Raw genomic sequence first — 72089 nt, forward strand, 5'->3', positions numbered from 1 at the left:
AACTGAGTGGTATTTCTTAAGGTATTTGAACTCTCCAAGCTTGAGTTTTTTCATTATTTTACCTCAAAATGCTTTTGGGAGAACTAATTACTTTGGTGCTTTTTAAATGTCAGCTTCATATTTAATAAAAATTAATATTATTATGTTATATAATAATGAACTATTATATAATATGATTAACCTTACATAATATTATAATATAAAATAAATTTTATACTGCATAATTGATAGTATATAATAATTATAAGCATATGTGTGATTATATACATATATATATGCAGTCAGCCCTCCGTATCCATGGGTTCTCCACTCGTGGATTCAACTAACCATGGATCAAAAATATTTGAAAAAAAATTTCAGAAAGTTCCAAAAAGCAAAACTTGATTTTGTTATGTATCTGCCACTATTTACATAGCATTTACATTATATTTACAACTATTTATATGGCATTTACATTGTTTGAGGTATTATAAGTAATTGAGATGATTTAAAATATACAGGAGGATGTGCGTAAGTTATATTCAAATACTATGCCAACTTATGTAAGGGACTTGATCATCTGTGGATTTTGGTGTTGGGAGGAATCCTGGAAACAATCCCCCATGGATACAAAGGGACAAATTGGTGTGATATAATATATTATATATACAATATATACATAATATATATATAATAGAATTAAATCATATAGTATAATAATATTACTTATATTGTATTTATTTATATAAATATTATTTACACACACACACACATACTCAGATCAGACACTCCAGGAGCAAAAAAACGATATGTCACTGGAAATGCTCAGAGACTGGATTCACATTTGTCAACTATTCTGTTAGGAACTAAGGTCAATTTATTATGCTGCCACTGCCCATGATAATTCAATAGTTGTAGGAAATTGAGTGCAGAGGTAAAAAATGAGATGTATGTGTAATGGAGAGGTTTAATCTAAGCTTTTAGGTCAGGAGACTCATGATAATATACACGTTCTGCATGTCATGATTGTGGACCTTGGACATAATACTTCACATCTCTAATCCTCAATTGCCTCATCTGTAAAATGGGGACCCAGTAAAATCCATTTAACGTGATGTGTAATGATTAAAGCTAAAATTAACTTTGATCAGTCAGGATTCTCAATTGCTCACAATTGTTAGATAACTCATGAAATTTGCAGGAATGTTACGGGACCAATTTTGAATGCTATATAACCAGTAACAGTGAAGCCAGGAGCAGTGTAGCCAGGGGAAAAGCAAGACACCACACTTTTGTTGTCATGTGACAATAATTTCTATCTATGATGCCATGGACTGGGTACTAAAAACTCCACTCTAGAGAAATCCTATTTTGTTTAAATCCATAGTAGTTGTCAAATACTTTCAACCTCTGATACTTTTTAATTCCCAAAATAGTTTCTTCAGGATAGATATTATTATTCCTATTTGAACAATAAGGAAACAGAGGCTCAGATTGGAAGAGCATTTCAGGTGAGCTTCCACATATACCAATGAAAAGATACTAAGTGGAAATATAAGTCATCATAGCTTTCACAATTAAGTGTGGATACATCATTAATTTCATTACTCAATGTTTATCTAGGTCATGGTATATATTAAGCACTTTAAAAAGTGGTAGAAATAGAACCATATATAAGTATCTCCCCATTTTCTAAAACTAGTATGAAAATTAAATATATATTCTGAATTACTGTCACCTCTTCAGAGAAACCCTCCCTTTCAAAAGAAGATTCTCTGCCCACTTATCTTGCCCCTTTTTTGGTATCATATCATTCACTAACTTTGTATTATTTTATATATATATTTTTAACTTTCTTGTTTAAAGTGCATCAAGCTGCACAAGGGTAAGAGCTCTATGTTCTTTTCATCTATATTCCCAGTAACCTTCACATTCAATAATATTTGCCAGATAAATGGCAATACAAGATCATGACTGTTATAAAAGCTTGAGCGGCAAGGATAAGATAGTGTCTGTCTTGTTGTTTCTAAGAGATTTTCCCCAGAAGAGGTGATATTTAAGCTGGATTTTGTACGATAATAATAAATAGGAATTGCCCAAGTGAAAATGGCTGAGCAAGAAGAGTTTACTAGGTTTCTTCCTGATATTAGGGATTACAGAAGATCCTTGATACAAGATGAAGAAGTTAATGAGAAGGAGGAGGGTGTAAAAAACAACCCACAAGTCAGAGCATTATTTTTCCTACCATCAGAATTTAGCCAACTGCTGATCCTTTAGAAAGCAGTCTTGGAAATGGAGGGCATGAAGTTGATAGGGTTAGTTGTTTCTGCTTGCCCAGACTGCCGACTGCCAAATGTAAGGTCCTGCATGAAAGAGTAATACATAGGCAGAGGACAGAGCTTGATCCTGCTATCTTACTGCCAGGGGCATTGATTTTACTCATCCTGAAGAAAAAGTTACACTTTGCTTGGAGCAAAGTGCTTAATACATAGTAATTTCTATTAGCCTTCTGTTATTCAGTTTGGTTACCCCTCTACAAAACAACATTAGATAAACTTCTTTAAGTATGAAAATATAGTCATTCTTTTTTTAAAAAAAAAAACTTTTATAAATGGAACATGCAAAAAATGAATTTGCTATATCCAACTGCAACATGCTAGAGAAAGAAACTGTAGTGGGATCTGGATAAAAGTGAAGATAAATCAGTATACTGTTACTTATTTTGCTTTTCAGAAATCATTACATTCAAGAAGGCAAAAAGGAATCTTCCTTTTTTAAAGCCTTGGTTTTCCTTTTTATCCTTTTCTTTTCTAGAATTGAACTTTAAATTTGCATTACAAAGTCTGTAATTGGAAGTCTAACTTGCAAATACGAGCTGCTTTCCATTTTAATTTCCATGAAAACGAAGAATCAATCTGTGGAAATACAGTCTGTGGAGATTTCTGAAAATGTATATATGATAATTTAGGCTTATAAAACTTTTGTGCATAGTTTGTAAGATACTCATAAAAAGAAAATCAAACATTTTAAACAGATTTTTCAAAAAGTTATAGGCACATTCCCCATTGATTAATGGACTGTTCTAACGGGAAGGAACATGAAATATCATGAAACTCCATTTCTTCAGATAACAGGAAAGGACTTGGGGACCAGCAAGGCCAAGTAAGCTTGAGTAGGTAGGGTTGAAGTGAGGGGGTTTCAGGTAAAACTCATGGTTCCAGTGCATGTTGACCTTATATGTTATATCCACTAGTATAGTTTGAAGAAGGTGCCAATGCAAATTGCTTTGCTAAGTGACACTTAAGAGTCCAGACTTTTTACCCACTGATCTTCTACTTATAATCATTTTACCTCATTTCTGCATAAAATAATAAGGATACCTATTTCTCATAGGTCTGTTTTGAGAATTTAGTGATATAATAATGTAGGTAAAGTGTTCATCCCAGGGCATGGCAGATGGTAAGAGATCAGTACGTGCATCTGTTATTTAAAAAATAATACAATTTCTGTGTTGACCTTCAACATCAAAATATCAAATTAACTTATATGTTATTTCATAGTTAACAAAGCTACTATATGTGTGTATTATATATGCTTATGCTTCCTAGTCCAAAAGAATATTCAAGTGAAGTACCAACCACAAAATTAATCCCTAACCAAGGGAGGGAATTACAGAACAAGAATATGAAGGAGAACAATACCTTAGAGGTTGTGATCAAGTTTCTCAGTGATTGTGAAGAATATGAAGTAGATGATTAGACAGGCAAAATGGTAAGGCTCAGGAGATTTTTTCTTATACTGTCAGAATAAATGACTGAATGGCTTTGTTGAGGATTTTTAAGAATACCCAACACATTGATGTTCAAGTGGAATTTCACAAGCATTTTCCTTTTTACTATTCTCAATAAATTGCTGTGATGATTTTATTCATTTTTGTTTATTGTCTGTTCTCCTCCAAAGCCTTAAAAAAATCCTCAAAGTAAACATAATCCTCTAAATCACTATGCAAAGTATGTTAAGTTGCAATTATTTCATTAAAATTCTAATTAAATTAAAAAGAAAATCAACAAGAAACTTAAACATTCTGTGACTACTGATGGGAAAAGTGACTGTACTTGTTAAGCCCTTAATGCTGTATTGAGAGAAGGGAAGGAGGAGATGATGCGAAGCAGACAAAAAAAGACTAGAATCAAAAAGTATGCCATAAAGAACAAAACAAAACAACGAAATCTCTTTTGCCTAGCAGTCATGCTTTGCATTTGGATAATGTTTGCAACATTTTCAAAGCATTTTTTCATGTCATGTCATTTAATCTATACTGCTGTGGACCTCTGGCTTTAGTATCATCATATTTTGTAGCTAAAGGAGTTTAAAAGTCAAGTATAAAGTTGTTTGGGACATTGTGGGAAAAATCAGCTTGATGACTCAGGTTTCTGAACTCATTACTATTTTTTTTCTTTTAAATTTGCAGTGTATATTCATTCCATAGCATAAATTCACAGTATAAAGTTGAGTCTAGAGATACTAGGCTTCTCATGTTGTTATTAAGAAAATTAGAGAGAGAGACAGAGATTTCTCTAGAAAAAGAACAAATTAGAAAAAGTCTCCTCTTCTAGACAATTGTGGTCCTAGGGAGCAAGGTTAGGAGAATGAAGCATGCCTTTGTGTGAGGAGGAAAAAGCCATCTTTTCCTCCAGGTAGACATGACCCAGATTCGGGAATCAAGGCTTGGATAGTGGCTTTCAGCTGCTCCTCAACTCTTGGCTGACTTTTTGTGCATTGCACAATACATTTAATGGGTTCATTCCTTCTACTTTACCTTTCCTGTCCTTTCGATCCCCCCACCTTTTAAAACAATATCCAGTTAGACTTCAGGGAAAATAAAACAAATGAAAAACTCCAAGGCTGGCACAAGAATAAGACGATCGCAGAAAAGTAAGTGTTGTCTAATTGTCTTGAAACTAAAGCGTTTCAGTAAATCAAAGATTTAGAGCTCCATTATCCTAGATTGGGATCATGCTTTTGTGATCTTTGGCTAACAGGGCCCACCAGTAGACTATAGCTTGCTGCTGGCTCTTTTTTAAGGGTTAGACCTCCAGTCAACATTATCAGGGAAGATGTCTTGAAGTGCTGAAAAAAGGAAAGCCTGATCATCCTTAAATATTTCACCAGAGTTTCCTAGGGTGTCACATTTAAAGTCACCCTTCTAAGAAATGAAGATGCCTTATCTGGGAAGCAGGTGACCCATATGATTTTCTGCCCATGAATAGTGATTCAGAAAATGTAACTTTTGTGGTATAAAGGTTAGAGGTAACTCAAGAGCATAGGTAGGTTTCAATCAAACCTATTTTGCTTTGTTTGATCTCCCTCTTAATACCCTAGTTTCATGAAAAAATCAAGCATAAAGAGAACCACATTGTAAAAATAATTACATTAATTTTGAATCACAATTACTAATCGATCCAAGCCTGGTAGTTTGAAACCTAGTAGCCATTGATATTCTGGAATATAAAGTAAAAGAAAAAATTGCACTGGGTACCTGTTAAAGATGTGAAGGAAAACTTTATTCAAGACTATTGCCATAGGGAAAAAAGGTTGAACTCAACTCCATGGAACAAAAGGCTGGAGACTTTTGGAGCTCTCGGTGAGCTAATGGGAAAGAACTAGGTGACCTTAGGGAGTAAGTTGGTCAATGTGATTAGGCCTTCAGGGTTTGCTAATTTGAGTTTATCAAAGTTAGGTTCCTACTCTCCCACAGAGACTGGGAGATAGAGGCACTGTCTTTTTTGATTATTACATTTCAAAGAGATTAGCTGGCTCCCAGGTCCTTGAGAAAGACATTCCTGAATGGTAGAAGATTTACATCTCAAAGGCTCAGAGAAAGAAATTACAGTTGCAAGTTTTCTAATATAACTGTTCTAAGAAAAAGGAGGTCAATGGCCTATAGTGAGTAAGAAACTTGTCTAAAGTTCTGCCAGTCTGGGGGGAATATGGAGGCCTTTGGTGTTGGTCAGAATTAGATGCTCTTAATCTTCTCAGGTATAAGTGATTAATAATAAGTAAGTGAAATTCTTGGAAGCAGCCATTCCTTCAAGCTATGTGGTGGGCACGCAGAGTATTATGAAATTTAAAGAGAGGATGAGCAAACTATGGCCCAGGACAAACGTGGCCTACCACTTTTCCCTCCCTCCCCCCCTCCCTCCCTCCTCCCTTCCTCCTTCCCTCCCTTCCTCCCTTCCTTCCTTCCTTCCTTCCTTCCTTTCTTTTTCTCTTTCCTTCTCTCTTTCTTCCCTTCTCTTTCTTTTCCATTTCTTTTCTCCCCCACCCCTCAATACTCTAGTCTGTATCTCCAAGGAAAAATAACATTTTTCTACAGAGTTATAACACCATTCTACCCAAGAACTTTAACACCAGTATAGTACTATTATATCTTATACAGTCCATATTCAGATATCTTCCAATAGTCCATAAATTGTACTTTATAAGTAATTTTAAAAATTCATTCATCAAGAATTCAATCAAGGATTACACATTGCTTTCAGTTATCATGTTTGTTTAGTTTCCTTTAATTTGGAATATTCTTTGTGCCCAATACACCTTTTCTTGGAAGAGTTCAAGTCAATTATTCTGTAGAATATTTTGTAACCTGAATTTGTCTTCTTGTTTCCTCATAAATAGGTCAGGTAAAACCTCACATCATTTTTTTTTGTAAATAAAGTTTTATTGGACACAACTATACTCATTAGATTATGTATTGTATATTGTTGTTTTCATGCTATGATACAGAACTGAATGGTTTCAACAGAGACTGTGTGGCCCACGAAATTTAATTATCACTTTTCAGATAAATTTGCTGGCCCCTGATTTAGGATTTTATCTTTGACAGGGCAGAGTTTAAATTTTTGAGTTATCCATATTTAGCTGTGTGACCTTGGGAAAGACACTTAGCCCCTCTGAGCTTCACTTCAGTTTTACCTACCTTACCTCATAGAGTTTTTATGAGAGTTAAATGTAAATTTGCTCCTAGCACCTGCTAATTTTAAATGTCTAGTTGAATTTATTAGCAAGGATTAATCCCTAGCAGAGAGATGAAATTCCCAAGGAAGAAATATGTTTTACTAAAAAGGGAAACAAATTTATACAAAGCATAAGATGGTGGCCCAAAAGGCCCAAGCCCTGTTAGTAGGGGAGTTTTACAGGATATTCAAGTGTGGTGTATGTACCAATATTTTCATTGCAAGCATTCCCCTTGTTAAAAGAAGATCTTGTACATTCCCTTCCTAAGAGACATGACCCTCAAAGACACTAGATGTGTCTGTAGCACCACAGTGTGAATCTTATCTTCAGTTCTTCTGGTTTCATTCTTCTAGCCATAAACCAACATGAAGATGTGGAAAAAATGAAATAAAACCGAGTTATTGATTATGTTATTCAACTAATAAATTAACATTGGGAAATCTCTATCTCAAGTTTTCTTGGTATCTGAGATGATAAAAATTTCTCCTTATTGCTCATGTAAGTAATTTATATTCTAGATTTAGTCTCTAGAAGAAGGAAATAACCATTGCAGTTTCTATTTCGAAGCATAGAACACTAAAACACTATAAACTGTCTCAAATGATCACTTTGCATTCACTCTTGCATCATTAATTTTCCAGATGGAAGATATCAATCTTCTTATATACTTTTTCTTAACTTTTTATTCAGATTTTTCCATGATAGTCATCCTATAATCTAGCTGCAATTTCTTAACTTCTTTTTTTTTTCTATTTAACTGGCAATTTCATGTTTAAATACAACATAAATAAAGTGCTCAAATCTTGTGTATACTTCATTGAAATTTGATGAAGCAGACACACCCATTTAAGCAGCTCCGATCAAACCAGAGAAATTAACAGCATCCCCTCAACCTATCCCTCAGTCACTGCTTCAAGCTTACACTCCAGAAATAAGCAATATTCTGACTTCTGTTATTATAGATGAGTTATTCCTCTCCTTGACTTGATACATGTGAAATTAAATAGTAAGTACTGACTCTTTTGTGTCTCGCTTTTGTGAAATATTCATGCTGTTGTATTTATCAGTAGTACATTATCTTATTTTGCTTTATGGTATTTGATTGCATGGATATACCACCAATTTGTTTATCTGTTTTAATGTTTATAGGCATCTGAGTTATTTTCAGTTGAAGGCTATTATGACTAATGTTGCCAAAGGCACCTATAGATGCATTTTCGGGATATTTGTGCACATTTCTGTTAGCAACTACTTATGAGTAGAATTGCAGGATTGTAGGGTACTTTTATGTTCAACTTTAGTAAATACTGACAGTTTTCCAAAATAGTTGTCCCAATTTGCACCCTCATCAGAAGCATCTGGAAAAAGTACATAAAAGCAGTAGACAAGAATTCTAGTTACTCCGCATCCTGACCTACTTGCTATTGCCAATCTTTTAATTTTTATTCTGGTTGTTATGTAATAGTATTTCATTGTGGTTTTAAATGTACATTTCCCTAATAACGAATCATGTTGAGTGCCTTTTCACAAGCTTATTGGAGATCAGAAAACCTTCTTTGGGAAATATTTAAGTCTTTTGCCCATTTTAAAAAAATTAAGATTTCTGTCTTTTATTATTGATTTATAGGAACCCTTTACATATTTTGGTAATAGTTCTTTATGTTTTATATGCATTTCCTAAAACTTCTCAAATCTGTGTCTTATCTTTTCACTTTCTTATGTTTACTTTGTTTTTGAACAGAGGTTTTCAATTTTGATGAAATCCAAATATTAATTATTTCCTTTATGTTGGATAATTATGTCTTATTAAAAAATCTTTGACTACCGTATACCAGGAAGATGTCTTGTTATGTTATTTTATAGAAGCTTTATCATTTTACCTTTAACATTTAGATCTTTAGTCCTATTAGAATTCATTTTTACTTATAGTGTGATGTAGGAGTCGCCATTCACTTTTTATATCCAGACTGTCCCAGGTAGTAAACTTTATAGTGGTAAACTTTGCTTCTATTTTACACCTTGATATTTTCAAACAAACATATAATTTTCCATTGTGGTGTTGATCCTGTTCAATTAAGTAATTATTTTTCTATGATATGATGTCTCTATGTCTATGATCATGTTTACTTGATACATAGTTTTCTTGGTCATGTCTTGAATACTCCAGAAAACTTTAAATATGTTTTAGATATGTTCCTATCTAAATTCTTCTTTCAAAACTCTTTCTGACCCATTGATCCATCTTTGTCTTTGCTTTACAGAGGTTTCTACTTTAGCAAAAGAGAGTTTTTTCACTGTATAGATAATACAGATTTTGAGAATAATTATCTTTTCAGAGCTTTCTAATGAGGAACAGAAATGGCCACATCCAAAACCTCCTTCTCAGCTGCTGTTAAGATTAATATACTGATTAACACCTTTTCCAAGTTGGATTGAAGGTGAAAGTAATTCCATTTGGCAAAGCCTCATCCCATTTGCTGACATCTTCATTAACCTCACTGATAAGGAAACCATTTCGCAATACAAATTTCTCAAGGCTGGAGATTTTATCTTCACAGAGTCACCTAACAATACTAATTTGAAGTATGAAACATGCATGTTCAATTGCCTCAATAATTTCACTGTGCCCTCTCCTTTTATTTTTCCTATTTAAAAGGTTGACAAAACGAAACCAATTATTTCACAGTCACTAGTAAAGGTTGATACTCAAAAGGACATTTTATATCTTCAGAAAAGATGGTGCAGAAGTAAAGCTTAAAGTGAATGAAAGTGTCATAATAATAGGGAAAAACAAATGGCTGAAAATATGTGAAGAGAATGATATAGTTCTATTTGGCGTTCTATTAAACACAAGAAGAAAAATACTAGAGTTTTAAAAAAGAATGCATATTAGCCATTCACCCTTTCCTTTGCACACTAAATTTTGGTTAAATTTTTTAAATGCCAATTTTTAAATTTCATAATCAGTTAAATAACTTTAATTGAGTAACTTTGGCTTTTATGAACTAGATGACATTTTTCTCAACTTTATAGTAATTTTCCACAGTGTCTACTGTCTATTCTTCAAAAGCAATTTTTAATAGGACTTCTAGAAATCTTCAGTTATAGCCAGTGGTATGCAGGTAGGTATTTAACAACTGACTCTCCAGAGAGAGGAAAAAGCACAATGACTTGTTGTGTTTGTCAATTTTCATGGTATTAATACTCCTCCACGACTGAGGTGAACTTGAACATGATGTCACTGAATGGGAATTGGGAGGAAATGTGCAGTAACACACCATTACATAGTGTTATCATACATGGATACAATTGATGTAGATGACCTTATATTACAGATAGCAGTAAAACTGAGTAAAGTAATTGTGAAGTAATAATCTTTCAGTATATATTACTTTTGTTTTTAATACTGCATTTAATATAATTTTTAATAAATAGCTGTGTTTTAACAACTGACTGAGATTACTTAAAATTTAACCATCAGTTCTAAGGAAAAAGTGTGATTCAGATCTAGCATAATACTGGTTCATAGCTGTGGTCAAAAGGAACATCAGCAATAATTTTTCTGTAATAGCTTAAAAGTTTCTGGTAAATCTCGTGTTGGGAAACTCAGGTTGACAGTCATCTAGGTTTTCAGCTGCCTAGCAGTCCTGAGATAAAAGGGCTTGATTTTGTCAAGGGCTTGATTCTGTCCTGTATCCTAGGGGGATTATAGTCCTGAATCCTCAGAGTATGAACCATATGGAAATTCAGAGATAAGATCTCAAGATGCTTCCCTACTAGAACTCCAGTCCCCAGAAGGTTCAGCCTTAGGGGCCCTGACCCTAGGACCTTGATAGAATTTAGGAGGTTGGGCAGAGAAGAATTAGAAAATACAGCAGCAAATGAGTTCATGCAAGGGGAAAAATGCAAGGGGAAAAGAAGAATATGTCTACAGCTTCAGGTTTTTAATCTTAGAATTGTTGCTTCATTAGCATTCATTTAAAATGATATCAGTTGATTTGTATACTGTGCCGTCTCAGGAAACATGATCATGCTATCGTCTGAACAAAGCATGCAGAGTGCTCTGCCTGAAAAGGTGTGGTTTAAATCAGAGGTTTCTAAACATTAGCATGTATCTGAATCACATAGAGGTCTTGGTAAAATGTGGATTCCTGGACCCAGCTCCCACAGTTTTTGATTCAGTTGTTGTCCTGTGGGACCTAAGAATTTGTTTTTCTAACAAGTTCCCTGGTGATGCTGTTGCAGATCCTGAGGACCACATTTTGAAAATCATTGGTTTTAATATTCTTCGGTTTCATTCTGTTACCATGAAAGGTCAATTCCATGTTGCATAGAGAATCTGATATTTATTTATTGTGTAGCTTCAACTATGAACTGCAGTTACCTTGTCTTCTAGTGTCTGTCTCAAGTAATACATAATGGAGATCCTAACTGACTAATCTTGAGTATGATAGCTCCTTTTTCTATCTGCCTCTTTTTTTTTTAATAGAGACAAATATTTACTATTTGAGTGGTTATACTACTTTCTTCCTTCTCTTTAATTCTCTTTTTTTCCCTTTTCCTCCTACCTTCTTTTCTTTACCCTTCTCTCCCTTTCCTTATACTGTTCTCACTTCCCCTTTTCTTTTTTTTTTAAGATTTTTTTTTCCTGTAGACCATTTTTAAAGTCTTTATTGAATTTGTTACAATATTGCTTCTGTTTTTTATGTTTTGGTTTTTTGGCCCTGAGGCATGTGGGATATTAACTCCCTGACCAGGAATCGAACCCGCACCCCCTGCTTTGGAAGGTGAAGTCTTAATCACTGGACTGCCAGGGAAGTCCCACCCATTTTCTTTTCTTCAGTCTCTTTCATTTCTTCCTACTTTCCCCCCTTCCCCAAGCATCCTTTCACTTACTCTCCACAATTATTTTCATATGTGACAGTGCCTTTTCCCACCCCAGTAGCTATTAAGCTATAACACATACTTATCACAGTTGACGTCTGCATTGAAGAACTGTTTGTTATAGTATTCTGTAAGTCCTTTTATTTTTAAAAATATGGAGGTACAACTTTGCATAAGCAAAATAATAAATGTCTCCTTAGTAAAGCATACTATAGTATCTAGTTTTATAACAGTCTAGGGAGAGGTGAGGATAGGGAAGGGTCAGGTGGTTTTCAAGTTACTTTAAATTCCTCCAGATATTGTTCATTTTTGTTTTGTTTTATATTTAAAATATTTTAGTATTATCTGGCTTAAAAACATTATCTACATATAATATTTTATATATACACACACACACACACACACACAGATATACATACATACACCTACTGACGTACCGTAGGCATTTAGTATAGAAATATACTATAATGAAAATCTCTGAGTATAACAGTACCTGAGAGGCAGGGCTCAAGTGTTATTGAAGTGCTATGAAAAAGACATAAGGAAAGTAGAAATTAGACATTTGAACTTTTTTTGTGTGTGTGGAAGGAGTTTGTGATCACAAAGAAAAAAAAAAAGTTAACTGTCTTTTTCATTGAAGAATTGTCCAGATCTTGAGATTAGGAACCATGGGGGCTCTGGCGGGGGAACCAGATAGGAAATCAACATAGACCAAATTGCCATTTGTTTTCCAGACAGTGCAAAAAGATAGAAAATAAGCTACTGATTTTATCTCCCAGGTTTCAGTAGTTGACTTAAGAATCATATAAGGGATTGGCCCCGGGGGAGGACTGAGCCGCTAACTCCAGCAAAGATGCATCCATCTTGGGCAGTGAGGTGATGGAGGTCAGCACATATATTTTAGGCCTGGGGAAGCTGAATACTAAAGAAGAAACATGTGGGTGCTGAAGTCTTTATTTACTGGTTCCCAAAGGGATTCACATATTTGGTCTACTCAAATAGTTTCTGAATTGTCAGATGCAGAGTACTTTCTGTGTATTAAAAATTCATATTGATAATTTTCTATTATTTTAGCTATCTCTAGGAGTGCTGGGAATTATAAGTCCTGCAATATGCAGTATTAGTGATTACCTGGGAAAATTCATATGACAAAAGATGGAGAGATTGTGATATATACTCATCTGGGCTTAGAAAACTATGTCAAAAATTTCTTATGCAACCATTAGACATCATCATTCCGAAAATATTACTTATATTTTAACACATGCATTTTGTTAGATTGCTATAGTACAGCATTGTAACGTTCTTATAAGCTAGTTCCTTAGCTGTTAATTAGAAAAATCAGGGCTTCCCTGGTGGCGCAGTGGTTGAGAGTCCGCCTGCTGATGCAGGGGACACGGGTTCGTGCCCCCGTCCGGGAAGATCCCACATGCCGCGGAGCGGCTGGGCCCGTGAGCCATGGCTGCTGAGCCTGCGCATCTGGAGCTTGTGCTCCGCAATGGGAGAGGCCCGCGTACCACAAAAAAAAAAAAAAGAAAAATCACTGGTTTAATGTCCCTGTGGCCCAACACTCCTGAGCATTTATGCAATATAGCGTAGACGGTATCCTGTTTCAACACGAGGCCAGCGCTCTGTGTTAGTTTCCTAGGACTGCTGTAACAAAGTACCATAAACTGGATAGTTTAAAGCATCAGAATTTTTTTCTCTCACAGCTAAGGAAGGTAGAAATCCAAAATCGAGGTATTGCCAGGGTTGGTTCCTTTTGGAGATTCTGAGGGAGAATCTATTCCATACATTTCTCCTACTTTCTGGTGACTTCCAGCAATCCTTGGCATTCCTTGGCTTGTACAGGCATTACTTCAGTCTCTGTCTCCATCCTCATATGGTGCTCTCTGCTTTATGTGACTTCATGTTTTCATACCTTCTTATATGGATAGCAGTTATTGGATTGAATCCAGGAGGACCTCATCTTAACTAATTTCATCTGCACACATCTTATGTCCATATAAGGTCACATTCTGAGGTTCCAAACAGACATGAATTTTGGCAGGGGTGGAGGGACTGTTCCACACAGTACACCATCTTAACAAAATACTATTAAAGATTATTAAAGAAAAGTATATGTTATATATGTCAAATATTGAAGAGTATACATGTATTCTAAAACTTTCTCTGACATTGGATTTATTGCAATCAATATTCATAAATGTTTGGGCATTGTAAGGAAAACTAAACTGGACTCTGCTACTATGCCAGAGCCAGAACTTATATTTCCATCACTCCTAAGCCCCATATATGCCTAGTTAATACTTCAATAATTAGCGTTTCTTTAATGACAACAGATTTTTAATTTCTAGTAGCTCTTATATTTTTTCATCATTCGGCCTTCCCTCTTTCACCATACTAGAATATTTGACTTTCTTTGTGACATTTTGCTGCAAATGAAACTATTTTCAGGCTTAACGTCCTTCAAAGAATCTCTGCCACTATTAGTTTACTCATTACCTACCTTTCTATACCAGATAATATCTCATCTCACATGATCCAAGTCCCTCACACAGACACTATGGAACAAGATATTTGATTGATTTTTGTACTTACCTACACTATTATAAATAGTTTAACATCCTGAATGCCTGTGACAAAATTTTGAGAATATATATGTAAGAAAAGTTTGACTATTTCTTCTTTCAAATAGCAGAACAATGTGATACATAAATTAACTTCCATAAAGAATCATATAGTGATATGGAGCAGCATTTGAGTAATGTCAAATTTCTTCCAAATTATACCTTTGATGCCTTGCAGTCTGTAGGATTCTGTGTACTTCCTATTGAATTCCATAATACATGATATTTTGAAATTGCCATACAAGCATAATCATACTCTAAATTTTAAGTGATTATTTTAAAATTAACTAGAAATTGAGGTAGTACCCGGTCATGATGTTGAATATATCTTAAAAATTATTTCCAAGGATATAAGAATAAGAACTAAAAATAGCTAAGTGGGTTTAGAATTTATGTTCTTACTGATTTAAAGGGTGAGATTTCATAATTATCTGATGCTATGACAAAGTCTTTCAGACTTGCCTCTCTAGGTATGGCTTCCAGAACATATAGGGAAAGACTTTTGGGGTGGGTTTTCTGCTTCCTTGTTATAATAGAAATTCCAAGATAATGTCCCAGGTGCCAATGATTTGGTGATCCTGCTGGTGAAAAATAGTACTTTATAAAATAACAATTTTTAGAAATTATTTTAAACCGTGGAGTCTCTACAAAGGTCAGTAGCAAGCTCCTTAGTACCTAAATGATGTGTGTGTGTGTTTATGGTTTTGATGGTGGAGGGGTAGGGAGGTGCTTTTTATCTAGCGAGTGTCTGCTCAGTAGGACAGTAGGATATTAAGAAAGGGAAACATATATTTTACATCATAAAAACAGTTTTAATTTTAATCCTATGGGGAATATAGCTTTCATTTGTCTATATGAAGGCTGTGGTAAAAAAAAAAAAGGATGAAGTTTAGGTTAATATATACTTGTTGTGTAATAAAATAAAAGACTTAAGTTGTTTTTTACATGCGTAGAAATAGAATTGCCATCTAAAACGTGGAAAATATCAATTCAGCTATAGAAACTTCCATTCATAGAATTAAAAAAAGAAAAACCTTTTAATGTCTTCCACAAATAAATATGCTGTTGTCACTTTAATTTGAAGATTATAACCCAATAGGACTCCTCAATTTTAGGTACACATAGAATTCCTATAGAATTATCTTTATTATCTATCCTGTTATTTTAGGTTTCAATGTTTCCGTGACCACAGTTTAGGGCTAAAAGAATAGTCTCTTAGAAGATGTGTCCAATCTCCTTAATTTGCTGATTGAGAAATTTAAGGTTATAATCATCTTACTTGTGCCAAGTCACCGATATGCAGTGCCTCAGCCAAAATTAGAATCCACGTTTCCTGACTACTAGTCCAGTGGACTTTCTGTAGACTCAGACTACCACACCAAAATGCTGCTGTTGATATATTACTTTTTTTCCACCTTTTGGTCTTCATTACCACTTCCTTGCTAAGATATTCTTCAAGCCCCTATGGCTCATTTTTCCTATGTGTGCAGATGTCTACTGACTGTACACATCCATTTTAATTTTCTTGTAAAATAGACGTGGTGGGGTATAACATTGCATGAAACATGACTAAAGAGAGCGTTGTGACTTTTTACTGAGGAATAATTCATAATATTTGATAGATAGGTTTTTGGAGAACATGTTCATCAAGTTTTTAATAGGTGATTGTAATGCTTTTCTTTGCTCTTGTTGATAATTTTTGCGTTAAATGAAAAAAATATTTACATATGTCCTGCTGTTTTTTTATCTTTCTGTTATAAAGACTGGATTTTTCAGGTTGCATTACCACCCTTGAGTATACATAGCCTATTAATATATATTAAATGATCTATCCTAACCCCTTTTCTCTATTTTTCTGGTTCTTCGTTGACTTTTAACTACCCATATCACCTGTGTTTAGCATATTTATTTTACTTATTTGGCATGATCTATTTATTAATTTTTTAATAAATTTATTTGTGTGATAAAGTATTAAGTTTATTAGTCCTTTTATTAGCAATTTTTCTCTTTAGTTCATAAATAATTTTCTTTAAAATGCTAAAATTATAAATTTCATTTTTTAAAATATAGCATCTTTACAGATTTCTAGAGAAGATTGTGACATGAGCATAGTTTTGGCTATTTCTTCCTAACCTGGTTGAAATGATTAAGGAGAAGTAAACAAGAAGGCAAGCCTACCTCAGCATTGAGAGCTAGTGAAGGATGTTAAATACATGTCAAGAACTCTAAGGAAGCAATAGGTGCTCAAGAGAAACAAATATAGAAAATCTTGACTTTTAGGGGAACTCTAAATGAGAGAGTTAAGGGATGAATCAGAAGGAAGTTCCTAAGAAAGCAGAGAATCTACCTTTTAATTGACAATGTTCACTGGAATTGGTTGGTAGAGTTACTGCAGGGGCCTATGTTTTCTTGGAGTGACAGTTGTACAGTTGACTTTTCTTATTTGAGCTTTACTTAGTGTTTTCTGCATATTTCAGCTGTAAACATATAGTATTTTATAATTAGGAAATTTGATACCAGTTATATAAAACAATGATGGTGACCATTCCCTGGTTTTATGAGTTTGTTTAAATACTATGAGATACATTAGGTTGAAATTTACTCTGAAGAAAAATGATACAGATTATCTGAAGTTTTCTCATATTTACTAGGTCAAGAGTTATAATAAGAGAATTATTTTCTTGTCCTAGCCACTCTCCTATTGACGTTGATCCCAGGTCTAGCGGATGTAAAAAAGTGTATAAATTACTTCTTCGTCAATCTGGTACATTAGGCAAGAGTATTAGTCAACATTGTTGACTTATTGAAATTTTTGAGGAATATTCTAACACTTTGATGATAAAGAAAGCTCATAGAGACATAAATATGAAATGACTAAGTTTATGATTCATCCTATAGTATGTAAATTCTAAATCTTAAACTTCTCTCTGTAGAGATAAATATTCCACTCTTTTGTGGGAAACGTAATAAGATTGTTTCCTGCTTTATCACATCCATACACAGGGTCTCTCCATGTTAAAATAATGCAGCCTAGACTATAGTATAAATTATTTTCAGCAGTGCTGCAGTGTCACTGAAAAAATAAAAATGTTTTCTCAGGGGATAAAAACAAAGTAGAGTGATAGTATATATTTTCACCTGAGATCTGAAAAGGTGAAGTGCAAAAGGAAATGAAAAGAGTAGAGATGAAAAGAATTTTCTAGATGAAAAAAATATCTATAAAGCAAAAGATTGATGTTCCCACAACAAGATTTTAGCATGAAAAAAATACTCCCATCAAAATAGGAAATGTGAACCTCTATGAAAAAAAACTCTCAATTTTATTTCCAGTTACTTTTGGCCACACCTTATTTCAAGCAAATTAATTAAATAATGAGATAAATGTCCCTCAGTCCCCAACAGTTATAAAAGATGGTCTACAGTTTCAAGATCGAAATTGGCTCAGTTTAGGACACTGTTGAGTTTTTACAGTTAAGTCTAAAAACCTGGTTTCTGGTTTGTTCTCTACTATTCACTAGCTATTTAATTCTATGTAACTCACTACAATTGAGATAATTTATGTGAAAGCACTTTGAAAAATTCAGAATGCAATATGAGTGGTTGTTTTTATAATATTGTTATATGATGATACAAGCAAATACATTTTAATTAGCTTAGTTTGTCATAACGACATATGAAGAATAGCGAGCCTTTTAAAACACTGTTAAATCAAGTTGGTAGAATACACTGGACAATAAATATCTTTACATATGTTTGCATAATAGTTTTTAATGTAAAGAAACTTAATTTTGGATGAATCCGTACGCTTGAAAACACTGAAGCTGTTAACCCGGATTTTTAAAATCAAATCAAGTCCTAAATTATGGGAGATAAGTCTTTAATGTTTAATTTGATAAATAGGTGTTTAATAATGTTTAGGGATAATTATTATATGTACAAACCATCAGTTTTCTTTCTAAAAAACTACTCTGGAGGGATCACTTATTACCAGTTATTTACCAAGCATTGTAGTTTAGAAAGAGGGAAGCCAGGATGTTGCACCAGGACTGATTACACTTATTTGACTGTCTTAACAATGACCAAATAATACAAGTGCTAAGCCTCTCTCTAAATAGTTTGTGCTCTTTTGTCCACAGACACGTTGCAGGGTGCTATATTTTGTATTTCCTTAGGTACATAAGGATTGATAATTTTTTTTGTCAGTTGTAAAATCATAAACCTGAGCCCAGAGTTATAAGGACCTCGCTGAAGGCTTCTCAGCTATCAGTCATAAGTCTAGTCCAAGACCCTTGATTCTCAGGCTGGTGCAGTTTCCATTGCACTATGGGGTTTGGAACAATCACTAACTGGAATAACATTGCAGAGTTGGGACAACCTGGTGATTCTATTTGATGTTGGCAGCAGTGCCCTAGAATAGGAAAGGGGGCGGTTATAATCATGCTGTACACTCATTGAATCCTAAAAAGCTGACTAACTCTTCTGAAAGCCTTGGTGTCCAGAATTCGTATCTGTGGCCCTGACCTAGGAGTTTGCGTTACTCAGAAGGTATACAGGGGTGCAGGAAGAAAAATTTTAAACTTCTATTAACTAAAAATAAGAAAGCTAGACATTACTAATATTTAATATACAAACAGATATAATCCATGTATATAATTATATATAATATTATATATTATTATATATCATAATATATATTAAAGTAAATAAATATGTATCAGGGGTTCATGCTCAACATTATTTTACTTTTAGAAGTACACAGTGAAAAACATATGAAGATCAACTCTAAATTGCTGAAATCAATGAATACATTATTTACATTGATGTACTTAGGAGGCCCAGAGTAAGTTTTTAGAATTTTTTTATCATATTATCAAATTGTGAAGGTGAGTCATACACTTAACTTTCCATTAATTAATTCAAGTTCATTATTTTAAATATTTGTTGAGTGACTACTGTGTGCTAAACACTACAGTGAATGCTAGGAATACAGCAGTGGAGGAGCAAGGTTGCTACCTTCATGGAGCTTGTTATCTAGTTATGAAAAGTTTTAGGTTTAGGAACTAGACACAGAATTTCAGAGATTATAGCAGCAACTAATCCCCTATTTTTACAGCTAGGAAGCAGACTCAGAGTGGTTAGAGGTCTTATATATGTTTAGTTTAAGGGATTTTGGTTTGTAGAATTCTCATAAATTTCCATCTTCTTCTTCCTGTCACTCCCTTCCTCAACCACCAAGCATTTAGTGGCATCTCCTACCCTGGTCTTTATCCAACCAAATTCCTAGAGCTTTTGCTAGTATTGGACACCATAGACCTGCTTTCTAACAACAGTGTTCCACTCACTTCCCCCTAATTACACTCTAATTCTCAAAGCTAGTTATTGTGAAGAAAGTACCTAATAAAACTGACTTATATGTAAAATATTTATGACTGACAACATACTTAATATAACTAAATTATAACTCAATATAGTTCACATTTATTGAGTGTTTAGTAAGTTTTGGAGACTGTTCTATCTAATGGGAATGATTCATGGAGTCCCTACACTGTGCTTATTAGTACAGAATTGTCCACAATCTTGGTGCTCAATAAATGTTGATTGAATGGATTAATAACCTTCCCATAAGAATCTGCATCTTATGAAAAGTAGTCTACTAGAGTGGAAATAGAATGATATTTGGATTCAAATATTGATTTTAATCTCATTTTTCTCCTTATTTTCTAGTAGCCTTTGCTAAGCTATTTAGCTTCTCTAAGCCACAGTTTCTGACTACTTAAAACAAGACTGAGTATCTCACTTCCAATGTTACAAGTATTGCAACCAGTGTAGGCAAAGCACCTTGAATATTGCAAATAGTAGTCAATTTTTTATATTAATTTAAAAAATTAGTTAAAACAGAGGAATAAATCTCTAATAGGAGAATTGTAGTCAGTGTCAAACTTATGAGAAACATTGATTAAGCCAAGTGTTCCTCCAGAATATTGGTATATGCCCTATTGACTATGGACATAATATGGACAGAGGTAGAGAATCTTGAAGTGTGGAATCTTTTTTTAAAAATAAAACTCACTTTATGTGCGTTTGGCTTTCTAAAACAGAGGAAATAAGGGCAAATTTAGCAAAATCTTCTTTTAGACAATAAACAGGAGGAAGGGTATTTTATTTGGATTGAATCCAGGGTTCCCCACAGGTTATACTCCATAGTCTTTGTCATGAGAACATTCAGTGGTCACAAATACGTACACAGACATAATGGATGAGATAGCAGGTTAAAACATTATCGATAATATCTTATATTTCCTAGAAAAGTATTATGTTAGTATTTATGAAACTTTAATCTCCATACTTGTATATTTTGTCAGTAAAAAATAAAGTTCTTGGAAAGATATGAGTGTAGCTCATAGACTTAAAGAATAATTTGAGAGCCCAGCCTCCAGAAGCCCAGGGACCAGGGAGGCTTTAGAAGTCCAAGTAGCAGCAACTAAAAGTTGACCTCTTTGAGATGCCATCCTCAAATCAATCAGTTCCAGAGGTGGTTGGCTTGGGCGCCTTGACTAACAATCCTGCCAAGTTTATATGAGGCATGGAATGAGCAGTTACTCAAAGAAAATTTGAGAATTCTCAAATGTTTTTAGAAGTGTGTTAAAAAAAAAACATATGAACCAAGTTACTGTCATAAATATATGTTGACTTTAAATTGAAATATGTGACCTTAATAGTCTTACAACTAATATATAATTACGATACAAAATAATTTTGTGTTAGTTGGGGTACGGGAGAGGCCTCGGCAGAGAGAGAGAGAGAGAGAGAGAAAGGTTAATGAGACAAAAGAGCTATGAAGAATAAAGGAGAAGAAAGCAGTAGTAAGAGGGAGAGCCTTCAGTCCATTCTGAAAGGCTGATAGGAGAAGGATGATTTGGTAGGAAGAGTCTGATTTCAGAGTAATTTTGAGAAAAATTTAGCCAGGCTGATAAGAACTCCTCCAACCAAAATTGTTTAAGAAGTACTAAATAATTACCTGTTAGAGGAGATGGCACTAGTAATCCGGGCAAAACATGATCTCTTAATGATTGTAGTTGTATACCCAGAGGGTGGCTATCTGGTGCTTCCTGTACCAGCAGACCTGAGTAGCACATGTCCATGGTTGCCACAATTACACAGTTAAAAAATGAAGAATTCTCTTCTCCCCAGTTTCCAAGTCAGTCAGTTTTCTTCCATGCCATCTGTTTCCCCCAAATAAATAATGGCTCACTCTATACAGGTTGTTTGTTCTTTAACCTGTCTTGCAGATCTTTCTGTATCCCTTCATTAGAGATACTCCATTCTTTTAACTTGTTGTTAATAACTACATTATGTGAGATGTATAAATGCACCATTCCTCCTTTGATGAGTTTTTAGGTTATTTTTAAAATCTCTTCCATTTGAACAACGCCAAATAAATTTTATTCTATCCTTTTTTATATACTTCTGTGGATATATCCCAGAAATAGGATTACACAGTCACAGGTAATTTCTTTTAAAATTAACCACTTTATTTAGAGATAATTGTAGATTCCCATGTAGTTGTAAGAAATAATACAGAGATTTACCCAGTTTCCAACAGTAATAACTTGTAAAACTATAGTAATTGCAATACAGCGATTGGAATTGGGATATTGAGATTGATACAATCAGCTATCTTATTCAGATTTCTCCAGTTGTATTCATTTGTGTGTCTGTGTATTTGTATATATAGGGGCATTTGTTTGTGTGTGTGGTGTATTTAGTTCTATGCAATTTTATTACTAGTATAGGTTTATATATTCACTGTGACAGTCAAGATACCAAACAGTTTCTCTACCACAAAAACCCCTTGTGTTGCCCTTTTATAGCTACACTCACTTCTCTTCCCTTACCCTACCCTAACACATGGCGATTACTAATCTGTTCCCCATTTCTAAAATTTTGTCATTTCAAGTATGTAAACTCTTGGGATTGACTATTTTCATCAGCAAAATTCCCTTGAAGTTCATCATAGGTTGTTGTGTATATTGGCAGTTGATTTATTTTTATTGCTGTATAATAACACATGGTATAGATGTACCAGTTTGTTTAACTGTTCAATCATTGGAAGGCATTTGGGTTATTTACAGTATTTGGCTATTATAATAAAGCCTCTGTGAATATTCATGTATAGGATTTTGTGTGAAAAATCCTCTATCGGATTGCTTTAATCCTTTGTCAAAAATTAGTTGAGGATATTTGTTTGGGTCTTTTTCTGGGTTCTCTATTCTGTCCCATGTATTTAAATGTTTATCCTTCTGCCAAAATCAGACTTTCTTGATTACTGTAGACATATAATAAACCTTAATAGTGGTTCATGATTCATTCTTAAGATTATATAGTACATTTATGATTGTAAAGTTCATTTGTCTCAACTTTCTTTCTAGAACCTAGGGTATTCTAAAAAATTAAGCCTTCAAGTATTAAAATTTCAATGTTCAATATAAATTTATTGACACCAGTGCATTTTTACCCTAGTACCTCAGGGCTCTGGCACAAGGAATTCATAACTATTCTGCTGGAGGGACGATTGCTATGTATTTTTGGAAGAAGCCTGGGGATAGTTTATTAGAAATTAATGGTGAGCATGCTCTTTTTACCTAGAACTAAAATATTTTTATTTTCAAAGTTCCTTCTCAGGGCCAAATTTGCTTATAATAGAGCTTTCACTAGGGTTTAAAGTTGGTCCTATACTCAGGTGAACTCTGCAGGGAAACTAATCAATGATAAGTGGGATATCTATGGACTATTTATGGTTATATTTATGATTTTTTCCTGAAGAACTGCTAGGAAAAAAGCTTTATTGTCATAATTTCTTGTATTTTTCCTTTTTAAGCATATTTTGTTTATATGAGTCAAGGACTATAAAATAAAAACATTTGATTATTCTGTAGTGTTTATGATGCAGTATATGGGTGAATAAATTCAACAAATGCAGAGTTGATGAGAAAGAGAAAATGTGTTTTTATTTATTTAATTTGAAAAGTACAGATGTAGCCGTAAAATTCATCCTAATTTCAGAAAAAATACATTAAATCATTCCATTTGTTTACTTGGTGGGGATAAGGGAAAGGGAGACCGTGAGAAGTTAGCAAACCTCCCTTACAAAATCAGAAAATATTGAATAAATATTCCATTTTCATATTAGATGCGAGAGTAAACAAATGTCATTTCAAGAATCATCCTTACAGAAATCCTGCAGTGTTATGATTTTTTTATGGATAAAATTTTATCCATTTTAATTATCTCCTCAGAGCCATAATAATATGAAGTTAGTATTTAGAAAACAACTGAATCATACGAAGCAAAAGAGATAAGTAAAGGTACAATTGTTAATATGAGGCAAGTCATTACATAATATAGTGTGAAGAATTTTAAAAATGTTATTGTAATAAATTGAAAAATGACAAATTATAATGACAGTCAGCCTTCTGCATCTGTGGATATGGAGAGTCGAGTGCACTAGCCATTTTACATAAGGGACTTGCGTATCCGTGGATTTTGGTATCTGCAGGGATTTTGGTATCCTGGAACCAATCTCCCATGGATAGATACCAAGGGGTGACTGTACATCCCAATGTATTTCTGATTTGACTAAAAGGTTTTAAAATGACTAAAACTCAGTAGCTGCTTCTGTTCTCAGAGGTAATCTTAGGAAGTGCAAAGCATTAAGGATGAAGGAATTGCTGTGTTACTAAATCATAGAACATCTCTGATGACACAGTATAGACTGGAGAAATGAGAAACTTTTGTATATGAGTTCTGAACAGCTATACCAGACATAGAGGGCTCCCCACTCACAGAAATAAGACAACAGGACAATAAAGTAATAGATATTGGGAGGAAGTGTTTAAAAGCTGGTGAGATATATTTGTCTAGATTTATCATTTGTTAGTTATGGAAGAAGCCTTCAGAACCATCCCGCCTCCTGATTCTTACTGTGTTTTCATTTTTTGATTATTTGTCTGGTTCTCTGCTAAATTGTTAATTTGTTGAAGGCAATAATTGTATCTGTTTATCCTTGAACAGGTTTTAATGTACTGAAAGTAGTTACTAAATTTTTCTTCTGGGATATGAGTTATTCTAGATTGTATAAAAAGCAAATCTTCAAATATACAAAATTAAACCATAACTCTATGGGAAAAAATTGTTCCAATTTGCAGCTTGACAGTATGTAACTTAGTGCATTGAGAGGCAGTATGATGTTGTGATGTAGGTCAAGCTTACTGTTTTTGAATCCCAATTATATTCCTTTAAACAACATGATCTTTTTGTGCCTCTGTTTTCTTATGTACAACCTGCTGAATAAAAATGTAAGTCAATGAGTTAAGCACATTGTTAAATTTTACACAGTGCGGAACTGCTTATGTTGAGTTGTTCTGTCACAGTCTAAATTGGTTACCACCATGTTTTGGGATATTTCATGAATTGTACATAATTAATGAGTTAACTGCTATATATTACTTATATAGTACTTTCACACCAAAATTCAGCTATCAGAATACTTTCATGAACCATATCAAAGAATTGAAATTAACTTAGAGCTGTGTTCATTGCTTGTGGACTTGTATTTCAAAACTTGATACAGCTCAATGACCACAATGTTGTTATACATCTCCAGCCAACAAACACGTTAGAAAATTCCCAGAAGCTATCCATTAGTGTAGCTGGGCATGGCCTTGACACCAATAACTAAGACTTTGTCAATAGTAGAATTTTAGGGACATTTGAATTTGTGTTATTTAAATAACTCTTAACATAGCGCTGGTCAAATGCTTACATTCTGCTCAGGCAACAAAATCTCATACAAAAAAAAAAATCAGTAAAGCTTTTTGCAATTAGAAGTTTTACTGACATCAGATGCACTAGTGAAGCTTCAGTAGGATCCTTTATTCTTATCAGTAGGATTCTTTGTTCTTATTTTCCTTTGTTCCGTTCATAAGGTGGAACAGAATATGTTATGCTCTGTTATCAAAGCTTGTCCTCGTAAAATGTATATACAGCTTGATGAGTCAACTCATGTTAATGATCTGTTAAGTTACTAATATGTGTGAATAAGCAAAGAAGAAAGTGATCACAGAGCAGTTATTGCGCTTTGAAAAAATGTGATTAATATAAAAGGAATCAATCTGTTAGTCATATCATAGACTTCTTCAGGAAGCCAAGGCTGCTTCTGGTTGGCTAGAAAAACCAACTGGGATTTTTTTATGTCTCTGGGAGGAAAGTATCATGATCACACAATGAATGTTGTACCTTCATGCACCTGCTACGTAGACTTTGCATGAATTTATAGATTTTCTCTGCTGCTATGCACAGTAAATGACATCATAGGTATACTCTGAACTTTTGTCTCCCTGGAGGTTTTATTGGAGAAATAGACACCAAGCAAATGATCCTTTGACAAACAAGGTGGCTCTCCTGTGCGGTGGCTCTCCTGGAGTGAGATAGTTACTAAGGTTTTTTGAAAGGGGTAAAAATTATATTTTAGTTTATAACAGCAAAAAAGAAAGCTGATCCTTCTTCTAGAAAATATAGTTTTTTCCTAAGTGAGGTCAATAAATGTATGCAGATAAGTGGGAAGAACACATTAGAATACAAAGAGAAACTTTCCATTGTATTTTTAAAAGAACTACATATTTTGACAAAACATTCTAAAAAATATATTTGTATTAAATTTTTATTTCCTGAAGGAGCATTTGTTTTAGAAAATGAAGTACTGATGTAGTAACTGGTGTGACAGTATTGGATCCATTTCATTTTAACTTTGTCAGTGATGGTGGTTTGAGACACCAGTCTATCCCTGAACCTGAGTAAAGTTTAAGTTAGTGAAACTTGAGTATTTGATTTTCAGTTAGCTCCATTTTTATAACTAGCAACGTAACTACGTACATAGGAAACAGGAGTATTCTATTTTAGAGTGTGGGTGTGTAAATTACTGTCCCTAAAGGTATCCCAGGTTATAGCATGCTCCACCCAACTGTCCAGAATGTCACAAAGTTCAGTGTTTCTGTCTCCCAAGATGTCAAGCCTAATTGCTTACTCACATTCAAAGGGCAAGTACTGTTTGCTGCTGAAACTCAAACTGTTCAAAGAGGCCTTCAGTTTACTCAAGCCCTTGCCATTTCTGCCTTTACTTTCATCTCACTCTTAAAGAAACACAGCACTGTTAATTTTATCCAAGAGTTAATGCTGGGTTGTGACAACCTTCCTATAAGAGTTGGTACACGGGTATAAGTCTCCTTGAGAGGCAGACAAAACACTGAAAGTTCCAAGAACTCATCACACTGCCAGAGGATCACGTCCCACAATTGGTGGTAGGGCTGAGCTGCTTGTTTTAGTCCTGCCCACTTAGGGGATTGCTTTTATTTCAGGCTACCCTAGATCCTTCAGGCTCTGGGAGGGAACATTTTCCCCAAGCCCATTGTTTTTTGTCAACTGCCTTATACTGCCAAATAGTCCTGGATTCCCTACATAGCAGCACATTAGATTCAGCCATGTGAACACTTGCTCAAGGAGAGAGCATGTCCTTTGGTAGGCCGTGGCTGAGCAGGATTTAGAGTCTGCAATTTTGTGGATACCAAAATATCCTCCTTTCACCCCTAGACTTGATGCAGGATGAACTAATGATTGTTTCACTTTTTACGTCCATGGTTGTTTTTCATGTTTCACTTTTTCTTGTCTCTGTGTCAGAGTCACCTGCTTCAAGTCTGATGGATGTTAATAATTTAGAATCTTTGGGATAATAGATTGGGTTCCTAATTTCTTTCTTCTCAAAAGACCTCTGGGCTCCTTAGTCAAACCAGTCCCCTCCTTTCCAGGAAAATGTAAGAAATACCAATCAATACTTTTCTCAAGAGGGGAGAAAAAGAATTCTGCCTTATTGGACAAGATACTATTTGTAATATTTGACATAGGAGAATTGTCACTATTATACATCAACAGAAAAACTAACAACTGCCTAAAGAGGAGTGATAAAATATACATGGCAATTCCCAAAGTAGTTCCTCATTTCTTGAATAGTATTGAACAATGTAGTAGTAGGAAAACCACTGAACTGGTTAACTTTAAAAATGTTTAAAGCACACACCTTTTATGTATTATTTTATTATTACCTCAAAACTAAAATATGTCCTAATTTTTATTCTTTTGTTTTTATAATTTTTTAAATTAAAAACAGTATCAATGAGTTTTAAAAGAGGTGTGGGGAACAGTTTTGAAACAAATTGCAGGAAAGGTTAAGACTCACTGTCTGGCACAGGTTAGGCCATTTGGGCCGTATTTATTAAATAAATTAGAAAATTAATATGATTTTAATAAATGAATGAGTGCATGAATAAGCATAATTTAGAGATTAAGAAAACCTCATAAACATTATATGAAAAGATTCTCCATCTGTGAGTTTCACGGAAGAACATCATACACATATTTTTTTTTTAATGCTAAAAACGATTGAAACGATGTTTTTAGAAACACTGTCAATAACTGACAAAAACTGTGACAAACAACTAAGCGATTTGCAAGGTTTAAGATATAAGACAAAGCAGGCCAACATGACCTATGATCTATATTAGGGCTTAGAATTCAAGTATTATTGTCCTTAAGTTCATGCTATTTCTGCTCAGACAGTTGTGGCTCTGACTCATGGATGCTCTTTCAAGACTTTCTCAGGCCTTATATTTAACTGAGATTTTCTCTATAAAGCAGAAGTGCCTTTACCATACATACTATAATGATCAATAAAGATGGATCATATACATAATAAACATAGAGTGCCCTGACTGAGGTATGAAAAATTCGTAAGGGAGAGAATAAAGACCTGCACAAAGAGAAGAATAAATAAAACGGGGACTGAAGGATTAGATGCTATTCAGAACCTTCATATTCTGCCTCACATTGATTCTGCTTACCGTTACTCCAACTCGGAGTCAATAATACTACAGTACATCTAAGAAGCAGATCCTAAGAAATGTTACCTAAAAGAATTCAGAGTAAAACTAACTCATGTTGTAATACTTGAGGATATCTGCCACTAAACAAAAGGTATTTGCATGTATGCAAAATTTATTTTAATATATAATTAACTGTATGCTACCAGAATTCCAAAACCATGTCATTTGTACTTGTGTTAATTTTACATGAAGTTTTTAAGTCACACCTCAGATTATATACCAACCTCAATCTGTGAATCAAAATGAAACATAGTATTTAGAAAATGTCTTTTTATACAAGCTGCAATATCCACTGGTTGTCTTTTATTTTAGCAGTGGCTTAGCATCGTGTTTACCCTTTAATCAGAGTGTGACATTAGCTTAGTTCTCTTGTGTTTAGTAGCTTCATTAAAAACATGAATATTTGCCACCCAAAGAAAGAAAATATTTTCTTTTTGAGTACAATTCAAATGCCTTAAAGGTTAAAAAAACAAAAATCATATCCCTGTCATTGTATTGTGAGCTTAAAATAGGAATACAGTTTCAGGTTGATAAACTCTGATTGACTTACCTTTTTATTATACATGGTCTTTCTCCTTAAAGGCCTACCTTGTTTGATAGCATTCTTACCAATTATAGCACTCCTTTCTACTAAGGCATTGTTTCCAGCAGGCCCCTGTTAAAATGCAAATACGCCATCTGGCAAGCCTTTACCTCATTAGTTCACACCATCGCAGCAGCACACATTATGTATCATATTAGATATGGAAGAAACACTGAGCTGATGAACTCTGACTAAGAGAAGACGGTTGGAACAATCCCAAGAAAGGAGTGCTTTGGGACATGGCCTAGGGGCAGTAGAGCAGAAAGAGGAGAATAAGATGCAGAGTAGGGGGAACTGAAGACAGTATTTCCAAGTTTGGCATTTCGTCCAGAACCTGGCAGTGACGGATTCACAGAGCCACAGAATGCCGGAGCTGGAAGAGAAATTTGCAAACATGTAATCGAACACTTTTACCTTACAGATGAGTAATCGGAGGTTGCAAAGAGCTAAGTGACTCCTTTAAGTGCCCTCAGCTAGATTCTCATCATTAGCTCTTAAAGCCCAGAGGACCTGCACTTACCTAATGCCTTAGCATTCACAATGTGTAACGTTTCGCAATTATTCACATGCAATTTTATGTGCATACTTGGTAGATTTTACTTTCTTCAAGTACATTGAAATCCCCTAAATATTTCTTTTGTGTCATCTCAGGGCAGTTGATAGAATTAGGGTGGTCCCTGCTCTAGTCACTGCTGCCCAAAGTCAACCTCCCAGCAGGAGTAGAGTTTAGTTAAGAATTCAGAGGAGATAGCTCTGTCCAGGAGGCTGTGTGCTAAAATATTTAGTAGAATTTCTCCTGGGTTCATAATCCTAAATCCAAGTCCTGACAAAGAGAAAAGTCTTGTGTCATGAGCTGAGATCCACATTACAACCCCTGCCTCCCCTGTCCTGTTTCTGACTGCTGCACGTGTGACTGAACTGTCAAGATGGGGATATGAGATGAGTGCCTGATTCCTAAGGTTACCTTCCATAGTAGGAGTAGGAGTGGCTTTATTTCTGCAGGTCCCTAGCAAATATTTTCTGCTAATATTTGAGCAGAAACAGTGTATCTGTAAGTGAAGAAATGGTTGTGTTTTGGGTTTTGAGATAGCAACAGATGAGATTTCTCAGGAAGTACGCAGTAAACCTCTGAGATGCTGACTTGCTTTATTAAAAAAAAAAAAATCTGAATTTCCCTCAAGAGCCCTAATTTCAAATATTCTATGTCACTGCCCATACCCATTTTAAACATACGTTTTTTTCTGATTATAAAACTAACTTACTCAACCTGTGAAAGATATGGAAACTAGGAGAATTAGTAAGAAGACTCTAACAGCCTCCTCCATTAAATTCCATTATCTAGAAATAAACTCTGTAAACCTCACATTTTATTACTGTTCAGGAATGTTGGTTGTGAATTCAGCAGTTTCACCATCATCTTCTGAAGTCGCCTCAGAGAAGCTGAGAAATGTATTTCCCAAAATTCCTTCTTTCTGTGAATTCAGGTTAGAGTTACCTAAGTGAGAGGCAGGAGATTTGAACAGAAGAAAATGAGAGGCTGTTGTTATTTGGAGGAAGTGGCAGAGAGAGTCAGGAGCACACATGAGATTGAAAATGCCTTTCCCAGTGAAAAACTACCCACCTGGCTGCTGTTGACTGAGACAGTTGTTTAGAGCTTCTCCAAGATTACTGAGAATTGCAACAGCTCCTTTTGGGGAAGTGAAACCCTTTACACCTGGAATACATAGAGCACCTTCCATTTCCTTAACTGAAGCCTGACCATATATTTTCCTTCTTTTTTAAAAATGTGTGTGTGTGTGTGTGTATACATACACAAACATATATATGTGTATATATATATTCAAGTCTTATTTCTTAATATTATATTAAATGCACTCTACCATTAAATAACTTACTGTTTATATAATATTTTAAATCATTTTGACATGTTTAATCATTCTCTAATATGTGGCATTTAAGCTTATTCCATTTTCAACAGTATCATAAATGCTAAATTCAAGAAGGCAAGGACAATTTTTGTTTATATATCTGATTATTTCCCTAATAGATATCCAGAAATAAATTTAGTGGGCCAAAGAATAGAATTGCTCTTTAGAACATTTGATACATATTGTTGGTTTTTTGTTCAGAAAGATTGTGCAGATTTAATTCTCATTAGCAATATTTGACTGCTTTCATTATTTTACTGCACTATTAATACTAAATAATATGTTCGTTTTTGTCAGACCTTGTATTCTGATATGTATTTTAGAAAACTAGCCAGCTACCTCTTGTGCTTTGTTCAAAGTAGATGTTTGATAGATGTCTGTTGACAAAATGATAATAGGAAACATGGCAGGGCCTTTGCAGAAGTAAGAGTGGATTTTAAAGATGGAGCGCTGAAAACTCCCATTGAATATTTCTGTTCCGTAGCAGACTGCAGAGTGCCTCTATTTATCAAGGCAATTGGCAAGAGTTTCAAGAATAGCAGCCTGTTCTTAGGGACTTTAAAAGGAGAATACAGAATGGAGCACCAGATCCAGCTGGTAGCCAGTGAGGCATTAATGGCATGCGATCTTCCTCTAGGTTGTAAGATATAAACCTGGTGTGAGTACCACCTATAGATTTGGTTCATTCTTTGAATTCGTTGAGTAGTAGTGTAAGACCTCGAGCCACAGCCTGGCACTCTAAAGAAGAAAGCCATCATGATTATTCCTGTAGCTCTGGTCCATTGCCTGAAAGTGGAGAAAAGATCAATGTCCTGAAAATATTCAACTTTTGTTGTGCTGATTCAAAAAGTTTAAAGTCAAAGTAGAAATAGAGAACACCTATAAGCAAAGAAGGCAAGAGAAGCGGTCCCTTAAAAGTGTCTTAAGAACAGGATCACAAATATGCGAGAATTTTTCTCAGAAAAATAACAGAAAGAAAAAATGCTAGCAAGCAAATTTGGTTGACATTCAGTAACTGGGAACACCCTCTTTAAAGTTTGAGTGAGTTGAATGCAGAATCACAAATAATGGCAGGACATATAGCTAGAATGTATAAATTTCTGGGTTGTAAAATTCCTGTGCTTATTTTAAATATTTTCACACAAAAACTTACGACATCACTTAGGTATTACAAACATAAAATATTCTATATAAAAATAACAAAATAATAGAGTAAATGTTAATGTTCACCAAGTAAATTATAATCTGGTAACTTTGGCCTAATACCCGTTACTTTTTCCTGCTTCTCCCTTGAGTTTGATCTCATATACCTTATGCTGTATCAAAACTCTTTGAATTTTGCAGAGCCAAATTCTTTGTCTAAGTGCTCACATTTTCCTACCCAAAGAAAGCTATAAATTGTAACTCATAGCCTCTTTCAACCACCTGAGAGAGGAAGGCCTGTGACATAGAATGGAAACAAAAGGCAGTATCATTTTTTTTTTTCCTGTGGCACAGTTTCTGCCAAAGTTCTCTTAATTTTCTTGCTTCTCTTCATGCACGGAAACTCAGATAGTTATGGATGAGAGTCATCTAAATGTTTCTCTCAGTTCAGTTTCTTTTCTAGTTTATATTATTTTTTGAAGAAGAGTGGAACAGACTACTCAGTGTGTTCACAATTCTCATCCCTCCTCATTTAGCTTTAATTTTAGTTTTGAGTTGTCTTTGTTGAATTTTCTATAAAATGAATTAAAATTCCTTAACTACTAATCATTTTTCCCTCAGCACTATCTGATTTTCAGACTGCTTTCTAAATAAATTTTGAAGTTTACCTTAACAAAATAAGTCCTTAGACTGTCCTTGTAATATAATTATATGTTATTCAGAATAATTCATTTAAAATCAAATAAAAATTTATATAGAACTATACCATTGCCCAGAACAAGCTACATAATCTGCAGGGCCTGGTGCAAAATGAAAATATGGGACCCCTTGCTAAATAATTATTAAGACAGCAGACAGCAACAGCAGCACACCATTCAGCCTAGCATGGGTTCTTCTAAGTGTGGAGTCCTGTGGGACTGTACACTCTGCACACCAGGAAGCTGGTCCTGCCATTACCTGTAAAAGAACTATTAAAATGGAAAATTAAGTTCAAAGTTTTCAAATGTGAAAGAGATGTATCGATACGTTTTTCAGGTGAAACTGAAGCCAAAATGTTATTCCCTGTTCCATTCAGGTAAATAGTCTGTGTTCAGTAGATAATAAGCCAGAAATCTCAGTGTGTTCTACAGGTTTGCCGTTGCATATTATTGGTCACTGTAGAAGATTTCTCAACCATGACGGCATTGGCATTTGATCTAGATAATGCGTTGTTGTGGAGACTGTCCTGTGTATTATAGGATGTTTAGCAGCATCCCTGTCCTCTATCCAGCAGCACCTGTCCCCAAACCAAAGCTGTGGCAATCAAAAATGTCTGTAGACATTGCCTAATATTCCCTGGAGTGCAGCATCACTGAATTACCATTTTAGAGACGACCTCAACTTTGGTTTTTACGTTGAAAAAGACTGTTTCCTTAACCAAACTTTAGCCAAACTCCCCTGAGGCCTTTTTTTGACTGGACCTCACAGGGAACTCTGTTATTGGCCCCTTTAGTTCAGTGTTAGCACAAATTCTGTTGGATCATATAGTGAAAATTCCCCACCTTTGATATCTTAGAAAATTGCTTATCCCCCCCCTCGAGGTATGACTACCTTCGATATCTATTCAGATTTCTTATTCTCCACCCTTAGTATCTTATCACCTTGGCCTGACTTTAGCAAAATTCCTGTCAAGTTAGTTTGTCCAGAATCTTCCTTATTTTTGATGCTTCCTCTTAATAATTTTCCATCCACTGACCTCCACCCTGCTCGTTGGCTATAAATTTCCACTAGTCCATGTGCATTCAGAGTTAAGCTCTGTCCCCTATTGCAAAACCTCATCCCAGTAGTCCCCTGAATAAAGTCTGCCTTACAGCCTTTTAATAAGTGACATGAATACTGTTTTAACACTGTTCAAGAGAACCTCTGGGGGCGTTTGTTGAAAATTCACATTCTCCAGGGTTCAACTTCAGAGATTCTGATAGTGTAGATCTTGAATAGGACTCACATAGATACATTTTAGAAAGACCCTGGGTGACTCTGATGTAGGTCATCTAACTTTACACTTAGAAAAATACTAATGTATGGATGAATCGATGCAAATGGACTTCTACCATTTGATGAGTAGAGCTTAATGATGGTTGGATGCTATTGTCATATTTACTTAGGACAACACACACACATATGGCCTCCAGATTAATGTTCAAGTCTCCAATTCAATTTGCTTTTGTAGACACAGACACAGTCTGCTTTGCAATTAGGTAAGCACCCATCTGGCAGAGAGAAAATTTGGAGGCTGTAAAATAAAACAGGTAAAGATTTTTCTTTGTCAGCAAGGCTGCCTGAAATAATGATCAGCTAATGGAAGTACTATAGGACTGAGCATTTGTGATTCTTTCAGGGTGAATTAGAATGGATGACCCCATTGAAACAATACCTGATGTCAGATTATTAATGGTACCCTCCTTTCTTTCTAACTAAGCTTAATTAGTTAAATATTTTTTTAACACAAACAAAGTCAAATATCTGAAGGAAAGCTCAATGCATTCACCCAATTACAGAATTTACAGACATAAGATTTCAGAAATTAATTCCCATATAATTGACAGAATTTTTGAATTTGCTTCCAGATGTTTTGTATTTCATACCGTGGCATGTTCACAAGGCTAATGGGCGACAAAAACAACAGGGAATCCTTTTCTTTGTGGGTATCCTCTCTATTTTTTTGTGTGTGAATATACAAGTCTCTCTCAGTATATTTCTGCCTCAGGGACTCTGTTTCCACATTCTGCTTTCTGACTCCACTGTTTTGAATGTCTTCATTCAGGAAGGCAGGGATCAAGTCTGATTAGTCTCAATTAATGAGTGAATCAAATCTCAAAAATTTTAGTGTTAATTTTACTTTTTTTTCCTAGTTACTCACTGCCACTAACCATCCAGTCACTTTCAATCTCATGTTTAGCTACAGCTTCAAAGAACCCAATTCAAACAAAGTCTATGATAAACTCTTACTCTCATCTCGTACTCACCTAGGAGGCCAGAAATATTTGAAACAGAATTGTTACAACCTTTCTTTTAAATAGACTTTCGATAGGAGATGGGCTCTATAGGAAACTGAAGATCAGTTGAAAAGAACAAGTAAATTGGGATGTGGAATACTGTCATTCTCATCTCCTAAAAGTACAGGCTTGCGGCACGTTTAGAAAATGTTTCTTTTTATTATTTATTTATTTATTTGTTTGTTTGCACCGGGTCTTAGTTGTGGCAGGTGGGCTCCTTAGTTGCAGCTCGCCTGATCCTTAGGTGTGGCATGCGAACTCTTGGTTGTGGCATGCATGTGGGATCTAGTTCCCTGACCAGGGATTGAACCTGGGCCCCTGCATTGGGAGCGTGGAGTCTTAACCACTGCACCACCAGGAAAGTCCCAGAAAATGTTTCTTTTGAAAAAAAGTCCATTTGGTTCTCAAAATTAGTAACTCCTTTGCACACATCAATCAGTGTCAAATGGTTTTCATTATATTTCTTTGGTTTCTTTCAGGCATTTATATGTTCATCATGGCTCATTTTCCTGATGTCATGAATGTTGCTCGTTGAATGAAGTATTTCCAGAAAAGAATATGTAAGTATATTATTTACAAATCATAAGGTGACAAAATCTGGGCATAAGGAGGTCTAACTTTAGTCCAAAATATTTGTTGTTTGCTTGCATTTTATTAATATGCTGAAGAATCTGAATAATTATGGGTTAAATTACTTTTAAAACCCCTTCCGAGTTTGAGTCTTAATCAGAATCTAAATAGCTCAGTGAAGACCCTCTCATGGAATTTGAAATATATGTACCATTCAGAATGGATAAAAATGTGCAGAGAAATCTCTGAATATGTATGTGCACAAACATGGATTTTATGAACATGCATTTCAGCTTTTCACACTTCACTGCAATAGTAAAGAATTGAAAGTCATGCCCAAAGTGGGAAAAATTGTAGGCTTAGGTGCATTACAAGGCTGCCTTGGTACAGATAAATTTTTCAAAACACAGTTCACAGTGTTTCAGGTGGGATTTAATACTTGGGCTTCCTGGAAACTCTTCTCTATCATAAAGAGAGAGAATGCTAACAACTTGAGGAAGGATTTGCACCTAGGTTGAGTCTGATATAGGGCCTCATCTGACCACAAATATAGATGTCTTCCTGTGTAAGGTTCCTGGACTTAAGAAAATTCAGACATTTGGATGGGAGAGGAATTCCTCTATATGGACTGCCACCTTTCCCATTTTTATGGATTGGATGAATCATTCTCATAGATCCTCATGGCGCTGGATGTTATGAACTCAGATCTCCTGCTTGCTAACAGTACAACTTCAAGGGTATTTTCTCTTGGAGCCCCAGGTTCTTGTCCATTGAAGTCTCTTTGCCAGAGTGGCCCCCTGTAGAACTTTTCTCAGGCTGTGGGACCCATATTTTTTCAATGTATATATTTTTACTCTTCTTATTTACTTATACTATTTTCTCAGAAGGTCTGAATAAATAGACATCTAATTTACATGACTAATATTTTTTAAGGTTTCACTTGCCTATCACTTTCACGTTGGCAAACCTCCTTCATACATATTTGTCTTGTTATTTTGTTTTCCTCACAATAACCGTGTGAGGTAGACAAGACTGTTATTATCTCCATTAAGCGAAATTTTGTCTTAGGGCTATTGTCGCTTCCCTAAGAACATACACAGAGTAAATGACAAAGAATGGAGCCTAAGTCTGTGTGTTCTTGATACTGTGCGCTTTTCAAAACTCCAAGCTGCTGCTTTTGCCACCTGTATCTCAAGGACACAGAAAAAGTGATCATACCTGAGAGATAGCCTATGGGATTAATAAGGAACTTCACAATTATTCTAAAAAGTGAATAAGGATAGAGAGCTCTGAAACAGGGCAGTTAAGTGGTCAATTGTGGAATAAATGTCTTTCTATGACTTTTATTTAAACTGTATTCAATATCCAATTTGCATATTGCAAACCTGCTGTTTATTCTGGAATTAATCTTCTTCCTAAGTTATCCTCATTAGAACTAAGAAAACTGATTCTGGCAAAAGTTGCCTAAAAATAGAGTTTGATTTGATTTCAGTAACAAGCTCTAAAAGGACAAAATACATCATAATGGTAGTCAGATTCATTAAATCATATTACAATCAGCTTTCTGATTTGTCACTGTGGTTATACAAAGCTAATACAGATTTTGGTACTATGAAGTACTGCTATAACAAATGCCTAAAATTGTGGGAGTGGCCTTGGAATTGCCAACAGCTAGAGGGTGAAAGAATTTTGAGCAGCAAGATACAAAAAGTCTACATTGGCTTTAACAGATTGTTGGTAGAAATATGGATGCTAATGACTGCTGGTGAGGAAGTGAGGAATATGGTAAAGAAAGCCTATGTTATCCAAGACAGTAGCTGTATTGTTATAAGCAGAATGTTAGTAGAAATGTGAATGTTGAAGGTGCTTTTGGTGAGATATCAGAAGGAAATGAGAAACATGCTACTGGAAAATAGAGGAAAGGTGATTCTTGTTATATAGTGGAAGAAAACTCATTTGGATTGCATCCTATAGTTTTATAGAAGTCAGAATTTGTAAGGGATGAACTTAGATATTTAGCTGAGGAGATGTACAAGCAAAGCGATAAAGGTGCATACTGGCTTCTCCCTGCTGATTATAGGAAAAGGTAAGAGTGAGATAAGTTGAGTGAAGATTATTAAACAAAAATAAAATAGGGCTTGATGAATTGGAAAATTTTCAGTCTATCCTGATTGTAAAAGATGCCGAAATTAGGAGATCCACTGTTAGGATAGCCTGTTCTGAAGAGTAGTCAAGGGTGACTAGACAACTATTGGCTAAAGCCTTCAAAGGATCAAAAGTGCAGAGTATTGCATCACACAGAGGAATTTTTGAAGAGACTAGACGTGTGACTTGTGAGTTCACTCAACCATCTCAGCAGAAGCCAAGAATAGAGATGGAGTTTTCTAGATAAGATCCTGGTGAATAGTTTGTATTTATTAACTCAATACTTGACATGACATATTTTTCTATGTGATTTGGCTGTGTGTAACCTAAAGAGGGGGTTGTGGGAACCTCTAACTTATAGCCAAGTTGGACAGTATTTGTGGGTAACCTGGGGATCTCCTCCTCGTCATTGGTGTCTGAAGTGGGCAGCAGCGTTGTGGGACTGGGCTCTTAACCTGTGAGGTGTTCATTAACTCTGGTTAGTGTCAGAATTGAATTGAATTGCAAGACACCCAGCTGGTGTTGGAGGATTTGTCAGGATCTATGGAGCTCAGGTAATCGGTGGAATTTTAGCTCATGGCCATCTCATAGTGGGCCCAGTGGATCCCCAAACCCATCTTGTGGTTATTTCCCCAGTTCTGGAAGGCGTAATTGGAATACATACACTCATCATCTGGCAGAATCCTCACATTGGTTTCCTAACCAGTGGAGTTAGGGCTATTATGGTGGGAAAGGCCAAGTGGAAGCCTCCAGAACTGACTCTATGTAGGAAAATATTAAGCCAACAGTAATATTTCATTCCTGGGGTAGATTACAGAGATTAATACCACCATCAAGGACTTGAAAGATGCAGGTATAGCTTTTGAACTGCTAGTAGGACTTAGTAGAGACTGAACACTTAACCATGAGCCACAAAGTTACCATGCTACCTGAGCTACCATTAATGAACCAGGTGTCATCTAACACATCAGGCCACAAATCTGAGTGGCACTCTTCTCCATCATCAAATGGAAGTGGTATTTGCATAATTTGGCTAAGTAGACCCTGAAGGTGCAAGTTAAGTTACATGAAGACATGGCCCAAATGCCCATGGTCCCTAATTCTGCTACACTGCCTTCTTTCTCCTATTCTGTATGACCTCATGGGAAGTTCTCTATGATCAACTGACAGAGGAAGAGATGTCTCAGGCCTGGTTTATAGATGGTTATGCGTGATATGCAGGCACCATTCAAAAGCGGACAGCTACGACACTTATAGCCCCTTTCTGGATATGTGCATAATTCATATCCACAAAGACATTAAAATGCATATGGTATGTTTATGATTTTATAATCTGCATTATCAACAGAAAACTTCTATATTTGAACTACGTGTAAATGAAATCCATATATTTCTCTTACGGTTTTACACATTGGACGCTTGAAAACGTTTTCAAAGTTAGGGCCTAGCTCCATACATTCAAACCCTGTCTTTTCTCAACACTTACACACTTGCTGGAGACCTTGGGATACACTCATATCAGGCCTGGCCTTGCCATATTTTTCATATAGCTGGGTAAGTCAGAACAGTGGGTAAGTAGTAATATTCTTAGAAACCATTCTTTGATCAGGGTAGCTAGCAATAACATCACTACACATGGAAGTAAGTGCACATCACATAAAAATATTCCACTAAATTAAACTAAATATTTCCACAACTCAGCTTTCCCTTATCCAGGTCCTAAAAATGTCCATGGTCAGTATCAAAACCAGTAAACAAAAAAGGGTGTGTGAAGGCATGTATGTTTAAGTGAAAATATTAGTAGTCTTAACCAATGGTGGTTAAAATAGTTTATTTTTTCATACACACACACACACACACACACATATACACACACAAATACTTCTAAGGTTCTTCCCAAGGTCATGTAAAGAGCTCTTTGAAAGTGAGGAGCCCTAGATATTAATCTCCATTAGCTTCATGGTATATCTATCTCTGCTTCATAGAAGGTGTGTTGTATATTTAAGGGTGAAAATAAGTTGGCCAAAACTAATGGTAGAAAAATATTCTAAGCAATGTGTATAGCATACACAGGCCTCCTTTGAGTTACTTGGGGGAAGTTCATACATGGGAAAATATAAGTATCTCTGCATGAAGAAACAAAAGACAGTTTCAGAAGATAGAAAGAGGATGTCAAATCGTAATTTCCAAACAACTGAAAAAAAACTCTATTCGTCCATTATCTCTATCTATCTATCTATCTATCTACCATCTATCATTAATCTATCATCTGTCCAGTACTGGGATAAGATTTCAAAGTTAAATATAGAACTGGTAAATACTCTATAGAAGAATAAAAATATAATATTTTCTACCTAACAAAAATAATTTGCACCTCTAGACAAAAATCAGTGGCAAGTCAGCAATTTTCTAAAAGTTACCATTCCTTTGCAGAGTCTGAACCTTAATAATGTTAATAGGGAAAAGTAAGTCAAATAAAATTCCATAACCTGTATCACCAGATAACCCATTAGGTAGGCTTGTTATACAGTGCTTTATTTTGTCATTGAAAGAGCAGGAAATAACTCTTCTAATTTTCAAATTTTGGATAGGTTTTCTCAAGGGGTGAGCTAGGGCACTCTTCAACTGTTAAGTAGTCTAGCTTGATGCCTAGACAAAGCAGTATCTTTGGGCTCTTCTATGCAAGGTAATAATAAGATTATTGCTATTTTGGGGCTTCCCTGGTGGCGCAGTGGTTGAGAGTCCGCCTGCCTATGCAGGGGACACGGGTTCATGCCCCGGTCCAGGAAGATTCCCACATGCCGCGGAGCGGCTGGGCCCGTGAGCCATGGCCGCTGAGCCTGTGCGTCCGGAGCCTGTGCGCTGCAACGGGAGAGGCCACAGCAGTGAGGCCCGCGTACCGCCAAAAAAAAAAAAAGAAAGATTATTGCTATTTTTAAATCTCAAAACAACACTCAGGTAGTAGGAGAAAGGGTAAGTCGTAACAAAATAGTCTGAACCGTTAAGCACAATTGTCAAGCACTATTACATTTGGGACAGTTAGGTGACAGTGGGGAGTTTATGTTATTGTCATAGAACAGAATTAAATTGAACCTGGTATAAATGGTCTGAACTCTTCAACCAACTGACCAAGCTAATTATAATGCTATTAATCAAACCATTGGGTGCTCTTCTCTATACAAAAGTTTTCTACTCAAAAAGGATTTATGAGATATTTTCTTTTTTATTGCAAAATTCATGAAGCTTCTACTATGATTTATTGAAATCTACTGTATATGGAAAATCAATTTGGTAAACATTCTAACATTTTTCTGAAGATTTATGTTATATAAATTTGATACTTTCCTGTAAGCTTATATAATTCATTTTCCTTTCTTTTGAAATGTAGAATTATTTGAATAGTCCTTAGGGATATTACTATTATAGCCTCATCTATAAATGCTACTTTTTAAATGTTTTTTTTTCTTTTTGACTCTTCACCAATGGCAATACCCCAAATAATAAAAATATTACCATGCTTTTTAAAAACATTAAACTTTCAAATAAGAATGATTTTTAAATTTCATAAAATATAATGATTCAGCATTTCTGTTAGTTCAGAGTTTCTAAGTTTGCCGTGGCTTTTCTCTGCAGCAATAAGCTTTTATCCTGTGTGGTTCATATGGGAAGTCAAACCAGCCTTTCAAGCTGGATTTCCCCTGTTGATAATTAATCAACAGAGTATTCCCGAAATATCACTTAACTCATCTCCTGATGCCCTGCATGAATCATAGCTCCGGAAAGAAGCATCAGCACACTTCACTAATGGGATCAAATGACTAAAATAATGGTGCAACCTCAGGATTGCATCAAATTGAATTTAGAATTTATTATGCTCAATCTAGAGCAGGGTTTTCCAAATATGGGTACATAAGGTATCATTTGCCTTTTTTTGCTCCTATTTTCTTTACCACCATCCACGGAGAGAACTGTTGAGGTGTTCCCTTCCATTCCCCCCCTCCTGCACCAGTATTTCTGGACTTTGAAATTCAAATTTGATTTTTGAGTAGCGATAATCTTCTGGTGATAGGCAGTGTCAAGCCCTGTATGTGATTTAATTCTGGTGAGTAAAAGGAAGCATAGGTGGATCAGTGCGCTAGATTGTTACCGTTGTTGAATTGTACAACGTCATAGTTTGCAGCAACCAAAATTAGACCTGCCAGATTCCATTCTGGGTGAGCTGCTCTCAGAGAAAATAGCAAGATTTCTCTCTCTGGATCAAAACTAACATATGAAATAATGACTGTAGTTATTCACTGGAATTGAGTGGCATTTATTTCAAGAGTGGTTTTGGCAATTTAAATTTGTTGCGTGATCTGTGAGGAATAGAAATATATGGAGAAAAATGCAGAAAACAGTGTAACAGTTTTCAGACGCCTAATTCCTAAGCATGATTTCCTATGTGGTTTTACCATGCTGATAGCCCCTTTTCCTGGTGCTTGTCAGTTTGTTCATTGGCACATGCCAGTTAATCAAATACTAATGCTGAAAAATAGAAAAGACATGTTATTTAATTTTGGTTTATACTAATGACTTCAACTCCCATTTAACCAAATGTTTTATGTTTGTAAAATAACACAAGTACTTCCTTCTTTCTCTCCCTAAACACATGCATACACACATACACACACACACACACATACATACACACACACATTTTCTGTTACTTGAGAATATAATCTAATTGATACATGGAAAATATTTTTCTTAATGTTTATAGCACTTTTAACCTCTACATATAATAATATTTTAAACTCTTTGGGGAGAGAAAAATATTCGATTAGTAGACTCTTGCAAATACCCAGCTTGAAAGATGCAGACATAATGGAATTTGTTTTTCCTCTTCCCTGCTACAAATGTATCTCACTAGAATGAAACTCAATATGTTAAATGAAATTACTTGTTCCATTTCCTGAATAAGACTATATACAGAATTGCAAGTCCCATAGTATTGAAAGTAGTAATTGTGGTATTGGTTGTTTCTGGCCTTGTCTCAAAGTTACAAATTATGTAGAGCTTTGATAAAATGTTGTATGATATCATGATGTCACTGCAGAAGTATTTTTTCATCTTATTTGAAAAACATGTAGTGATTGAGGACCCCTCATTTTCTTCCACCTCCTGAGTAGAATTTACAAGGCAATGAACAAAAAGAATGGAAGCAAATACAAAGTTAACTTCCACTCATACTGTCAAGTGACAAAATAATTTAGTGTTTAAAAGGCCCTGAAATAGTAAAGATTATTTTCAATAAAAATGTGAATGAAAATGACTTCATTACAAAGCCAGTCCTAAAACTTTTCTAATGAGGTAGACCTTAAAGATATCTATGTTCATATTTCTTTTAGGGTACTGATAACAAAATGAGCTCTGGTGAATGTAATGCTCAGTTTAAGGTCACTGCATTTAGACTGTAAATGTATTAAATTATTCAAAAATATATTAATTTATTGTTATAGTAATAGCTAAACTTATTGATAATTACTACTGCATGCCTTAGACCACTTTTTTTTTTGTAGCTGGGATCTCATTCAATCTCAACAGCAATCCTAAGTGGTATTATTAATTTCCTCTATTATGAATTTGAGGAAATTAAGGCATAGAAATATTGAGAAACTTGCTGAATATCCTGCTTCCTTCCTTCCTAGATATACAAACATTAAGATTGCTTTTTACTTTTAACAGCATTGTACTGTAGTATAGAATTATATAAACTCACTTCCCTTTCAGAATGCCTAATGCTTTTTTGGAATGCAGCATTTGTCAATAGGTAGATTTGCAGCATGTGTTTTATACATCTAATACTAGATACTCAAAGCAAACTAACTTCATAATGTTATCAAAATCAGGTCTTCCTCCCTCACCCTTATATCTCCCACTTCCCCTTGCTGGTGTACAGATTTCCTGTTCATAGATCTGCCAATCTCCTGTTTATTTATCATGACCTGTTCCAATGGTCATCTTGGTAAGAAACATCTCCGTGAGATGGTCCCCTAAACTCAGGTGATTATTTTATTCTTTTGCTACTGTTCTATTACACACACACACACACACATATATTCATGTTTTGCTCTCTTTCCTTGACGTACAAAAAGGAAGAATGTTCTGTGATTTCAGATTTCAGGAGGTTGTTTATCCCAAGCCTAGCTTCTTGTGATACTCTGTCTACTTCTCTGTCATTGCCTGTTTCCTCTTAGTTTGAATGTCTGCAACTGGTGCCTCTCCTGGAGCCATTAGACTAGCCATTGCAGAATGCTGTAAACCTCATCACAGAAATGACCCCAATACACGATAGTCATGTTTTCTAATGTGTGTGCTTGTGTGTGTGTGTATGTGTATTAAAGATGTCCCATATTCAGGGTTCTAAATCCACATTTCTACCAGAGCACAAACTTGTAATTAGGATTGGAAGTTTCCTGTCATTCACTTTGAATCCTTTGTAGTTCAAAAAGTGACTTTTTTATACTCGAAATTCAGTGTCAGTTAAAAAAAGCTTTGTGACTTCTTAAAACCAATTTGACTTTAAACAATAATATTTTGCCAGCTTCTGAGGAATATATTAGAACAATATAAGATTTCTATTCTTATATCCTTTCTAGCTCTTCAAATGTTTTTGAAAAGTATGCTGACAGGTGATGAGTCAAACTGAGAACCAACTGCTCCAACTGTTTAATCTAAATGATAAGTGATTGCTTTGTTTTGAATACATTTCAACTAAGTACTTGAGTAAGTTTCTGAGATGTTTGCTATTATTTATAGTAATATATTGTCTCAACTCACATGTTTACATATATATATAAATAGTAAAGTTCCTTGACACTAAAGAACTCACTAATTTTTTTGTTTGTCCCAAATATACGCCCCATTAAAATTGCAAAGTGTTACTAGCAAGAAGTGTGCTAGAGTTTGTCAATATGATTACTATTTTAAACCGGTTGTTTTGAAAAAATGTATATAAGATATGGTCAGTGTATTTGGAACCAAGTGTTAACAGCAGGACAAAGGTAAATTTATATATTCTTTTTTTAAAATTAATTTATTTATTTTATTATTTTTGGGTGTGTTGGGTCTTTGTTTCTGTGCGAGGGCTTTCTCTAGTTGAGGTGAGCGGGGGCCACCCGTCATTGTGGTGCGCGGGCCTCTCACTATCGCGGCTTCTCTTGTTGCGGAGCACAGGCTCCAGACGCGCAGGGTCAGTAGTTGTGTCTCACGGGCCTAGTTGCTCCATGGCATGTGGGATCTTCCCAGACCAGGGCTCAAACCCGTGTCCCCTGCATTGGCAGGCAGATTCTCAACCACTGCGCCACCAGGGAAGCCCAATTTATATATTCTTAAAGGAATGAAAGCTATTGTTTTAAGGTTTTTTGAGAAAAGTCCTGGGCATCCTAGGGAGTCAACAAATGGGGTTCTGAATTTTATGAAATAGTATGTGGTTGTTTTCAGGAATGAGTTTGTGTGTTTTCCTTGGTCTTAAGATTTTCTCCAGGAATCCAAAGATATTCATGACCCCCAAACCAGTATGAACCACAGCAACAAAAGTTGCATGTTTTAAAAATTATTTTATTAATTCCAGAACCATGGTGAATAATATCACTAGTGACCGAATCAACCTGCCAAATAATGTCCTACTAATGTTAACTGTCCGTAGTCAGAATTTTCCTTTAGGAAATATAAGTTGAAACCTGGATTATAAACTAGGCGATAACTCTGAAATTATCTCATAGCTCTACTGGTATAAACCAATGAAGATGTTTACAGGGCACATAGAACATAATAAAGCTCATTAATTCAGTCATTTTAAGGTATGTATTATAATGACTAATTTGCTCTAAGTCACTTCTCTTGGAGCCAAATTTTTATTTTCACTTGAGACTTTATATTTCCAGTTATTTTCTTCTTTGCCTTGTCCAGGTATCTTATAGCCTTACTCTAATCATGTTTCTTCATTTCACTTTTATACTACAAAATAACACAGACTTTCTTTTTTCTTGTTTTAGTTTACGTCATAACCACGTGAGGTTTTATTCCTACTAAAACCATTAGGTTTATATTCCAAATCAATTTATCTATTTCATGTGCCTTTTTATAACTTCTATAATTCATCAGTATATTGAACCACTACCCCAGACTCACCGATTCTTAAAGGGTTCATCTGAGCATGTAATACCAGTTGTGATGTTAAGAGGAGGGAAGCATTATCCTTTATGACATGTTGTGGATAGACGAAAGAGTGTGAAATATGGAGAAAGATTCATTCAAAAGGATTCTCCTTAGCCATGTGGCATTAAGTATCTCTCCTCTGTGTGCTTCCATTTTCACATCTGTAAATAACATTTCAGAAAATTATTGAGAGGATGAAATGTAAAAATTTATATGAACCAACTTCGTAAACTACACATTCTTGCATAAATGTTGCAATATTGTCACTATACTTAGGCTTATCTTACCTCATGAGATTATGAATCCTTCAAAGGGTGAGTTGTTTCTGGTTTGGGAGCTGTTTTTGATGACTTCACCCTGGAGGAAACAGCTTGCCTAAGGCTTGACATGTAGGCCTGCTGCATTGCAAGCTCCCTGTGCTCATTTTTGGCAGGTTGTGCTGATTTATTGAGCTATTTGATTTATTTAATGTACCATGCCTTTGACTGTATATACTCTATAGCAGTCACTCAAAATGCAAACAAACACATCATATGCCCTTTAATTACTCCCATCCCCCTTATTATCAATCACTGCCAATATCAAAGGAACAGCTGTGATTCATGCCATAAAATTAAGGTCAGTAAACTTGGGTTTGCAGGAGGGAACAGCAGCAATTCTGTTTAAACTCCTTCACTTTAATTATAAAACTGGTCCTCAGGAAAATGATATTCAGGATCAGCCTTGCTCAAGGTAAAAATGGAATGGAAAAGAGATATAATTGGGCAAGAGAAAGGAAAGAAAAGTAGGAGTAAAAGAAAAAATTGTTGAAAGAAGTGAGGAAAAGAAAAAATAAAGATAATATAGTAGCTCTTATGCTACTCATCCTGATTTAGAGAAGAATATAAGTAATGTTCAACACACACACACACTTGTAAAAAAGCCAATGGGCCAATCTTTGATACCAAATTACTATGTTTCAAGTTCTTGAATCTTACTCCATTTTCTTCACCTCTTTTGTTGCTGATTCATTATCTATTCTCTGTTTTCTTTTTATTAATCTTAACCATCCTTAAGTTTAGTAATTCTGTGTACATGTGCTTCTGGTAATACTACAAATATGATCAATCTCTACGACTTCCCATTGGTCTACTTTTGCAGAAAGCTTTCTGTCATCTTAATCCTTTTCTGTGCTCACAGAAAATACCCAACTTGAAAGGAGGCACTAATAGGAGAATGGAAATGCAACCAATTTTCCATCAGGTATTTTATCAGTGCTATACAATTTCAAGTCTGTCCCAGTTTTTCATACATTTGTGGATGAAAAGAATATAATATACCTTATAATATAATATAATATATAATATATATGAATGTATACAGGCATACCTTGGAGATATTGCGAGTACAGTTCCAGATCACTGCAATAAAGATAATATTGCAATAAAGCGAGTCACACATATAAAAGTGATGTTTGTACTATACTGTAGTCTATTAAGTGAGAAATAGCATTTTTGTCTAAAAAAACAGTATACATACCTTGATTTAAAAATACTTTATTGCTAAAATATGCTAACCATCATCTGAGCCTTCGGTGAGTAATAGTAGCAACATCAAATATCACTGATCACAGATCGCCATAACAAATATAATAATAATGAAAAACTTTGAAATATTGCGAGCATTAAAATGTGATACAGAGACATGAAACGTGCAAATGCTGTTGGAAAAATGACACTAATAGGCTTGCTCCACACAGGGTTGCCACAAACCTTCAATTCATAAAAAAAAATGCAGTATCTCTGAAGCTCAATAAAGCAAAGCATAGTTGTATACACTTGAAAATTCAAACAACGTTGCATATGCTCAATAACTTAGAACAGAATAGTGTTTTTGTGCTGTTGGGAGGACAGTATAACTTCTAAGCCTATATGTAGTCCTAACTCTGCTGGATAAATACATACCTGGTAGCAATGGCAGTTGCCTCACTGAGATTTTCTGAGCTTTGTTTCTAGGGGGTCACTCCTGAAAATCAGCATTTGAGGAATCTTTGTATTTGTCCGAAGGGTCTGAAGTGCCTTCAAACTATTTTCCTCTCATTTAGTCAATCACTTGCATGATGCGGCTAATCTTCTGCAATAAAGCTTTTCAAGTTTTAATGTTAATTCAGTTATAGGGTTCGATAATAAGAGGTATTTAATCAATTCTTGTTGATTTAATAAAATAAATTTCCATTCATTTATTGACAACTCTATAGGAAAGGATGTAGTCATCACTGTGTGAAATAAAAAGAATTACAAATAGTCAAAATAACTGTATAAAGATGGAAACCAGTATTATTGACAAATTACATGGACGAATGCTTGTATGTTTCCCTTTTAAACACCACAGAAACCTTTGTGATAGGAATCATTAACTCAGTTTTTATCTATGAGTAAAATTAGATGCAGAAGAGCTAAGAAGTTACCTACTTGTGCTGAGTCACTCTATAAAGGGAAAGGCAGATAGCATTGCCACCCAGGTATCTTGAGTGCAGGACTACACTTCTTCCACTATACCATATATAAAAGTTTGGGTAACTGTTATTTTTTTTTTAAGTGAAGCCTTGAAAGTTCCAAAATTGTTTGCTAAGTAGGTTGAATGATTTTGGTGATAGGCAATGAATTGTTCTGTGTCCATTTTTAAAAAACCAACAGATGTTCCTAAAACCAGTGAAAAATAGAAAGTGCATCTCAAAAAAGGCACAAAGTAACAAAGTAAGTTTGAAAGGGAAAGTTTGATTTTCTATTTTTATAACACTTCTCTTCTTTAAGAAGATACACTTCTGAGGTTTTTTTTTTTTTTTTTAATTCTGGAACATACCTCTGATTTTTGATTTTGAAAGTATTCAGAGGAGACCAGTTCTTCAAGTGAAAATTGTCACCTTGAGAATATGGATGATTTATCAGGTGCAGATTTTTTGTTTCTTGCAGAATGTCTGATGAGGTGAGATTCTTTCCTAACAACATCTTACGAATTAGTATCAAAAACCTGAACAATACCATTGAAATCAAGGACATTCCTCAGAAAAGCAATCAATTGTTATGGAATAGATAATGTGTTTCCTTGCAAAGCAAGAGAATAACTACCATGTGGATGTTATTAATCTTCCCTGAAATCATTTTAACATTCCAATGTCCTGTATTAAACTATTTTCTTTTTTTCTTTCTTCTTTTTAAGGAAACCAAAAAGTGTACTGATTTATTGTCAAATTACAGGCAGCTGTATAGCTCAATCAAGGAGATTAACTATTTTCCAATAAGTCAGGCTTACAGTTTGCACCATGTAGTAGAAATATGTCTTAAAATTGCCCTTTTGCCTGGTAAAAAGGAGTTAGACTGGTTAAAAGGAAATGACGCCATTTAGTAGCCAAAGTCAGATATGTCTATATGTATGTAAGTATATGTGTGTATTTCTTTTCTAAATTAATATATACCTAGGACAAATTTTTAAAGAAAATATTTTAAAGAGCTCCATGTTAAGCAAACAGTAATGCGCTTCTCTTCAATACTATTTAATTTTGTCATTTCCTCATGATAATTTTAATTTAGTGGCAGATACTCTTGAGAGAATAATTCGTGAGTTTATGAGTGTACCATTGCTGCTATAAATCACTTTAGTTGTAATAATGCTGGCTTTCATGTGCACTTTTAGATTATATTTATTTACAGATACTATTTGTAAATCAATCTAAAATAATATTTATTCATCATTTATGCTTAATACAATGGCAGTCATGTATTTTTTACCAAGTTAAAATCTTATCTTCCAAATTAGTTTTCCTTCTGATTTTACTGAAGTATATTTGTAGTTAAAAAAAGATCACAAATTGCCATGCTTCACATTTGATGTTACACTTATTTTTTATTCGCTTAGCACTATCTTACACAGAGTATACTTTGTTTTATTTGAAAATTCTCTGAATTTTGAGTGCTTGATTTCATTTATCAGCACATTAAGGATAGTGATATATTATGCATATTTATTACTTTCTTATAGCCTATTCTCTGATGAAGGTGGGAACTCTATGTTAGTACAGTAACTAACCATTTATTATTTCAAAATATGGGCTTATTCATTTCCTTAGCATTTTTAAGCATTGTGTTGGACTCAAGGTATAAAAAATCGGTGAAAACATATTCCCTGACCTAAAAGACTTCACAGTCACAGGAAAAAACATCTCTATGGAAATTATAATAAAGCATGGTAAGTATTAGGATGGAAGTGTGTGGCATTTCCGACTCTGTATATAAAATGAGGTTTTGAACTCTGTCTGTGGTAGTCAAGGAGCCTAGGTAATGCTGAAATTGAAAGTTGGAGATTGTGTTAAAATATGTCCTGCAGGCCAGTACAGGAAATCAGAGAGGGGAATGATGATGACGCTTATGAAGTGTATGACATAAGTGTGTGTAATTTCATCATCAAGTGAAGTGTCCTAAAGGGGTAGTGATGGGTGTTTATTGAATGGTAAAAGGAAAGAGTCAGTGGAATAATAATGACTTAAACATAAACAATCCATGGATGACTAAAGAATGCCAAGCAGCAGTCAACTGTTTTGAAGAGTGTTTAACAACCTACCTGACACTAATGAAACTATATCACATAGATGGCTTACCTGCAACCATTCTAGTGCTTAATTTTTTACTTTAGTCTGAGACATTAATATGTTGAGACATCTCAACGTGGATGCATTTCTCTTGGAACACAAATCAAATCGGTTAAGAGATTATATTATATATCTTAAAACATATTACTGTTTCTCTTTAGTCTGTTTCTATGCTGAGTCCGCTGTAACATCTTTTTTTTTTTTTTTTAATTTTTGGCTGTGTTGGGTCTTCATTTCTGTACGAGGGCTTTCTCTAGTTGTGGCAAGCGGGGGCCGCTCTTCATCGCGGTGCACAGGCCTCTCACTATCGCAGCCTCTCTTGTTGGGGAGCACAGGCTCCAGACGCACAGGCTCAGTAGTTGTGGCTCACAGGCCTAGTTGCTCCACGGCATGTGGGATCTTCCCAGACCAGGGCTCGAACCCGTGTCCCCTGCAAAAACAGAAACATAGATCAATGGAACAAGATAGAAAGCCCAGAGATAAACCCACTCACCTATGGTCAACTAATCTATGACAAAGGAGGCAAGGATATACAATGGAGAAAAGACAGTCTCTTCAATAAGTGGTGCTTGGAAAACTGCACAGCTATTAACTAGAGATTATGGAAATGCAGGGAAAGGTAGTAAAGTTTGATGGTCTGGCAGTTAAGGTAAAGGCTTGTCATTATAGTTAATCTGTTTGATCTCCAGCCATGCTCAGCTGTCTGGTTATAGGCATTAGGTTAATGGAGAGTTGGGTTGATTAAGTTTAGATTTTTTTTGTTGAGTGGGCTAATTCTGAGAGAGAGAAGGGCAAGGGAGTGATTCTAGTATTGACTTATGAATAACAAGGATAATCTAGGTAAGAATCTAAATAAGAAGAGAAATGGACTCTAAGAGAGGATGAGAATGATGGAAACATTGGAGAGTTGTTCCAGACACTCTAAGAGAGTTGTTCAAGTCACTGTACAAAAGCAGGTCTTTCTAAACTTTTCAAAGTACTGTGGCAGATAGGTTATAATGCTTGTAAGAAGTAACTGATCTGGGGACTCTAGCTGTTCATAGCTAACCAGGCCTTCCAGAGCATTAGGAAGATCAACATTGCCACACATTTATATTTTTATTTACTGCCTTTTAGTGTACCATCCATTTTAAAAGCTGTATATGAAAGGAGGTTATAGTAGACAAGGAATGGACATTTAAACTGAGATTATGGGAGAGTCTGACCTTCATTGTTAGGGTAAAGCCTTGTCATTGATAGATTGTTTAACCAATGGAGTTCAAAATAGATTTGGCTTTAGGGTAGAAAATGGATTTTCAGGAGGCAAAGAACATGGAGAGGTTATTCAAATAGTCAAATAGGAAAATACTGTGGCTTTTATTAAGTTGGGAGAAATGGAAGACTTGTGAGAAATAATTGGACTCAATCTAGTCATGGGATAATATTAATTAAATTTGATGATTGACAGGATGTAGAATCAAAAAGAGATGGAGGAATCAAGGTTGATACCTCAAATTTCTGGCCTGATTATCTACATGGGTGCAGAGCCAACTGCTGACTGAAATATGGGAAATGAAATTTTGGGGAAAAATCAATGTAATTTGGGACTTGCAAAGAGAAATATTGAACAGGTGGTAAAGATTATGGGTTCAGGGAAAAGATCAAAAATGGAGATAAACATCTGAGAATAATCTGTATATATATTGCATATAAATTGAATGCCTGTATACCTCACAGTCATTGGTTACCCGTGTGGATTTGTTCATTTACATGAGTGTATTTCTTGTAAATTAAACTAAATACAACATAGTTATATGTTGAAAACATTTAAAATTAGAGAGTAAGCAACCCTGGATTCTCTACAATGTGTTCATCAGGCCTGTGACAAAACAATGATGGTTTCTAGTTGCCTAGTAGAGTTACTATCAACAATAGTACATGCAAAAAACAGTGAATCTTTGCAATTCCTTGGATTTAAATATATTTAAATAATATGGCATTCCATTTTCCTAATCTCTACAAGTATATTATTCATAGAATTTAATTAAACTTAATTGAATTATACTGAGTGTCTTGGCATATAGTTTTTCTCCTTCTAGTTTTTTTTTTTTTTTATAGCTTCTTATACATTTCTGAACATATTAGGGCTAAATTTCTTCCTTTGCATGCAATGGATTGATTGTCAACTATATTTTAAAAGCTTTTAATGAGACACCCTGCATGAATTCAGAGCTCCACGCACAGAGGCAAGACAGATTGTCATTCAGGGGACATTTTAGGTTTATACTGCACCCATAGAATCCAAATATGCCGGATCTGCAACATAAAAAGGTGGGGATGGGAACAGCCACTCTGAGGTTTTATTTTTATCTTGCATGTAGGTTATTGAATGCTAATTTTTTTGTTTCTCGGATGCCATTCCTCCTTACTTGTTGAGGCCCATATTGTATTTAGATTTAACCAAGATTAAAGCAGAAACAATTATTAGGAATTTATACTTTTAAGTCCCCCCTTCCCCCTGATCAATAAAGAACGCTTGTCTCTTAAACGTTCATCATATTTTTGAATTTGAAATATGTATATATCATATATATATGAAACAAGACACTATTTTTCTTAAGAATCCACCTTAAGGTGGATATATCATAATTTGTTTGGTCAATCTCATTCAGGCATTTCACATTTTTTCTAGTTATAAAGAATATAGTAATTTAAGTCTATATATTTGTCTAAGCATGCACTTTGGCCATGCCTCATAAATGTTAATATGAGGTATTCTTATTGGCTTTATAATATAAATAATAAATATGTAATATATAAATAATTATACTTTTGATTTTTATTGTATTATTTTTTTTTGATTTTTATTGTTAGTTCAAATGAATCCTTTAATAATATTGAAAATTTGGATTTTCCCTAATTATTATCTTCATAAACAGTGCTGCAACAAACACCTTTGGTATAATTTTATGTATTTGTTTCATGATCATTTTTTTCTACCAGTTATGGGATTTTTGTTTTAGTGTGAATGTATGATTTTACTGCTTTTTAAAACAGGTAAAGGATTATGTCAATTAATATACCCACTAGATCTGTATGTGTGTGTGCATGTATATGCATATGTATGAGAGACTGGCATTTGATTAACAACCGTCCTTGATTTATATCACAGAACAATGATAATCCGAATCCTTCACCCTGCCTGCTTCCCTAGCATCATCTTAGGAAACTCTCCCTTATCACTAAATGCTGAACAAGCTTCAGGGCCTTCATTTATGGTGTTTCTTCCAGCTGGAATGTTCTCCTTTGCTCTTTATATCCTGGATCTTTCTTATTCTTCAGTTCTTTGCTTAAATTGAATCTCAAAGAGTAGGAACCTGGTTTTCTCTTTAAGGTACCTGCTCCTCCAAATCACTTTTCTTTCTCACAGCCCCCTTCCACTGCATTCATCACAGTTCACAAAATTTAATCATACATTTGTTAGGACTTGCTTATTTTCTCTTTCATTCCCTCGGTTTACAATTCCATTAAGGCTGAGAGATCTTGTCCTTTTCATTCATCACTGTGCATTCAGATCTGAGTATGGTGTCTAGAAGTTAATAGGGTTAGGTGAATGTTTGCTGAATTGATGGGCAAATGCATGAGTGAAGGAATGACTAGAGGTAGGAGACTCTTTAATTGTCCTTTTCAGTGAATGACTAAAGGAAACTAAATACGTGTAACTAATAACATTTCAAAATTCATTGTAGTTACAAGTTTTATTATTTTTTTAGGTTAGTCAATAAATTATATAATTAAGAGACATCCATAGGAAACACAATTTAAACAAGTAATCACCAGCTCAGTGATAGGGTAGTATTTTTTCAATTCATCTTGTCATTGACTTGTTTATTGGCGTCGAACCAGAGAAGAAACGGACTAATATTTCACTATTAGAAAACCTACCACACAATGAAAATATTTAATCAATTTAATAAATATTTCTCAAACGATGTTTAAGAGAAATTCTTGTTTTCATAGCAATATTGAAATTTCCAAGTAATTGCAACTGCAGTAAAAAATTGATTGCTAATGAACTGTGTTTGAGATCTAAGTAATGTACAAATGTTTTTAGACAGAAGATCTTTTAATGTTACCTACTATTAACTCTATTCTGAAACAAATATAATTTTAAACTATTTTAATTCATTTTTTTCCCTGAAGTTTTTTTTTTTCTGAAGTTTTGCTGGTCCTTTACTATTATCATATAGTGCTATTAAAGGGTATAATTTTGCAATTGTCACTTATAAAAGACAGCCTTATTAGAGTAGGCTGAATGACTTATTTTTCATTTAGAATTGTAGCCAATTCATCCCCACATGTCACCATAACAGTCACATTTAAACCCTAAAGAATTTGACAGTTACTCAGTTCACAGTTCTCAGACGTCACTTGTGTTTCCTCTCCTCTTCTTTCCTTCTCTTCTCTTCTGTTCTGCCTTTCATCTAAAGGAGACACAACCATGAGTTTGAACAAAGTGGTGTTTCTGTCCTTAAATAGCTAATAGTTACCTTCAAGTGACCTTCAGAGGTGTCCTGTTTACCGCCCGTTTTGTGGGTGCTCAGGTTCCAGATCAACTTCATAGGAAATACACATCCACTTTTAATGACGGGGTCCAGGTTGTTCTGATGAATGTCTGTCCCCTAGCCCTGATTGACACCAGCAGGCTGTGGAGGATGACAAATTGTCAGACAACAGATCAATCTGTTTTCTCCATTAAGTAATGAGGAATGAAAGGGCAGAGGCTTGGGCATGGGGGGCTTTCTGTGATTACCTGGAGGCCTACTAAAGATGTTTGTAAATCAAGCATGTCAGCAGTCTGCATATGCTTATTATACATGCAGTAGTGGGCATGTTTGAGTGATGAGAATCGAATACTCAACAGATAGCTTCAACAATAAAACCACAAATAAAGATGATGAGAAGAAAGGTATTGAACTAGCTGTGAATGTAAAACTTAGTATCCCCTGGGGATGGTAAGAATATGCTGAGTAGAGAGACAGAAAGTATTAATAAAACAGCCTGAATTGTAGACATTTGAAGAATAGGAAACTGCATTAATTATTACTTATGACTCCTTTTTGCAAGTGGTTTTTGGTTGACAATGAGGATTTATGGAATAGCTTGAATTATAAAACATTTGTCTTAGGGTATACTTCACAGAGGCTGTGCCTCGGAATTTTCAGGCGATATGTATTTTATCCAGTTTTGTCAATTCAAAATTCCAAATAGAGACCTATAAAAAAATCTATAGCTTTCAGGGAAATGATAGATATTTTCTATATTCCTAGACTCAACAAGCTAGAATTTATATGCCATTTTTTGGTTATATTATGTGCTTGTAAAACAGTAAGAATAAAAGTTTGGGACTTAGGATGGACCCATGCTGATGCTATGATTATTAGGTGACCTTAGAACCTGCCTTCCAGAATGGGTATATAGCACCTTAGGAATGTTTTTGTTTGTTCTCTTGATTTCACAGTAAACACAGTGTAGTTGGTTTAACCAAAAAGAGACATTTCTTAGCAAGACAGAAGGAACATCTCTAACTATCTAAGGAACAGGATACAATTAAGCCATAGAAACAGATTTTAGCCTGGTACATAGGAAAATCAATCCATCCATCCATCAATCTCTCATTTGCATTATTCCTCCATACAACCCCTTCTGTTCTCTTCATACAGACCATATATATACTTCTTTTACTTTTAACATGTTTATTGGAGTATAATTGCTTTACAATGGTGTGTTAGTTTCTGCTTTATAACAAAATGAATCACCTATACATATACATATGTCCCCATATCTCCTCCCTCTTGCATCTCCCTCCCACCCTCCTTATCCCACCCCTCTAGGTGGTCACAAATAGATGCTTTCCATATTTCAGTTTTAAAAAAATCTTCCCTCTTTAAATATGCAGTGACATAAAAGGAATTATTAAGTCTACATTCCAAATCTCCAAACCAAACATTGGTTATCCCAACTTAGGTCAGATGCACATCCAGTTGTGGCCAAAAAAAGTGAAAAGCCAAGTATTCTGAGTATACCTGTGACCATGCAGACAAAGGGAAAGGCTGTTCCCAGAGAATGGAAGACATTTTCTCCCAAAGGAGGCTGTCTTGACAGTCAACACAATAAGTTTCTACTATAAAGGATGTTTCTGAAAAATTCCAGTGCAAGGAATAATTGTGTATGGAACCTTATTTCCCATAGACTTTTAGTACAAGATTGTTGGTGCCTCTGGGAAAAATTATCACCCCTAAAACAAATACAGACATATTTGAGATTGTAACAAATTTTTAATTACCAGAAAATTTAAGGACCAAAACATTTATTTTCATTGAATACTTACAAGGACTTACCTTATTAATTGCAAATGAGAAAACGTCAGTGTATAAAGAACCTACGTCTTAAAGGCTTATAATAGTTGCCACTGGTGTTTGGAAATGATGCAGGTTAGTCTATGCTAATGGTAACACAGGTTAAAAAACAAAACAAAACAAAAGCAGCAGTAAGAATGCCCAGTATGAGGGACAAGGTGTATTGAATTGCTTGCAGAATTAGCCCGTGAAAGCTTTGTAAAGCACTGGTAATAAACTATATACTGAAATAAGTTCCTGACTTTTAAATTGTGTAATTCTAATTTCAATATATTATGTTCATTTGAAATGAATGAGGGTCTCAACAGAATTTTACCATCGAATCTATTTGGTAGTTGGCTCCTCAGTTTCCTCATTTCTGTTTGTTTGTTTGTTTGCTTTTTCAATATAAGCCCCTTGAAATTACAAGTTTAGACTAGAGATTATCTAGTATAAATTTCCTACACTCCACAGGAATTTTTCCTGCTGTGCTTTTCTCTGTCCGTCCACACAGACATCTCCGTGACCTGAACCAAATGCCAGGGTTCCCAGATAGACTACTTGTTCTGCCCACATAAGCCCATCCCCCAAAACTGAACCAAATAAATGTTTTAAACTTCATGTTCTCACAGTCCTTCTGTCTTTGTTAGAGAAACTGGTATAATGGAATATTAAACTCTAAGTTTAGAATGAGATGAGAAATAATAGACATCATATGCCAAAATGAGTTGAGAAAAGGAAATCTTGTAAAATTAGCAAAAAAAGGATGTACTAAAACCTCATCACATGTCTAAGTTTTCTTTCACACTAAGGATTTAAAATTGTGCATGTGAAGATTCAAGAGAATTTAAGATTATTTAGAAAAAACAGCCTTGAATCATAAAAAGACAAGAGATAAGTGTTGGTAGTGAGGATGTGGAGAAAGGTAACTCTTGTTCACTGTTGACGGGAATAGTAAATTGGTGTAGTCACTATGGAAAACAGTACAGAAGTTCCTCAGAAATTAAAAATACTATATGATCCAGCTATTCCACTTCTGGGTATATAGCCAAAGGAACTGAAAACAGGTTCTTAAAGAGATAACTTCACCCCCATATTCACTGCAGCATCGTTCAGCATAGCCAAGATAGGAAACGACCTGAACGCCCATCAGTGGATGAATAGATAAAGATGATGTGGTGTACACACACACACACACACACACACACACACACACACACACACACAAACACAGAGGAATATTATTCGCCCATGAGAAAGAAGGAAATACTGCCATTTGCAACAACATGTATGAAACTTGAGGACATTATGCTAAGTGAAATTAGAGAAAGACAAATACTGTTTATTAGTTATATGTGGAATCTAAAAATGCCAAGTTGAGAGAAACAGAGTGAAGTGGTGTTTATCAGGGATGAGGGAAATGGGGGGATATTTGTTAAAGGATACAGTCATCTATTTATAAGATTAACAAATTCAGGGAATCTCATGCACAGCAGGGTGATTATACCTAATAACACTGTATTATGTACTTGAAAATTGCTAAGAGAATAGATCACTAAATGTTCTCTCAAAAAGAAATGATAATTATATGATGGGACAGAGACGTTAGCTAATGATACAGTGGAAATAATTTGGCATTAAATGTATCAAATCAACAGGTCGTACACCTTAAACTTACACAGTGTTATATGTCTATTCTATCTTAATAAAGCTGTATAATTGTTTTCAAAAGAAAGAGCGAGCTGAGCCTTGGATATCTTTATCCCTTCTCCTGAGAGCAAGAGTTTTAAGGTTGCTTTCTATGTCATCTGAAGTCAAGAGAGAGTATTTCTCAAGAACCAGATATGGGCCACCTGTCTGAAAGAATTCACATGGAGCCCTAGAGAATCAGTAGTCCAGGAGAAGCTGTTAGGGGTGATGGAACCTCTAAAGGGTCTGACTGAATAAGCAAAAGTCAGGGCTGAGGAAGAGGGCCAGCTGTAGGAAAATCCATCACTCTCAGCCTAGGAAGTACAGTTAGAGGTTTTCGATAGCCGCCACAGCACACATGCACACACACACACCTTGAAAGGGAGAAAGGGAGTCAGCTTTAAATCAGCGAGATGTAGAATGCAGAAGAGCAGCAGACAGCAATGAACAAGCAAGTGAAAATAGCCTAGCTCTGTCTATATTTTACTACCCAATCCCTTTTAATCATCAGGTGAGTGGGGTAGGATGTAATCAAGAAAGTGGAAGCCTATCTTCTAGGGACTTCTCAAGTGGCTGCAGGTGTAGCTGGGGCAAAGGGGAGTAACTATAACTTACAATTGTATTGAAAGTGTTGACTCTTTCATTAGACTGGACATTTAATTACTGAATTATACAAGTAACTGGTGACAGAGTGACTGTAAGGCTTTCTATTACTTAAAACTAATCAGAGAAATAATGGCTTTGCCAGAGTTTTCATCCAGGAGTATGGAAAATTTCCATCTGAATAACATTTAAAAGAACAGTGAGAGACAAAGTAAGTTTGCTTTGTGTTAGTCACCATGAATCATACTAGATACTAAAATATCCCAATTGCTGCTAACATTTAATGCAATATCTGTGAAACTTGTGGTATTCATTTATTCAACAATTACCTGCTCTGTATACTGTGTGATGATTACATCCCTAAGTATTGGGGATATAACATGAATTTAACAGAAATAATCTTTCATGGGTTATTAATGGAGCTTCCAGTATAGTGGTAGAGAAAAATAGGCTTATAATATTGCATGACAGCAGAGGTATAGTGCTATAGGTGTGCTCTAAGAGCTATGGGGGTGCTTAGCAGTAGAATCTAATTTGGACCTGAAGAATGAGAAAAGGGATCCCAAATTAAGTTGTATCTAGATAGAGATTTGAAGGCCAAGTAGACAGTAGCCTGATGGGCAGGCTGAGGAAGAATTTTCAGGCAGAAAGACTACTTCTGAAGCTGAGAGAGAACAGGAGAGCATGGGTCATACAAGGTCTTAGAAATTGAGTGGGAGTATGAATCCTATTTAAAAAAAATAGAAATTTAGCATGATTCTGGAGAGAATTTTTAAAAATAGGGCTGGAGAGAGAAAGTGTGGATGACAAAAGTCATATAAAAGGTGCTAGCCAAATATGACTTTATTTTAAGGGCAGTCAGCAGTCACTGAAGGATTTTCAATAGGGAATATATTTGCATATGAAAGAAGAATTTTCTGAAAATATCAGTGGACATTTTTGGCACCAGTGGGTGTTAAGTGAGTTATTACAGTTGGGCAAAGAGTGTTGTGCCCACACATATTAATAATTTAAACATACATATTGAAACCCTACTGTCAGGAGAATTACAGATATTTTATTTAATCCTATTTTGCCAGGATGAAATTTAACTTTTGTTCTTGGGGTGGCCAAAAAGTTCGTTCAGTTAGTGAGTACATTGTTCAGTAAAATTCTTGGTGAAAATGAAAAATGTGTCTTTTATTTTTACTTAAAACCAAATGAACCTTTTGGCCAACCTAATGTCTTCACTTTAGAGGTAAGAACACTGAATTACAGAGTGGTAAATGTGTAGTCCATGATTATACCCCCAGAAGGTGGTGGAGCAGGAAATAAAGCCAAATCTCTAACTCCAAAATCTAGACCATTCTGTTACCTACTGCCATAATTCTAGCCAAGTATGAGGAGAAGTTGAATCATTTAACCGAAGGGTAATTGATCCAGATTTCAAATTCAGGTGAACGTGTGTCAGTTTTATTAAGCCAAGATCACTTGCTTTTATCATCCAAGAGTTCTTGCATTATTTTCAGTTTTATAGGCATGAACTTATAACTACAGTCTGCTTTTTCTCCTCAGTTGTAAAATTATTCCCATTTACCCGCTATGATGTCCATGTTTTTGTGTGGTTACGAATCTGCAAATTCTCTTCTAACAATGTATATCCTGGCAATCTTCAAGGCCTTTCTGTGCAGTTCTAGTTCTGGGACCCACTGGTTTTATTGGAGTACCCAACAGTGACATTATACTGCAGGCCTGTACATTAGAATGATGTATCGTAGTAATTCTAGCACAGTTATTCCAGGATGATTTAGATTGTAATCCTAAAGCATTATCTAGATATAACACCAAAGCAATCTCTGAGGAAATTTTGTTTATTCCAGACAGGGAAAGGAAAGTCCTATCTCTGTTTCGTGCATGAATTATTAAATATGTACTTAAAGGGGTAGCAGCCCTTTTAATTGGGCACAGCTCATTGTTTTAATTGGTAAAAATGACAAATGACCTAAAGTTTGCAGTATCTGGAGCCAAGGGAAAGAAAAGAAAAGGAAGCAAAGGATGCAAGCTTGGCCTAGAACTGAGCTGTCTCTCCATAAGAGTGGGGGAAAAAAAAAATTCTAGCAATTGTTTGACAGAGCTACCAATTAGTGTCCAACTCCATAGAAGAGATCATAAACTTGAAGGGAATTTTGCACAATTAAGGGATGTAAACATAGGCACTTTTAGAAAACACAACTCAAAGAAAATAATGTGTCAGGCCCTTATAAGTGACTGAATGTGCTATTAAAGCAGATGAAAAACCTAGTGGAGCAGTACTTGCTTGTATTAAGATGGAAACACCTACGGTCCCCAGATTTTAGTACTTATAGTTTCATCTTGGTGATGTTTTATTTTATCATAGTTTAACCAGATTTTAGTAGAATACAAGGCAGGAAGCAGCTTCTGTTTCATACTCCAACGCTTCTGAGATTATCCTATCATTCTCACAGCTCTCTGTTTTCTTTAGAACGATAGGTGCAAAAAAGAGAAGTAGTAAGTCAATAAAATACAAATAAACAATTAGAACATCCAGACCCCCAAAGCCACAGAAATTAGATGGTTGTTTTACTTTTGTGGTACAGATGCAGGCTGAAGACCTGTCTGTAGAGTCACAGTCTTTGCAAAGTCTGAGCCACTTTCAGGTACATAGGATAATCTGCAAGGGTGGTTTTCCCATCTTTTTATTATAAGAATTTCAAAAATTCAGAAAAGTTTAAAGAAAAGCACTATAGACATCCCTATAGAGCCCACCTAAGCAATAACAATAGTTAGAATTTTATTTATTTATTTATTTATTTATTTATGGCTGTGTTGGGTCTTCATTGCTGCGCACGGGCTTTCTCTAGTTGCGGTAAGCGGGGAATACTCTTCGTTGCGGTGCGCGGGCTTCTCATTGCGGTGGCTTCTCTTGTTGCGGAGCACAGGCTCTAGGCATGCAGGCTTCAGTAGTTGTGGCTCACTGGCTCTAGAGCACAGGCTCAGTAGTTGTGGCACACGGGCTTAGTTCCTCCATGGCATGTGGGATCTTCCCGGGCCAGGGCTCAAACCTGTGTCCCCTGCATTGGCAGGCAGATTCTTAACTACAGCGCCACCAGGGAAGCCCCAATAGTTAGAATTTTAATCTATTTGCTTTATTTCTATGTGTACACACACACACACAGCTATAGTTGTTTTTGTTGCTGAACTATTTGAAAAGAAATTGCAGATATAAGTACACTTTGTCTCTAAATCCTTCAGCATGCATATCCTAAGGAAAAGGACTTTCTCCTATATAATTAATTATGGATAAGACATACAATTATCACAACTGAGAAAATTAACAAGTGTATAGTATAACCTAATATCGACAAAATATTCAAATTTTCTCAATTATCTTTCATTTATTTTCCAAACTAGAATCCAATCAAGGTCCACATATTACATTTTTAATTAATAAATTTTATTTTCTAGAGCAGTCTTAGGTTTGTAGCAAAATTGAACAGAAAGTACAGGGAGTCTCCAACATATATTTTTTAAAAATTTTCCCTTAATCCCTTTAATCTAAAACGTACTCCCCCTTTTTTAAAATGCCATTGCCTTTTAAAGAAACCGAGGTATTTTAGAATGCCCCACAGTCTGGATTTGTCTGGTTTCCAGTGGTATCATGTAATATGTAACTCTATCCATCTTTATTTTCTGTAAGCAGAAAAAATAGTTCTAAAGGCTTGGTTATTTTCAAGTTAAACTTTTTTCACAAAACTGCTTTCTTCATAGGAGACAGTTTATAATTGTATCACATCAGGAGGCACATACGTCAGCTTGTCAGGATATTCGTGATGCTAAGTTGGATTACTTGTTTAAAGTGATAACCTGTAGGTTTCCTTATTTTAGAAGTTCTGATATTCCCCTATGTGGTTTACGAATAATCTCTGGGTTGATAGCTTGGCACTGTGGGAATATCTTTTCCCTCAAGCATTTTTTAATCCAGAGGTTTTCAATGCACTGATGAACCATGACTGAAACAATGTTGGGGATTGGAAATTGATAATTTAATAATTCTGTCATTCTTTTTACATCTATTAGCTGGCATTACTCTGTAAAGAAGAGCCTTTCCTGATCAACACTTTGTGATTTTTAAATCTAAATTATTCAATTTTTCCTTTGAAAAAAAGTGTTGAAGGATTAGTTACCAGGTATTAACATAAGGGTAAGATGAACTGTGGCATTGGGAGGGGCAGGTGGGTATTCATCTTTTCTTTATAAAATTTTGTATTAATTGTTTTAATAAATTGAGGACACATAAATATGTAATTAAAAATTAAGGGGCATTGAAAACTGTTCCAATTTCAAGTGGTATTTAATTACTTAATTTGGGAATAAAAATCTACGGTTTTGAGCATTTAATGTGTGCTGGCCAATTTGTAAATTAACAACTATCCTTGCAAGTAGAAATCACCATTTTGCAGAGGAGAAAGTGTATAAGCAAATGTATACAGTTAACATATTGTCAAATACTTAATTAACAAGTAAGTTTCAGAGCCAAGATTAGAATCTAAATATTTCTGCCTTCAAGAAAGATTTGCTTTTCTCTGTTGTTCCTTACTAGCTCTCTTCCATAGAACCATAAGCTTCACATCATGTACATCAAACTTTTCCATGCATAGAACTGAGGTGAACTTAAAAGTTTTTGAAAGAAAATGGATTTGATTAGTTTGTTAAGATGTACTCAGAATTTTGTTTTTATTCAGTTATGGTGAGGCCAACAGATCAGGAGACTATTTCCACTGAAAGAACAATTTGCTATTCACAGTTTCCAGGAGGAAGAGGCATACCACACCACTCAGGGCCACGTGGGGAAGCACCAGAGTTTGTCAGGAATCAAATGAGCTATCATTAGCTAGAGGCTTATTTGTGGTTTTCATGGGAAGAAATAGGCAAAGTAAAGTAGACAAGCTGAACAGGTTTAGGATTGGATAGTTTGAATAATACCAGTGGTTTCTGGACTGTATGGATGGTTGCTAGTTGTCTGATACCTGGCCCTGGGGTGACTTAAGGCAGGAGGATAGTGACCTGGGATTGCAGGTTTCGGATAAAAGGAGACAGACCAGGAATATTCACTTAGGATTGGTTGGTTTACATTTAAAAGGTATGTTTACTGGCAATGATTATTTGCTATCTCTGGGATTTAGCTATCCCTGAAAGGGGAGATCCCCCTCTGAGTTTACAAAGCCCTAAGATGTCAAGACATAATAAAATAAAGAAAATTTAAAACCATGTTAATACAGTTAGCAGTAGACATTGTCGAAAAGTTAAGGAACTACGTATGAATGAGTTAGGTTTCCCTGTAAGGTCATTTAATATTATGAGATTCTACACTGTGATAACACACATAACCATAACTACATGCAAACTTATTATAGAGTATGTATCAATTAAGAAATGTTAAACCTTATTTCATATCAGAGGATTTGTCTATGTTAGGCACTGGGATTTATTTTTAATCAATGCAAGAACATAAGATACATTTATATAGAAGTATAGGAAAATCTTGCCAGTAATATAACTATAATTTTACTTTTAGGGAAACCTAAATATGATGTGCATAAAAGCATCAGCAATTTTCTGTACTTTAACTTATTGTATTGGATATTAGCATATGTGTTCTAGATGTTCCTGTACTTTCTTTGAAAGGGTTAATGTTTGTAAGTACTTTATCTATAGTTTGTGTGCCGTATGAACCTTTTGTATAGTTTACAATACTGTCATGATAAAGGTATACCATTTGCTCTAAAAGAAAGTAAAAAATATGTTATTATATATTCACTCCCAATGTATTTATTAATTTTAGTATGAGTCCTGTTATTGGCATAGAGTGACAGTTCTACATTTATCAGATGTCAGTGGCAAAAATATAAGATATACAAGATGTTAGGTGACTTCCATCTGGGTAGCGCTGGAGCATCTGCCAGTGCATATGATCAAGCAGAGGACACAGACACCAAGTACGGAAAAGCAGCAGTCTGACTCTCATCTTGTTGGATAAACAGAATATTTTTGGCTCCACCAACACATCATTGGAACTAAAATAAATTTGTGGCAATCAAATTAGCTTCTAAAAAAAAGTTACAACTTTATTTTTAACACTCAGCATATTAATATGGAAATGACAAATGATAAGAAATCACTTTTCTAGTATTTAAATGCTACTGTAACTGCATCTATGATAAGCTTCAGAAACCTTCTGTTCTGAGTAACCATTTCTACAGAAAGGTGACACATAGCTCATGGTCACTGGGGTCAGGCTTCCCCATTAAGTTTTCTCATGCCAGTTAGTTTGGTATGCCCTCTTTATTCCATTAATATTTAATGACATATGTCTTGCACACTCTGACTTTGTTAAAAAGAGGCTATGGTCTCTCTCCTCATCGTGATCTTGCAGGGCTCCTCTATGATGGTAACATGGCACAAGGGAAAGAATGGGATAGGTTTAGTCAGAGCATGTGGGTTTGAATTCAGCCCTCACTTGGTATCATTGTCACATTTTAGGCACATCCTTTTACTTGTTTCACAAGGCTTCAGAAACTCTTTCTTGCACACTTGTTGTCTCTCTGACCATGGACAAAATTTAGGAAGCAGTATAGTGTCAGCAAATATATGAACTTAGTTAGCAAACCCTGTTCTATGTTTCTACCGTCTTCTTCCGGAGGCCCTCTTTTCCAACTTCCTGGGGAACTGCCCGGAAAAGCATGTGGTGTCTACACTTTCTCACCTCCTTCTTCTTCCTCTTTAGTCTCAGAGAAATTTCTTCCCACAGTTTTCTGTTGCTCATAAAGGTTGTTTCTAATAAAATAATTTCAGTTATTGTAAAATTTTATTAAAAAAATGTTTCTAGCAGTTTCTTCTTTGTGCTCTGAAAATAACTATTAATCAATTTAACACCTAAGCATTAAAAAAAAATTGAAAATATGTGGCTACCCTCTTGGAATGGGGTCAGTAGAAGGAGGGGAGGGAAAACACACACAATATAATACCTTTGTAAATTTTTCTACCACTTCTACTGGAGTAGAAATGATGAGATTGAGAGTTTGTGTTAAGGAATGGTATAGAAATGATAAAAATAAAGGGGGAGAAGATAATCATTACTTTTCTGTATTGTATATGTGGAAAAGCTGCAACTCATTGTGGTCTTTGTGTGAAAAAGATTCTGAGTGCTTCAGACCCAGGGCACAAATTCTGGCAGCCTTTCATACTGTCAGCAAATGCCCTTCATGGGAACTGGTGACTCTCAAATCTTTGATCTTGTTTCAGCTTCCGATGGCCCAAAGACGGACATTTCTTAAATAATGCAGCTAGTGCAATCTCCTAGACAAATGGCAAATTAATCAGTCTCTAAATCCTTGTTTTTTGAAGACTTGTGCATTTTTAAAGAAGACGGAGTAATTGTTTAGTGACTTGGTGCCATTGATTTTCATTATGGATGGTGTTGGCTGGGTCTGTGTCAGGTCATCAGGGAGAGATAGCCTTTGCATAGCTAAATAAAATGGGAAGAGAGGCACTTCTTATTTCATATTCACGAGAAGAAACTCTAATTCTTGAAGAAGTTTTGCGTGACCTTCCTTTAAGAACAACTTTTGCCCGCTGCACGGTTTTTAGGGAATGACAATCTCTCAGCACAGATATCAACAGGATGTCTCAGCTTCAATGGTGCAAAAAATTCCCCACCTGCGACAATTTTAAAAGAAAGCCAAGTCTGAAACAATATGAACAAGATGATTTAAAATATTTTATTGAAACCCATAGTGAATTTCATGGCTATGGTTGAACATGTTTTGAATAGAACAGTCAAATCAAATGAGCACTACTTGCTTCAGCTGACACAGAGAGCAGAAGTTCTGTGTTTTCAGAAGTTCCACTTAAGTTAGGTTTTCTGCTGTGTTATGAAGGTTTAACCACAAATTTCGTCTACAAATGTGGAATTGGTTACAGTTTAGCTATCCTTTCTGATGTTTTCTAGATGGGATTCTCACACATTCGACTTGGACATGAAATTGTTTTAAATTTATACCCAAATTTCTCTCATCCTTCTACATTTTGCTGAAAGGTTGTTTAAACTTTGTTTACTGTTGATTCAGGTTTTTCTTTTAAATGTAACCCACCTTATTTATTTATTCCCCAAACCCTCATTTATTTAGTTTGTATAGACTTCAGAATCAGAGTTTCTGTAAATGAAGTGTTTTCAGAGGTCTTCAATCTTTTTGAAATGAAATCTATAATTTTTGTGCTTCACAAAATGGCTGCTTCTGCTGCTTTTTTTTTTTTTTTGGCAAGAAATCACACAGTTGTCATATTGTGACGACTCATTGAATTACTCCAGAGAAAAGTGTGGTTCTTAAAGGATTTTCGGCTTGATTTTTTTAAGATATATGCCACAGCAATTCCCTCGTTTAATGATAACTAAATGATTTGAGTCAGTGAGCTGTTACACAGTTTAGTAGAAAGAGAAGAGCTGTGCATTGCTGGAATGAGATGTTTGCGAGATTCAGCCCTTCTAATCTATGTGATAATTTTCTTCTAAATATAGTAGCTATTAAATAAATAAGTAAAGACATATTAAAAACACTCCCAGATAATGGCAAACAAATATTATTAGATGGGATGTTACAATATTGCAGAAAATGTGGCTGTAATCTAAGAGTCTATAAAGGTTTTTGACTCACTGACCAAATACGCCTTATGTAGAGTTTAATCAAAGCCTGTTTAGAAGACAGTTAACCATACTTAATGCTTTTTGTGTTGTCCACAACATAAAAACAGTCCCAAGATATCAAATAACTATTATGTAATTTTCATCAGGTCAGTGAAGATGGGGGTTCATATTCTCTTGGGTATCCACTTAAACATTCTCCAGAGGGGCAAGTAAACATTGAGATTTCAGTCTGAAATGTCTAATCCCAAGTATGTTCTAAGACCTGTTAAATTTTCATGACAGGAGATCACTTCTTTTTTCTTCCATTGATCAATTACCATTTCAGGGAAGTGCTCAGCTATGAGGCCTCAGGCAGACACTTTCAAACAGGGGGAAAGATTCTAATTTCATCTGCTTCCAAGTTTTTTGGGCATTCACATTTTACCCTATGTTTAATATTATGACTCCTTTTATCACCTTAGTTGCAAATTTTTGTCCTGCATAATATGAAAAATAATTCATAAACAGTATTCCCAGAAGTCCATATAATAATTATGATATCAAAAACTTTGTGACATAATTCCTGCTTTATTTATTCTTGATAACAGACTGCAAAACAATTGCATTATTTAAGACAGAAATAGAGACAGAGAGAACTGGAGAGGAGGGAAAAAGGAAGGAAGAAGAAAAAGGAAAAATCATAGAACAGCTGGAAATTTGAGGGGATTCACATAGCATTTCCACTGTTTAGCAATATGCAAACATAATTGGATGATTAATAAATTAAAAATGAATTGACAACCTTAAAGCGACATTGATAATGATGCAGTATTTTGCTATGTGGATTACTGTCTCCAATGTTCATTTGACTTTGAAATTCATCAACATGCCTTTCTTACACAGTTAAAATACAAGATGCAACAGAGAGTTTGCTCTACCATGTTAATGAATATGTTATATTTTATTGGGAATACGTGAAAGAAAATATGTACCAAAAATATTAATATTTCCCATCACTTCACTTGCACAATAGATGTTTCTCTTTTCTAGAAGATATATCTATATAGAAAATAGTGGCATAAATTAAATGTTGGTAATTGGTAATATAAATTATTTATTGGTATAAAATTTTGAATATATATGCCATATATGTTCTCTCTATATAATTTTATCTATACTCTATATGTGTAATTCTATATAACTATATACTTATATATTTATATTTAGAGGTCTTGATTATATGGGATTATATATACCTCTTCAGTAAGCTATGCCCTAATGTGAGGAGCCCTCTCCAAGGTGTATACATAGGATACCATTCTTTTAACTATTAGCTTGTTTATTTAATTTTTATTTGTTATTGTTTCTATCATCTTTTGAGAAGAAAATATTAAATTAAATCATTATAATATTCTACAATAAATTAATATGGTTTCTCGTAAATTCAGTTTTGTGTTGGATTTCGGTATTTTTATAAGGAATGCCTAAGCTCAGCTGTTCTGTGCAGTACAACTATTTTGTCACAAACACATTTCTTAAGAGGGAATCATGGTCATTCCTGCACAGTAGACCTTCCCATTGTGAGAAGAGAAGGTACAGTCACTTGTCATTTTATAGGAAAAAATGGAGCTGTTACAACATATGCCAAATGTATAGTGTTTATAGCAGGGTTGAAGTAAGGTGTTCGGAGAAACAGTTCCAGCAGTATAGGACAACATTATCTCTTGCAAAAGCGTGTACAATTTTAAAAAGAAGAGATTGGGGAGATGATAATCTTCTGTCTGATCCTCAGAACTATCTGTGTTAGAGTTTTGTTGTTGTTGCTGATTGTTGTTGTTTCATTTTGTTTATTTAAGAATCAAGTTACCAGATAAATCACTAAGCCAGGAATGAATTTAAAATTAGGATCACTGAAGTTTTCTCATACCAATAAAATCCCTCCCTGCAACGCCTGATAATAACTGTATCTAGTTTATAAAATACACTGACTAAGATAAAACATGTTGGAAAAAAATTCTAAAAAGTAGACTTAGAATAATAAATATTGATGATACTAAGCTTCCTCATTATCCCTTTATTTTAATATGATAGATAACTGCTTTATCTTTTTTCCAAGTTTATCTTAATACAAAAACAAACACATTTTCGTATGATAAAGAGTGTCTGGGACATTTGAATGCTTCTTTGTAAACATACACTGATTTGTAATAACCATTGTGGTATGATTAATTCAAAAGGCTAATGACCTCATAGAAGATGCAGTTTTACTCTTGAAATTATAATGGATGCCGCATAACATACCACTCAAACAACCTTCCTGTTTCTCTCTTTACTTGTTAGACTGTAGGGATTACAAACACATTCTTGTGGTTCAGTTGCATCCAGTTAGGCTTGTTAACAGGAAAGTCTTTTCAACTCAGGTATGAGGAGAGAAGTTGCAATTTCTAACCACAGAATGTCTTTTTAGTAGGAAAAGATGTATCTTAAAGTCAGTAGAGGCTTTAAAAAGGCAAGAGAAGCTTTGGAGAGTGTCCAGCGGCATCTCAAGGGAGAAACTGAATAGGATGGGAACCAAGTTATGTTGGATTCAGGAGGTATAGGCTTTCTCTGATACACTGTTAACTCCCTGTTCTGTTGTTATATCACATGGCCTCAGAGCCTTTCAGTTTGGTTTCCTTTGAAAATTTCTTTAGACTCAAATGCCATTCTTCCTCCTTCACCTTTATTTCCAGCAGAAGATTAAAATAAATAGAGGTGAGCAAGTCTAGAAAGTATTGCAGAGTTTGTGTTACTATTTTAGCGGGAATGGCTTTTCTGCAAGACTGTAATAAAAAGAACTACAATATGTATTCTTCTGAAACTCCCTTCGGATACCTTCCACTTCTGCCCTAGTAAGTGAAGCCCTCTCCAAAGGTCTCTTCCTTGGGTATCCAGGGATCCTCCCTTTGGCTCCTCTCCAATTATTCTTGCAATTATCATTTTGATTCTACCTGGACTGGATGCTGTCTCTACCTGTCCTTTAAGGCTCTTATAATCTAGTTTGGACTTGCCCAAACATGGCTCACAATTCAACAATGAGTGGAACCAATACTTACTGAGCCTAAAGATTCTTATCTTAGAGCTGTGTCCTTGTTCTGAGAACATTGTACAAAATCTTTAAAACATTATTTAAGGATTTTTTGAGCTGTGTGTATGAAATTGTAATGATCACCTTGAGGGAGAAAGTTTCAATTTTTTAAAGATGGAAAACATAATTTGTTTCCCTCTACTTTTTTACCATCCCCCCACTACTTCACACCCATTTCGAAATGACCTCACCTTAATTTGCTTCTCAACTTTATTGGGCAAACTATGATCATCATATTTATTTAAATATTTATGTATTTTTGCTTAGTTCATTAGAAGTCCCTCAAATTTGAGGAGGCTATATTCCTATCCTCTAACTCAGTGTATGACAAATACTGGCTACTCAATAATATTTGCTTAAAAAATGAAATAAGAGGACAAGAATATCGTTGTACCTTTTAAGATGAGAATTACTTAATATTTTATTTCTCTTATTTATATATATTTTCCTTGAGGCTTCCTTAAAAAGTATTTGCTTGGTCATGTTGGAGTCTTTGTATCACAGGTAGGGAGATGCCTGCAATTTAATTTTAATAACTGATTATTTTCTAACCTTCATGTAGTGACCCAAGTGCCTCACACTTTTTTAGGGACCTAGAATATTGATCTTTTTCATTTCTTAGAATTATCTTTTTCTTTCTTTTTTGTGTGTGTTGTCTTTCCTTTTAATTGGTGTTGACTCACTTGTATTTTTTTCTTTCTTTATCCCTTGGCTTCTTTTTCTTTATCGCTTGGTTTCTATTTCTTTATCACTTGGTTTCTATTTGTTTTTTGGATTTATATACAAATGTATTTTTATGTTATTTTTTACTGAGATATAATTGACAAAATTGTAGGATATTTATAGTATACATTGTGATGATTTGATATATGTATACATTGTGAA

The sequence above is a fragment of the Lagenorhynchus albirostris genome, chromosome 7, assembly GCF_949774975.1.
Source record: "Lagenorhynchus albirostris chromosome 7, mLagAlb1.1, whole genome shotgun sequence".
In the NCBI taxonomy this organism is placed as follows: domain Eukaryota; kingdom Metazoa; phylum Chordata; class Mammalia; order Artiodactyla; family Delphinidae; genus Lagenorhynchus; species Lagenorhynchus albirostris.